General features: G+C 36.6%; 1 long non-coding RNA gene and 1 pseudogene across 1 annotated transcript; both read right to left on the bottom strand.

Moving 5' to 3' along the window:
- Nucleotides 1–15,909: 15,909 nt before the first annotated feature.
- On the bottom strand, nucleotides 15,910–39,772 carry LOC122071213. Its single transcript, XR_006138102.1, has 7 exons — nucleotides 38,897–39,772; nucleotides 23,669–23,717; nucleotides 23,389–23,573; nucleotides 23,212–23,304; nucleotides 21,614–22,241; nucleotides 21,458–21,515; nucleotides 15,910–16,311 (listed from the first exon to the last, which is right to left on the bottom strand). It is a non-coding gene; the product is annotated as an uncharacterized LOC122071213 (long non-coding RNA).
- A 2,408-nt stretch (nucleotides 39,773–42,180) lies between these two features.
- Nucleotides 42,181–56,909, bottom strand: LOC122071212 (annotated as a pseudogene).
- Between the last annotated feature and the right edge of the window lie 12,449 nt (nucleotides 56,910–69,358).

Genomic DNA, 69,358 nt, shown 5'->3' with positions numbered 1-69,358 from the left:
CCTTGATGTGGATATATGCTATGTTTACTTTTCAAATGCAAATTGAATGAGATGTTTATATGTTGAATGTGGACATCATGGTGCATAATGCATTGATAGACTAGATGCCGTAGTCGGCTTGGAAACGAATGCATTGGTGGCCCGTGGTATGGGACACGGAGGCACTATGCAGTCGTACTATTGTCATATAGGAGCATGCGGTATTAGGATTCTCACCATCCCGTGCTACGACCCTTCCCAACAGGGGTTAAGGTGTTGGGTTGCCATTTGGGGGGAAGCAGGGGTCGCGGTTGTCGGACACTGTGGCGGTTAGGCATTACGACCGGTGAGTCATGTAGGACAGTCGGCAACCCCGGTGGTATATTCAAGAGGGCCAATCGTACTGCTTTTAAATTGCTGGAGTCAGCACCTTTATTTTCAGTCATTTACATTTCTGTTGAGAGCCGGTGGATGGCATTGTCTTTACTTTTTCGACTACTCACGGTGGGCCTTCTCCGACAGCCCTATGGGCGTATCGTGGGAGGGAGTTCGCGGCTCGTACCCGAAGTATACGCGCACTGTGGTTGTAGTAGCACTAAAACCAAAGACTTAGTAATGTTGCTTAGGTGGATGTGATTTAAAATGTATAGCATGGCATGTAGTGCATATGATGTGTTGTGATGTGTGGACTGTTGTGTGTGGTCCACCTTTCTACTTACTGAGCTAGTGAGCTCATCCCACGTGTACACCCCTTTTTAGATGATTTTGCAGGTCATACATCTGAGGAGCATGGGGTGGGTCCCACAGTCGAGTTTCCTGAAGAGGACTGGTGGACCCCTGAGGAGTTAGAGCACGGCGCTGACTGCTTGTGCGAGAGCTGTGCTGCGGGACAGCAGTTCTAAGGCCGAGCTGAGCTCCACCTTGGAGGCCGAGCTGAGCTCCACTTCCGAGGCCGAGCTGAGCTCTTCTATATGATGCCGAGCTGGGCACAACCCCTGATGCCGAGCTGAGCTCCAGCCTTGAAACCGAGCCGAGCTGTGTACTCTAATGGTTTTTGATGATTTCCTATATATACTTGGTATTTGAATCATATTCTTTTTGTGTATATATCATGCCTTCGGGCCCAAATGTATATAATTATTGTATCACAATTCGGGCATCAAGTATACGGGATTTATTCACAGGTAAAACTTAGTCTTCTGCTGATCTGATGAACTTATGTTAGTGTGTGTATGCTGTGGTGGAATACAGTATCTGATGATCCTGGCAGGTTTGGGTTAACCGGTGTTAACTCGGTCACCACTCCGGTTCAGTGTGAACGGGGTGTGACAATGGATTTGATCTACTAATTAAAATGCATCCATATCACACATGCTTTTAGCATTGAGGGTAATATTATAGTACATATATTAACATCTCATGCATAAACATACATCATATATATAAAAGATGACAACAATATAAGAAAATTAAATGTGGTTATGAGATGGCAAAAACAGTGAGAGTAACAAGCCTCAATTACTCCCACTTAATTAATTATTTAATTAATGTGTAATAAGATAAAATGCATCTTATGTATCAAGTGATGCAATCAACATGTAATCTCTATCTTCATCATCTTCATGTGTACCCATCTATTTATTCATCATCGTCGTATGAGGATCTTCACCATTTTCTTTCCTTTTACAACAAATTGAAAAATAACCTAAATCTATACATTCCTTTGTTTAAAAAAACCCCCTTGAAGAAACAAACCCACCATTTGGGCTGCTCAAGGGTTGGAATACATAGATTAATAAAAAAGAATTGGGGGGAGAGAGAAAAAAAGATAGAGAAAGAGTATATAACACATCACATCCATTACATCTCATGTAATAATAAATAATTTTACCATCCACATGATTTAAATTCCAATCCCATAACCACAATACATATAATAATATGATTCTTCAATATGTAATATGGAATTAAAAATTAATTGACCATATGATTTTCACATCTCATGTGAATGTTTCATTTAAATCAATGATTTCAAAAATCATTAATTTAATAAGGTTTTAGCTAAAAAAAATTAATATTAATTATGAGGAGTCTACATTGATCCAACCATTGGACCAAATAGGTCACGCTTAATATCAATTATTAATATTGATTTATAAGGGGTTAATTGCATGGTCCAACAACTTGGTCCATACTGAATTGGGATAGCTTCCCGAATGGGTCAGGTTATGTTAAGAAAAAAAAACACAATAAGTCTATTTAAAAAAAAAAAAACAAGTGGGTTAATAGATTCTTTTAATCACCCAACTTTTTCGTCATCTTTAATGAAATTCAATTCTATTACATAAGGTATGGCACCGCCACAGGTAGCCATGGCCATAGCCAAAAGCCGATCCGCACGGCCTTGAACGCAACGAAGCCAACACCGAACCTTTTTCTCATGGAACTGCTAAGTGGTGTACAAAATAGGTATTTATATCTTGTTGTAATGATTGCATTCACATATGCTTTTCTTTTATTTAATTTAATTAAAATCCATAACCATTCACTGCAATCATATTACAAGTGAATACCATTGCTATTGAAAATAAATAACAATTCTACCAAAAAATAAATAAATAAATAACAATAATCATGGTATTGGTCACAACAATAGCATGAATTCGGTTATATATATATATATATATGATATTATTAAATTATCAAAACAATTTCAACTTTGGTTACTGTTCAGCGATCATCTATTGTACAATATTTCTTTGATCCGATAAAACATTAAAACCTTATTCTACCATTAACTAATAATGGTCAATAATATTGAAGAACCTTATGATTATATGTAAAATAATGATTTTGAATGAAAGAGCAAAGCTCTAATGCCAACTATTGGTAGAAACCCAATCGCATAGCGGAAGAGGTCGGATTGGGATTTCTTGTATTTGAAATCACTGTACAAAAATTAATCATATGGGAATGAAATGATTTACTTTAGAACTACAATTGAAGTTCCTCCTCCAGATAATAGTTCTTTCACACTTGAGCAACCGTATGGATCGATCTCAACACTTTGAAACTATGATCCACGTTCAATTGGAGAAGAACAATCCACCATTAAAGTTTTCACCTTCATACACACTCACTCACAATGGAGAGAAGGAAGAGAGAGAAAAATATGGGAGAGATGAGAGTAAGTTCTAAAAAACTAAATCTCTTTCTCCCTTGTCCCTTATATAATAAAACATTTTTTAGGGTTTTCTCTTTTGATCAAATCTTTGTTTCTTAAACAAAGAAAGCCAAATTTTGGTGATAGAGAACAGTTTCCAAATTAAACAGCTACTTTGCTTCTAAAGTGGGAAGAGGTAGAATCTAAAAGGGATTGTTATATTTCTTATTATGGGTGACAAATATAATCAAATTATATTTTATCCACTACCAAAAATAAAAAGATAATTAACCATTTAATATTCCCAAATCTTGTCATGCAATATTAACTCTTTAATTTGTAGATAAGACCTTCTACTTTTTCAATATCCCATAATGAGCTATAAGGCATGTGATTTAATATTGCCTATTCCCAACTCATTGTACATATCTGTTTCAGAGATTCTGTGAACTTAATCTGAAGCCAAAAAAATATTTCAAATAAAATTTAATAAATAAAATATTATTAATATTTTTTTATATTAAAAATAATTTTGTAAACAACTTACAAAAATGACACTGGTACCAGATTTCTATCCAATCAAGTACAGACATTCTTTATCCTCGATATTCCCCAATTAAAGGTAGTGGATCCCATGTTGATGTTCTCTTTCATTAACAATGTGGGACCACGTGTCCAGCATACCGATATATAGTCCGTTGGACGTCAATCATTGGTTTACCAAAACACGTGATACAACACTGCAACAAATAGGATCTCTCAGGTCAAAGTCAAGTGACGGATACGAATCTCGTCCTCACATAATTGACAATAATACATGCGAGATTCTTATCAGATTCTTTTATATACACACAATATGTGTACTTACATTTATGTACCAGAATCACACCCCTGGTGACATACAATGTAACGACCATGTGAGCAAGATGTCCAGTCCTATCCCTAGCCGAGAACAATTTTTTATGAAAACCCATAGAACAATTTACAAACTCAGTAAATAAATGACATGCATAAATGAAATTAAACAATCCTATTAATAAACCGGGTTTGATGAACATACATATCCAACAGGAGGAGAGATGGTAGAAGTCGGCATTGGACTCAGAAACAATGAACAAAACTGAATCTCCTTCAGTGTAACAGATCATGGGTTGATTGGGTTCATGAGACCATGAGAGATTTCCTGATAAAGGGTAGAAGTGGACTAGGGTGCAAGAGAGTGAATGTTTAAGGTGGGGAAGAAGAGAGTGAGTGAATTAAGATATTGGATGATGGAAGTCATAGAAGAACGGTAGTTCCACGAGTGGTAGTGGCAACCAATGTATGTCGAAGAAGGTGAGAGGGTGAGCGGTGCAAGTCGAGGAAATGGAGCCAGGCGGTGGGGCAACTCTACAACAGTCGATAACCTGGACCAATTTGAATGGAGCCATGAAGGTGATCGTCTAGGGGAATGGTTCCGCTGGGAAAAATTAGGGCAGCAATATGCAGAGCATTAAGGATACTGTTACCGCCCAATACTCAAACTGTAACCTACCATTCAAAATGTTTTGCAAAAAATAATAAAAAAGAAAACCTAATTAAATTCAAACGTTGACGTATTTTTCGTCCGCAATTCAATACAGTCCAATCCATATGGGACCATCTTTGGCATGATTAGCAGAAGGGGCTGACCATTAAGAAAATACAAACTTTCCTATTGGGTACCTCCTCACGTGGAGTGGGACTCACATGTCTCCTAACTTGGGCTATAAAGAGAGTGTCTCTTTAGGGATCTTTATTTCTATCATTGAATTTGGAGGGTGGAATTTTGCATAGTGAGATCGTCACAATCCTTTATTCGTCGCTATTCATATAGATAGACACATAGTGCAACCCAATCTATTCCACTGAGTAGAATGCTACATTGAGGTAACTCTAGATACCCGTTTATTTTCCATTTTATATTTGCATCAGAGCCTGCATTCTTAATTGCATTTCCGCACTTTGTTATGGTTGAACAGGCATCGCCTTGTTTGGTCACAGTCATACCACACCTTGAAACTCTAGATATCACGGCATGCATTTTGTGTGCACCATTACTTCCGCTAATCCTCATTAATTTCCCTTGCATAATTGTTGATGCTTCTAGCCGTTTGAAATCCCCTATGCGTGCATGTTGCGAGATTCGATCCCCACCACCCTCGCCATCATTGTTGCCATTGTGTAAATCAAGAGTCCACAATCATTGATAAGCCTAAGTATGTACCCGGCTAGGGAGCACTATCTGGAATGCACACTTCATCACCCCAGGAACCAAGCTTCGTGCGGTCGAGCCTCCTCGGCCATCTTGAGGACACGTCTTGTGGGTGTGCCCCGTATTTGTGGGATAGACGCGGATATCTCACACCGACAACTCAAAGTGTTGTTAGATATTGGGGCCTCCATTGACCTTAATAAGGGTGTTAATCGATTCGGTTTCAGTTAAAATGGTACGAATTGATTCGGTTCATATTTATTTGACTAAAATCATAACCGTATCATTTACTAAATGGTTCTACTTTCTGAAACCATGACCGTTTAGTAAACGGTTTCGATTTTCACGGTTTTTAAACGGTGTCGATTTCACGGTTTTAAACGGTTTCGATTTTGGTTTATTTCATACAGTTTGTAAAACAGTTCACAAACGGTTTGTTCTAACTTACAACCATCTCTAAACTGAAGATCATAAACTTATCAAAAAATAATTGGTAACCACAAATAAGATATTCTATATTAACGATGATATGTCTTAATTTGATAATCTAGTGTTATTTCTTTGCATGGTCATTCTCAAACATTTAGAACTAATATCATACAACATCCAAATACAGCCTTCTACAGCAGAAAATATTAAAATGACAAGTGGTTCAGTCAAAACACCACATCTATGATAACATGATAACATAATAATATAGTAACATATATGGATTACAAGTTCATGATCTAAAACCTAAACTTGAACTGAATTGCAATAAATCATACCAAAGCAGGATGGGCACTTAATTTAATTGTTAATTGTTATACGGATTACTGTCCCTTCTTTATTTAATTGTTATACAGATTAATCGAATCGGTATAAACGGTTTTAAATGGTTCGATTTAAACGGTTTCAATTCGATTTGAAACCAACGGGTTCCGCAGTTAAAATCGACCCGACCTGTTTAGCTAATCGGCCTGAAACTTGAAACCATAACAGCACTATTTACTAAATGATTTTATGATTTCGATATAAACAAATTGGTTCGATTTTGATAAACGGTTTCAATTATAAATTCACATCCTTACATCATACGAAGCATACCAAAAGCTTGGATTTGGTGTAGATAGGCACCCCATTGGCAATAGTAGTGTTCTGAGTCACACTCTCTTGCTTCCCTCTCTTGTTTTTTTCTTTCCCTTTATTTTCTCCTTTGCTTTCAATGGAACATCAGCATGACACAATTACTACATTGAGAATGCTTTAGTGGAGCACATAAAGCTTATTCTTTGTCTTCTTCCACTCCAATGCACAAAACATAAATCTTCAACCTCTCTTTTCTCTCCTTTCCTCTTCCCTTGTCAACTTTCTCTTCAAAGCATCAAGCAACCTTCACTTGATCTCTTCAATTTCCCTTTCTTCGTCTCTTGGTTTAAAATCAATACACCATCAATGGAGCTCAATTACCCCACAAACCAGCCTTTGATGGAGTAGAAAATACTCACTTGAAGCATTAAAGTTTAAGCATTGGCTAACAATGGAGAAAGGAACTTCACTCACAAAATCCGCAGCCTTCCTCAACCCAAAACTCTGATTTTTTTTGCCCCCAATGGTTAGAGGGTGAAACTTGTGAAAAATAGTAACAAGTTGTAGCAATAAGATGCTTAAAAAGGAATCTATGTACGGTTGCATGGCGAACGTTGGTGGCGTAGATAAGGTAGCGCTCATCTTGACAGTAAATTTTGTATCCATCTGGCGCAATTAATCCTAGCCTTAGGATCATAACAACGGGCATTTAATCTGGCCCATTTAAATGAAATAAGTTGATGTGAGCATGATGTCATGCATGACGCATGCAGACGTCATGGCCTGACGACGCGGACGTGGTGTAGAGCACTGATAGGCTGATGGAGCTCAAATTCCGAAAATTTGTCTCTAGATTTTAATAAATCTGACTTTATTTCAGTCGTTGGATCGGTCTCTCTCTTTTAGACTATCAATAAGGCATATTAAGAGCTAGTGTACTCCTACGCGCCACATACCAAATGACCAACACTTCTTTAAACCACTCATAAGCCCCTGCCTTTATAATGTTTGCACATAGCCCCTCCAACTTTAATTTTAAATTTTCAAACCACCTTCCATCACCGAGAGGTATTGGGCATTTTTTGTCGTAATTTTTTGGACCGATTTCACGAAAACGCATATAAATTTTTCATACGATTTTCGATCGAGACGAAACGAAATGTGTTAGAACCACAACTTGACATCCTACAATTTTCGGATGCCGTAACTTTCTCATATGGAAATGAAATGCAACGAAACCAAGTGCATTGGAAATATTGGATTTTCTCACAAGGTTAAATGGAGAACATTTCTTCCGAAAAAATCATCTTCAATGTTGAAACTACCACCGACTGCCACATAACCTAGTTTTTTACTGTGGATGTTGTAACTTTTTCATACGTTATCGAAACTAGATGAAATCAGGTGCATTGGAAAGGATACATTACACTCTAAATTTTTCATGAAGAATCATTTTCACTGTAAAAAATTCTCCTGAGCATAAATAGGAAAAATTTGTCAATTTTGACGTGAAATCCCGCACCACCTCTCATTGATGAATTAATCAACTCCATACACATTATGTAGCACTATTATCTTATGGGAGACACTATATGCTGCCATGTCACCATTTTTGGCCCGTTATTCAAACTGGTTATGTCATCACTACCATATGGCCAAGATTGCCAACAAAAACAATCAAAAAACAAAACTAAAGAGATTTACATGGAATGAGATTGATAACTATTTTGCTATAGGAAAAAGGGAGAAGGGAGAGAGATTATGGAGATTGGGTTTATAGCCCTGATTGATGACTACTTACATGTCTCAGGACGAAGTAAAAAGGGTAAAAGGGGTAGTTAGGTAAATTTAGTTTCTTGTCTTGGGGACTAAGTTGAGTGTTATTTTGTTTTTTTGGTTACTTGGCTTGACCCTTAGTTTAGGGACAAAGAAAGGAGTGATGTGTCATGGGGCAAGGGGTGATGTGGCAGGGGGTTGATGAATGCAGGACATACATATCGGGCAGCAAGCTATTGGGTTTGCTGGCTTGACAAAGTTAGGCCTGGTTGAGTTGGGGCATGGGTTGGGTAGTGGTTTAGGTGTTGGGCGGGGTATAGGCATGGGTTGGTTTGGGTTATGGATTGGGGTAGTTTTGGTCTGACCTGAGTTGATTTGGGTCAGACCGTATTACTATATATTTATTTATGTATTTATTTTTAATTCTTTTCCTCTCTTTCCTTTTAATCATTTTTTACCCCCAAGTTAAAAAAATTCAAATCTTCTCAACTGTAGGTCTGATTTTTGCTAACCAAGTATTATTGGAAAGATAAGATAAAAGAAAAAAGGTATCGTTGGAAGGATCGAGCTCCTCTGCTGTGTCTTTTTCTGGCAAAGCCTAGTGGAGGCTGCCTACGATTCCGACATGTGGCCAACACCACGTGTATGATGGATAATAAAAGATCAGAAGAAACGGTCTAAGTTTTGGTTTTGAAAACTCGACCGGGTCGGTGGACCAAAACAGTAGAAAAAACCAAAACTCTTCACCTCTTCTTCTTCTCCCTCTTTACCTCCTCTGGTCGTACTAAAGCAACCCCTCTCCCTCTGTGTCCTCTCTTCTGCTCGGAGGAAGCAAGAAGAGAATCTCATGATCGGTCTTCACAAGGTTCTAGGCAACAAGTACTGATAACAACTCCAATTCAAGGATTGAAGAATGTGAATCAGAATTTTATGAACTCAGTGATGAGAATCTTTCGTTCTCTTTTGGAATTGCAGGTGGGCTCAGATTGCAATATAATTACCCAGGAGAATAAATAATGAGATTAAGAACCTTTGGAATTCGTATATGAAGAAACTCACTAATTGAAAATACAATAGAAGATTAACAATCTAAAACCCTAACAACCCAATTGCTTCAAATCCAAAACATTAACGATTTACAAAGACAATTCATGAACAAATCCAATGCAAAACACAAAAAAATTACATTCCCTATTTACTTGCCGAGTCGTCTCTTACCTTTTGCTGGTTTGCTTTACGACCAGAGGAGGGAAAGAGGGAGAAGAAGAAGAAGGGGTGAGGAGTTTTGGTAACTGACCCGGTCAAATTTTCGAAACCAAAACTTATGACAGTTTCTTCTGATCTTTTATTATTTACCCTACACTTTATTATTTACCCTACACGTGGCTTCGGCTACATGTCGGAATCTAGGTAGCCTCCGCCAGACTACGCCAAGGAAGGACGCAGTAGAGGAGCTCGATCCTGGTTGGAAAGGATTTGAGCGTCGTGCCTTCTATTTATAGAAAATATTCAAGAGAATGCATCACAGCCCATGATTCCGAACCCAACCCCACAACCCACACCATAATTCTAGATTTCAAAATTCAAGATCCAACGTATTATCATCTGCCATTTAAAATAAAAAAATAAAATATTCTCCGTGTCTATTATTAATTTTTTTTTAAATGATGTTTTGGATATTTTACCCACATACCTTACGAGTAGATTGGTAAACCAATCCAATCCAGTGATCCTGATCATCCCAATTCGGTTTTCAAAACTATGCTGCGAACATAATGCGAATCACCTAATTTAGGTGATCCGATAGCAATTCCTTGAAGCTTGATGACGAGACAGCATTAGGCACCTAACAACTATACACACTCGTACATGTATTGTAGATCACTTTTGAAATAAAAAAGAGAAAAAAAAAACCCCGCCAGACTGTTGTGTACTTTAATGCCTCCCTATGGCTATCTCCTTCTTCCTCCTATTTAATGATAGGGAAAAAGAAAACTATCCACTTCCATATGTCTAAGCCTACATTGGCGGGTGTAAAAAGACTATGCTACCCTCATCCCCATGCGTTGAAGATGACTCTAGGTGGGCTCCCATTGGTCTGTGCAGTTCCACAGTGGCTACAGGGGGGATAACGTTCTCTGAATATATAAAGTTGAACATAGTAAAATAAGAAAGTGAAGATTAAATTAGCGAAAGTAATGTCTCCTTACATAATGTAGATTCCTAAACTTTAACAGCAGCATGTATTGTACTTGAATTTGACCTCCTGCGAATTAAAGAAAGGAAGATGTCAATCAAAAAAAGAGATGCTAATTAATCAAAGGTCCGACTCATCACCGCGTCTATATTGTAAACATGCAATGACAATGTTCCAATTGGAAAGATCCATCGACCTAAGATGAAAAGAAATGTCTATCTATTTTATTTAGTTATTCAATTAAACCAATGATTTGTTATTGGAACATACAGCAATATTGAGATAGTCCCACATAAGACGTGGGTGACTCGATGATCTTGTATAAGAGCCACAAGAGGCCACTACACTTCAAGCCAATTAATTTTAAGATGGAAGTTTTAACATGGTATCAAAGCAGGTACGTTGGGCCTCCGTCAATGATGGGCTCCTTACTCGACCCACGAAGACAAAGCCATAAGAGGCCTGCACGTAAGGGGGAGTACTGAGATAGTCCCACATCGAACGTGGGTGACTCTAACAACCATTTCATCATCAAACAAGCATGAAACGTATGCTTGCATATTCGTCCATAGGTCAAATCCAATATGTAATTATTGGAATAGTTATTGGACATCTCTATCGGAGGGCCATTATTTGATCCAATTAAAAATAATTTAAATATTAATCCATCTGTAATTCAATATAGATAGATGTATACTATATAGCACCCATTCCCTTCTTCGCCCAGTTTTTCCGTGCAGTTTGAAATTAAACTGTCGATGAATGCATTATATGGCATTTACAATCTGACGATAGTGACATAGCCTTTAATTTTTAAGATATTTGATGGGTAAGATAAGGGTTTGGATGACACTTATATCATCCCATAATTCCTCCTCTCCCTCTATTGAAATTATATGTTCTTGTAGGAATTTTACCACCTTGCATGTTATTAGTATGGCATATGACTGGGCTTCCACCCACTTTGTGAAATAATCAATTTCTACCAGTATAAACTCATGTCAATTTGACACCTTATGGTGAATTATTCTGATAACATCGATGCCCCAAGTAGAAAATGGTCATGGAGAACTTAATGTATTCAGGTCTGTAGATGGAATATGTATGAGATATGCGAAGATTTGGCATTTATGGCTCTTCTTCACATATTCGTAATTCGCTTCTAAAGTGTCCCAAAATTAATCCAAACGGAGGATTTTCTTTGCCAACATGCGGGCATTCATATTAGGACCACTGATCCTTTGGTGTACTAGGTCCAGGATTGTCTAGGCTTGTTCCTCATCTATGCAAACCAATAGTTTGTCATCAAATGAGCATCTATATAAGATGTCTTTATAGATTATAAACTGGGTGGCATATCTCCTCAAAAATTTTTCTCTCCTCGGGTTGCTCCTTTAGGATACTTACATTCTTTAATGAAATCCACTATGGGGGCAAACCAAGGCCAACCATCTACTCAGAGCATTGATTTAATCCAAATGTGAGGGTTGCTCTCTTTGTTCGATTATAAATGGTTGTGGGACTCTGCACATTTTAATTCATGATTTGACTTCATTCTAGCCTAAGCGCCCCAACTCTGTCTCCATTTTGTGTGTGAGCTTTCTGGTTGCAAGCTTACAACAACTACAATCATCCCACGACGCAGGTCAGATGTTGATACGGCTAGGCCAATGTATGCCAACAATATGTTAGTAGTTCTCCTTGGTTGTGGGTGTGAGGAATCAGGCCGCTATCTATGGGAAACCATCGGTCTCTCTATTGAATAGGAGTCATCACTTAGATTAAGGTCGGTCCATTAGTAATTAAAATTAAAAAAAGAATTAACTCTTTCTGAACTGTCTAACAATGGGTTATGGTTCATCTTAGGTTGTGGTTCGAGGAAGGGGTGAGTTGTACGTGCCACTTTATGTTTAGCTGGTGAATACTTTGGACCTGCCACTCGGTTAAGGAACTAATGTAGTTGGGCTTTAGTGGTTTAGATAGCCAAGCGATAGAACATTCGTGTATTGCCTTCCCGATGCTAGTGCTCACTTAACCATTCGGCTATTAGTAAAGTAGGACGGCCAGTCCGCTTCTGTTCCTGGCATTTACTTTAAACTGAATGGATGGCCCTATAGGACCCAGGTTGTTCGTCTAGTCCCATATGTTTCAAGCCTGCTGCCCGTTAGGTTCATTCAGCATGTCCTTGATGATTGCGTATTTTTTGCCATAACAAGAACAATATAAAGACACCTCATCTAAGTTAGGAGAAACCTCCCAGCCGTTGGATGCCTCATTGGGCAGCCAGTGATTGGAAAGGATCTGAAAGCATATTCTCCAGTGCCATGTTCAAATTCTACCTATTTAAACCCAATTAAAATATAGTGATCGAAATCCAATGAGAACAATATCCAATCCGATTAGAGTATATATGTGATTAACAATTGGGTTGGATATAATAAATAGCATATTCAACCCACTTATTATCCAGTGAGATAATCTTTCAAGGTTAATATAAATATAGGTAAATGTAAATTATTTATATCACAATCTTCCAATAAGTTTATAAGATTCATTTTTTAAAAAGATAAGTAAAGGTATTTCCTGTTATATAATGATTTATAGGGAAAAGGTTGGGTATGCCGCCGATATCGAGTATGCTAGCACCCATTGTGTCTATCTCTCTCTTCCCTTTTTCTGAAATGACCCTCATATCCTTCCTGAATGATACTCCATCTTGTGTTCCTATTTGTGCTATCCGCTAGCATACTTAATATCGGCGGCATACCTATCCCTCTCCCTAATTTATATTTTGTGTTATATAATAACTTACACCACAGAAAAAACGTCTTTAGCGATGGCTTCTTCCCACCCCTATATATTTGTTTTTGCCCTAAAGTCAATAGGGCGGTATGTATCAAACAGGCTACCCACCACTAAATGTGGTGCCACTAAAGCTTTGAGGCGATTTTTTACCTCCGCAAGTAAAAGTCATTTTTAGTGGTGCTTATATTATCCACCATTAGGGGTGTCAATTGGTTGGTTTGATTCGGTTTTGGTCGGGTTGAATTGGTTTCGGTCTAGGAATGATGGAGATCAAAACCAATCTGTTAAGGTATTTCGGTTTTCGATTTTGGTCCGGTTTGGTTTCAGTTTATTTCAATTTTTTAATATCGAGTTGATACCGGTTTAGATCGGTTTATTGGGCTTGAACCATAATGAAATCTTAGTTTATTGGGCTTGAACCATAATGAAATCTTACATCCACAACTTATTTTGACAAGATTTGACGAAAAAAATACTTTAAATAGTTAAAGGCCAGTTATTTACCCTTACTAATATATAATAACTGTATTTATAACTGTATAAAATATTGTCTTATGGGGCAGAATTGTTCCACCACTAATGAAGTATGCTTTAGGGGGCAGATGTTTACCGCCACTAATACATAATAACCGTACTTTAAACCGTATAAAATTATGTCTTATGAATCCACATACCTTGGCACCAATTTATTCCCTTCTACAGCCAGGGGTACAAGGTTTAACCACATTGTTCAAAGAGTTAATAAAAAATTGGCTATGTAGAAATCTAACCTTCTTTCTTTTGCAAGAATGATGGTCCTCATCCAATCTGTTTTTTCATCCACACCGTCTTACCCCATGTCTTGTTTTGCATTTCCCAAGGTCACTTGCAAAAAATTGGATTTCATTTATCTCCATTTTTGGAATGGAGACATAACTCAGACAAAAAAATCACACCTAATTGGATGGAATAGAATTTGTTCTCCTAAACATGAAGGTGGTCTCGGACTAAGGACCTCTGAAACTCAAAACAAATCTCTTTTGTTGAAGCTTGGATGGCGCCTTATTTATGAGGATAACACACTTTGGGCACAGATTTTAATGCACAAATACTTTTCTAACAGGTATGTTTTTTATCCCATCACTTTGAAGAAAAGAGGTACTTCTACTCGGAACAGTATTGTAAGTATCCTTCTTATCCTTAGGAAAATGGTATATGTGAAAATCGGGAATGGAAACAAAACTAGGTTCTGGATGGACCCATGGATCCCTTCCATTCCCAACTTTAGCCTTCCTAATTTCGATATTGCTAACCATTTTAACTCATCCTCCATGTGGGTTAATGATGTCGTTTTAGATAATGAATGGAACGCTAGTTTGCTTTCATCCATGATGTCTATACCCCTCACCATTAAAATTTTGCGAATTCCCATTTCCTCTGACAATAATAGATAGTGGTATCATCTCTCAAAAAAATGAATCTTAATCACCAAAATGGCATCCAAATTTTTAACATATGGCAGTTATACTAATTCAGTTGGGCCATCTAACAGGTGTACATGCTTGTCTCTTTGCTCACACTAGTGGCGCTTCTTCTAGAAATTCAATGTCCACTCAAAATTTAAGATTTTTTTCTACAGAGTTGCTCTGGTGAAATGGGCCAAAGACGTCCTGGGAAAATGGATAGATGTTGATCCAACTTGTGGACTTTACAAAACTCATCATGAATCTCTTTAGCACACCTTCCTTTCATGTGAATTTTCCAAGAGAATATGGGTGGCTGGCCCATTGGGTTTGAGTACAGAAAACTTTGTGCTTTATCTTTCAAGTCTCTTATACGGTCTCTTTTTAATTCTCTTATTATACCTACAGATAATCTAAATAACTTTTTTACTATTTTTATTATAACCTCTTATTTCCTATGGACACATGGAAATAAAGTCATTTTTGCTCATGAAAAACCTAACCCCTTTTCTGTCCTCAACCCCATCAAGCAATGGACTGACAATTACTGTCAAACTACTAGGAACCAGGTGATTTCTCCCCAACCAACAATTCCTGATATAATATATTTTCCTACCCTACCCACACCCGTACTTGTATGTTCAGCTACCACTAATACTAATAAAACCATCTCTTCCTGGGCTACTTGCATTATTAACAATGGAAGATGTCTCATTATATGTTGATTACATGATGACAGGTGAAACTTTTGAAGCCAGTGCTAGAGGATTTCTATATGAGCTGAAATGAGCAGGCAATGATAGGTGTAATATAGGGGAGGTATGGAGAGATTCGGAGGAATTGAGTCGCACTTCTTGAAAGTACTACGACAACATAGCCTTTGAGCACAGTCCCTCTTTTTCTCGATGTTCATAATTTTGTATCTATACCAGCCTACATGCTCAAGCCTACAAACGAAGTAGTTATACTCATGCGACTTGTTGCTACTAATATCATTACCAAACTCTCACACATGGACATCACTAATCTGAACATTAATGTACTTAGCCATATATAGTTATTGAATTTAAACGATATCGTTGGGGGCAGAATATGTATCGCCACTAAAATCGTCAGTTGAAGCAAATTGTTTATCACCACTGAAGATACAATAAAATTATGTCTTATGGGGCCAATTTATTACCACCCCTATAGGGTTTTTTCTTTTTTTAAAGCAATTCAGATTTAGACAATCAATGCACCAATCTTGGCCACCTTAAGATTCTTCCAGCCTGCTGTCTCTTTGCATAGATTTAGACAATTATAATTCTCCCACACTCACCCAACAAAAAATAAATAAAAAAACAAAAGGAAAAAGATTAAACAAGAAGTCTTGACAAAAGAGGAAATGATTGTGAATCATTTCAAAATATTGCTCAACAAACTCAGCTCTCTAAAGCTTAAGCCAAAAGAAAAAAAAAAAACAATACAAAAATAGTGAAACCTTTGTACTCAAAGCAGTAAGATACATTGTTCTCATCATGTGAAATGTGAACCACATTTGATTTGTAAATGCCTTAGATCTCTCTCTTCTCCTGCTTGCATGGTGCCCACATTTTCTACGTCATAAATCCTTAGAAGAATAGCAGTTCACCTCAATCATGTCAACCTGAACAATGTAGCAATTTTTTAGTCAACAAACACATGATTTGTAAGGGTCTAAATGCTTGATATAATAATATCATCTACTGAATTTTAGATCACTAATCAAGAAAAAAAAATTAGCTTTCCTTCCAACAATGTGAGCTTCAAAGTGGATGCCTCTCACTTTGAAGAAAAAAAAATTTAGCTTTATTCCGGCCCTTCTAATTTATTGGTTTTGTAGACCAATTCTCCAATTGCAGACCTGAAGTGAGTTGTTCCATTTCTTTGGCTACTAACCCAATTGGTAGGGAAAGTCCTGCAACCCGGATAGCAGCAAAAAATTAAATTTCCCGTGCGACCATCATAGATGACAGCATCCAACCCAAGTCCCTCCATGCATGCTGAGAAACCAGTCTGAACTCTCTTTTAAGTTCTGAATTTAAACACATGCATGTACTCTTAAGATGGTTCTGTTCGTTTTTTCTGGCTGAGTCCCATTTATTTGTTTGTGAGACCTATAGACACTACTCTCTCTCGAGGTCTGGTTTGTTAACTGGAAAAATAACTCTAGTGTGGGGATAGGTGAGCAATAAAGGACTGGCCAAACAAATATTGGTTGATATATATGGAGAACAAGAGAAGAACTGATCACTATAAATTTTTCATCTTATATACAAGTACATAACTATACCTAATTACCAGTACTACTACTGTCCCCATGAGTTCTGCCATGTAAAAATTAACCTCTCCCCTCCTCTCACCCACAACCCCATGAAACTACCTCTTATCAAGTCTTCATGGTAATGCATCTAATGATCTAAATCATTTTAAGAAATAATTATTTCCAGTTGAGGCAATGGGGATTAAGGAGCTGTTGCCGGCATATTTGGACCCATAACTCACCCACCTCCATCTCTTTGACAACAATTTCACTGGCTCAATTCCTGCCGCTTTAGGTGGTCTGAACCACCTGATGTTCGTAAATTTGGGTAAAAATCAGCTTTCTGGTCCCATTTCCATGGAAATTGGTAAAACCTTAGGCTCCGTTTGGTTGCAATGGGAATTTAAAGGGAAGGGAAGGGAAATTTTCATTCTTTAAAAAAAAATGTCTATAGTCATTACCCCACATGATTGTATAAACTACTTAAATTTTTTTACCATATTTAGTAATAATGCATTTTACATGTAATTTTTATTTTAAATATTATAGCAAAGGGTTTTTGATGCAAAGTAAAGTGAAATTTTATAACCAAATATGGAATGATTTGAAGTTAATGTTAAAGTCACATCGGTAATGATTACATATATTTCTTTTCTAAGTATACAAATTTCACTTCCCTTCCCTTTTATTCTCCTTACAACCAAACATAGCCTTAGTACCCTCACTATGCTGGACTTGTCATATAACTTCCTAAATTCTTCCATCCCTTCCACCATTGGAGGCTTGAAGAATCTTGGTGAGTTGTATATGGGATTCAACCAATTAATTGGATCAATTCCCATGGAAATTGGGAACTTGATGAACCTTTCCCACTTAGAGATGGATAGGTAGGGAGGGAAGTAGGTAACAGCTAGGAGGCTCGAACTAATAGGTCCCCTCCCGGCCAGCATTGCGAACCTTTCTCAAGTGTTCCACCTCAAGCTCTTGAAGAATTTCACCTACTCAATTCCTGCTGCTTTAGGTGCTCTAAACCACCTGACATTCGTAAGTGTCGGTCAAAATCAACTTTCTGGGTCCCATTTTCCTGGAAAATGGTAACCTTAGCAGCCTCACTAGGCTAGACTTGTCATATAAGTTCCTAAATGGTTCCATTCCTTCCATCATTGGAGGCCTGAAGACTCTTGGTGAGTAGTGTATGGGATATAACCAATTAGCTGGATCAATTCCTATGGAGATTGGAAACTTGATTAACCTTTCCCAGTTAGAGATAGAAAATATTCTAACACATTCCCTCACTTCCACTCTGGGCAACTTGAACAGTATCTCTTATTCGGGGTTGTACCAGAATCAGATATATGGATCCCATCCCACCTGAATTCAGGAGGTTGGATTCTTTCTCAGCTTGATTTGTATAAAAACAAATTGACAGGTTCAATACCTGCTTCTTTTGGAATTAAGCAACCTAAACTTCTTGCACCTCTTTTCAAATTCACTCACTGGTTCCATTCCTCAAGAAATTGGAAACCTGACCAATCTATATTTCCTAAGACTACCAAATAACCTGAGCAATTGGAGACTTGAAATCCCTCCCTCTACTTGACTTGGAAAATAATAGCCTCACTGGTTCACTTCCTGCTTCTCTTGGAAAATTGACCAATCTAGTCAATATCTACCTTTATACCATCCAATTATCCGGTCAAGTACCTCAAGAAATCAGCAATCTTACAAAATCTCTATGTCAATATCTACAACCCTGCGATTGATCTCATCCAAAATCCTTACACATACGGTAGTCACCACTAACCTTGCAGACCTAACCATAGATGCCCACAGGGTATCAGCTGATAATTAGAGTGTTTTCCCAGGATTTGAAGAGGCAACTAAAGGATGCCGTGGCACTGGAAAAATAGTAGCAGTAATAGTACTGTGCAACGGAAACCCATTTACATGTACAAACACCTCCAAGTACATATTCTAGGACAGCTACCATCCCACAGACAGCCTACAAGGTCATCCTCGCTCCAATCCTCAACTACCTCAACAGCCTTTTCTGAAGCACATCCCCGACCTCTTACCCGCTACAGTACTGATTCATACATAATCTCTCTACTTCATCAAGTATATCAGTACCCAATGGTCATCCACCCATTTACTCAAAGATGTCCAAGCCCCAATTTTCTATCCCCTGTTTTGGGTTTTCACATTATTTTATTGACATTTTTAATATAATCAGGATGAATTTGATGAACACAATAATGTGTGAAATCTTAGGGATATAAGTGTACATTTTGCCCCACTTTGGATAGCAGTACTTCTGTTTTTCTTTTTTCTTTTTTTTTTTTTTTTAGTTTCCAAATCTACAAGAGAAAGTGCTTATAGTGAATCAAGAACCGGTCCAAGCTTGAACTAACTTGTCCAAAGGTGGGACCCACTCATTGGTACCACATCCTCTCCTACAAAATCCTGAAGATTATTCTCTCTCCTTGCCACCTCACAAGCACTTGAAGATGCTATGCAGAGATTCCTTTCTGATTTAATCAAGATTGCAAGATATTGGTTAATATTGCAGAGAAGGCATATAATTTGTTAATTTTGGAAACAGGTTTACTCTTTCCTCACACAATATCTCAGAGAATGAGGATTTTTACCAAGATTTTATTTTATTTTATTTTCTTTCTTTTCTTAAAGAAGACTTGTAGAAGAAAGGAGGCAAGACCAAAGCCCTATAAAAGCCCCTTCCTCCCCCCTCCTAGAAGGATTATTCCCCTAAGTTTATTTTCTAGTTTATGCTTAGTTCTCTTCTCTCTCTCCCTCTCTCACTCTCTTTAGTTTTAATTCTTCTTTATTTTTGTTTTAATCACCTTTGTAATAGCTTTTTATTTCAATTAATGCAAGCACTCTTTTATTTTTATTCAACCTTTTATGTGTATGATTTATGCAACTGAGTTGTAATTTTTAAAATTATAGTTTTAGGCTTAGATCTAGGTGACAAGATCACGAGCTGTGGAGCATTTTTTTTCAAGTTCAGTTTTTTTTCAAGATCTGTTTTCTCCAGGTCTAAAAATTTCAGATTTTGTTCATTCCAGATCTGGTTTTTAGGGTTAGCAGTATCTCAAGTCATCCAAGCTTTCAAGTTCAAGCATTTGATTTAGGTAGGTGGGCTTCTTCAATAGTCTTCTCTCCCCCCTCTCATTCCCTCTTCTGACTACCCTTTCTTTCTTAATTTAGGATTTCAATTTCAGTCATTACATTATTGCTTTCCCGTTTCCCTACGGTTCATGGCTAGTGTATGTGTTGGTTTTGCCCCTCCTAGCCATAGAATCATCATTTTGTTGTTTTTATTTTAATTGTCTCCTTTTCCCTAAAGCCAAGTAGAGTAACCCTTGTAAAAGTGACTCTCTGGTCAAGTAGGGAAACTCATATTATGATGCATCCCTCGGATTAAGTAGAGAAACCTACTTGTGAGCCTCTCTCTAGCTTTATCCCCTTTCTTTTTCTTTAGTTTTATTTCAGCATTTTTTTTCCTTTATTGCTTTTTAATTGCGTGGGTTGTTTATTTTCAGTTTTTTTTTACTTTTAATTGCGTGGCTTGTGTATTTAAATTCTTAGATGACGAATGGTTAAGACATTGTTTTAGATATATATGTTTAGGACGGTAGTTAGAATTAGATCACAATCATTAATCGGTTCACTTTCGCATTATTAAAAGAAGCCAAAAACAAAGTGGTTGTTCTCCCTGTGTTCGACTCGTAGCTACACTGATCCGTACGTTTGCGGTTACATTTTAAATCCTAACAAGGACGTGAGGTGGTCCAATAAACACCAATCAATCAACCATAAATAGTGTATCCAGTGGGTTAATAACACCCTACAGGCACAATTTCATCAATAAGACAGTGACAATCTTCTACGCAACAGTATACAAGTTCTTTCTTTTAACATTATACAGTCAGTATTAGTTGTTTCAAAGAATGTCATTGGATTGCAAGGTTGTATGTAAGAGTACGTGCGGTTGTACGTAAGAGTAACTTGACTATAAATATTATACTCTAGTTTAATGACAGCATGTATAGTCAAATCATTGGTAGTCATGCAAGTTTTAGGGGCGGAGGGGGGGGTTTCTGGTCTAGCCAATTAGATTGTATCTCTGATCCGTGAGCTCACTAAGGCGCACAAGAAGGTCCCCCTCAAAAGAGCTAATTTTCTAATTTCATAGCAAAAGAAAAGAGCTAATACCCATGAAGAAACAGACTAACCAACAAGGAAAATGCAAGTGGAAGAGAAACACAAACATTCAATCCATCAAAAATATTACATTTAATGAAATATGATGTTGGAACCCAACTCTGTTTTGGTTACAAAGTTTGGGAAGAAAAAGATGAACCCAAAACAAGCATACTTTCATTGACAAGAGGAAATGATAGTAACCCAGAATGGAAGAAAGAATTTAAACAATTACTTGACATCCAATAATAGAGGAAAAAATTGGGCTGAGTGGGAAGAGGCTTACCCAACAGTAGGAAATGTATACAATTCATAAAAAAGCTGAATTCTCCATTAGTTACTTCCTAGTTTTTCAAAACAAAAGGTGATCACAACCTTTTAGATATCATTATCAATAAAACTATCGTCTCTAATATCAAAATTGAAAAGACATTATCTTTACCTAGATTCACTGAATCATGTGAGTTTCTAATCATGAAGAGTTGGGTAAGTTTTTCAATTTGTGATTGCATATTGCTAATCACATCTTCATACTTCTACTTTTCTTTTTCAAGCTTTCCATTTACTAATTCCATCTGTAAGTTTTTCAATTTGTGATTGCATATTGCTAATCACATCTTCATTCTTCTTCCTTTCTTCTTCAAGCTTTCCATTTACTAATTCCATCTTCTCCTCTTAACATCTCCGCTTTATTTTGCAACTCCTTGTTCTTCTAGATGAGTGCAGCATTACTTTTCGACAAATCAATGTCTTTTAGGCTTACCCCAACTCCAACAAGGCGCACTCGGCCATGGGATTCCTCACCAAATGATTCTGTCCAAATGGATTCATGAGTCGGTGTTTTTTTATAATTCTACTGGCATCGCTACTAACTTCTCTTCCATCTCTATCTACGAATCATTGCAAACCCAGCAAGTTACCAGCATTGATCAAGAAACAAGTAACTGAATAGAAAAACACAATATATCACTTTTTTTCCTGATTCATCATCAACCAGTTCCAAGTTCTTTTTCGCATGTGTTAACTTGAAAAAATGAACCTATAAATGATTCCTCACCAGTCTCCTAAAGCTGATATAATAAAACAAAGAAGAAAAAGTTAGAATAGCCATCATTGGTTTTTAACATAGTTGTCACGGCACCAAGGCAAACCAAGGCGGTGGAGGGTTGTCTAAGCGCTTAGGCGAGAAGGCGACCGCCTTAAGGCGAACTAGGAGAACAAGTGTTATTTTCTATTTTTCCTATTTTCTAACATTATTTAGTAAGTTATATATACCTTGTATCATAAAAAATCAAGATTAAGCCACATCAAGTCATTAAAAATCAACATTTAGCCACATCAAATCATAAAAAATTAACATTAAGTCATATTAAGTTATAAAAAAATCAACATTTAGAAAAATGCTCTAATTCTATAATAAGTTTGACTGGTCAAATGATTTTATTTTTACATGAGACTTTTTGTATTAGTTATAATATAAAACCAGCTTTCTAACAAGTCTAAGATTACTTAAATCTGAGTTGCAATGACAAAGTTATGCTTCAGTCAAACTTATTTTTAAGTGCGCGAATACTGTTAAAATCGCCTGAATGAAAATAATTTTATGAATATCAAAACAAAATATTTTTTTACCGGACTTTTGGTTTTTAGCAATGTTTTAACATGATAGAATTTATAAAATTTTCATAATTGAGAAAAACCCTAGCATTTAAAAGTTGAAAATCGTCCCTATAATCAAAATCCAGTTTTTGTTCTTGGACTGGGGGGTTGACTTTTTATCCTTTTGGAATTTGATTTTTAAACTATTTTTATTGGATTCAAATAGGGGGTATTTGCTTATTTATGAATAATATCTTAAGTAAACATTTACTTGAATGATATTTGGCATAAATAAGTGCCAAAACACAAGGCAACATGCAGTGCAAAAAGGCGGCTGTCGCCTAGGCCCCAGGCAAACCGCCTAGACGCCTAGGCGACGCCTTGACAACTATGGTTTTTAAATAATCCAATGGAGTGTAGCTCACATGATAAGAAACTAACATTTTTATCATAAACTTGGGCAAAACTCTGTCGGCCCGCAGTGTGACTAATTTTCTGTTTCTTTCTATTTTCTTTATTCCGTGAAAAAATTTCCTATCATAATGAAAATACAAATCATATAATATTCAATAAACCAATATAAAAAAGCACATGACAGTTTTGCATAAGCATCATTACCTTACACTTGACATCACTCCACATAGCTATAAAGTCTTTCCATTGATTCAATGGAATACGGAAATCACGTTTTGCAAAGCACTCATCAATCGTGGTTGATTTATCATATCTTTCTTTTAATTCAAGCCTGAAGTCCATCCATTGGATACCCATTTTTTTTAATCAATTTCAATTTCATAACAGTCCTACAAAACAATATATTAGATTAATTAAAGTCCATCTAATAAATACACTTAAAAAAATTCCTACATTGAAAATGCCAATGTTGGTGTCACCATACCGTATAGCCAATAATCCCCTTGACCGACCACGTTTTTTGCGACGGTTGTCTACATGTAAAATGGCAATAATTTAGTGATAAAAAAAATTATAAAGAATACAATATCATTATATGATAATAAAATATCTATTAGCCATACCGGATGGAACCACACACGTAGAAGCAACATCTACATAATTGTTATCCATTTTCTACAACTGAAATGAAACACCTTCTCTTTAATTGTAAGTACTATTGTCTTATCACTATTACCTACCAATTTAATTGATTTTTGTACTTAGAATAAAATACTAACCCTAAACAGAAAATGTACAAAAACTTGTAGTCAATGACTAAAATTTATGTGTTACTTTGCAAAACATTGATTAGTTCTAATGGCGCATCCACTATTGTTCCTCCATGTTTGATCTCATCAAACTAAGATCGGTATCACCTTCACCAACTTGTCCTCCCCTATTGTCAATGTTTAAAGGTGAAATCTGTTTCCAAGTTTGAACATGTCTTCAGGCACTACTCCTTTCATATTACAATTATCACGTATCAATGTTTTTATAGCAATTTGCCATTTTGGTTGTGGGGTCTTGCACATAATACACATTATTTTCTTGTGTAGCGAAGACAAATGGTTCATCAATTTCATTTACCCCAGTATGCTTCAAATGATTGAAGTTTACGAGTGTAAACCAAAAGTCATCTTTGACCACCCCCTTGTCAGTATTAGCCCAATCACATCGAAATAACAATATTCTAAGATTCAGAGAATATTTTAACTCAATGATTTTCTTCAAAATGCCATAATAAGCTACATTTCCTTCAACGGGCCTAGGATCTCTACGATCGTTAACGCTTGTTGTTATTGCCGTCACTAAGACTCCACTGTTCTGAATTTGCAAATCAGCTTCACATTCTTAGTGTTAAACCGGGTGTCATTGATAATATATCCCTTGTATCTTTTTGCCTCCCAGTTAGGATCTTTCGATAACCATTTAATGTTGTCAGGCACCTCGACCCCGCTTTGTCATAGATTGTCACCTATTCAATGCAAATATACATGTTATTATGGTAGGAGTGTTAAACTCATTTTGTAAACCAATTTTAGACTTACATGACATGCAAACCAAGTTGGGAATAATTGTGCATGCGCCTTTAGTCTACTCTGTTCTCTGCCTTATATGACCTTGTTCCTTTTTAATTTCTTCAAGATGATGTCCAAAAAATGAGAAAGAAAACTTTAGGTTATCAATATGTGTCGAATCATATAAAAATGTCACACTTGCTTCCGATATCCCTCAAGGGAATCGTAATTGAAAAGTACATATCAATGGGCTTGATTTCTATATTTCATCTCAAGCTTATTAGCTCAGCCTTTCCTATAGGCTTACTCGTCTCTCCAAACCCATTATTCCTATTCACAGTTTACTTGTGTTTCCACACCTTTGAAATACCTTGAACAGAATATTAGGCACTCGTCTGTAATATACCCTTCTGCAATTGAGCCTTCTAGGCGACTTGGATTACCCTTATAATCCTTCAATGTCTTCATAAACCTAATTGGGATCAACAAAGATTTCTAAATTTTTAAGACTTTTTCTATTACCCAATGAAGGATATTTAATTGAATTGACAATAAACATTAACATTTCGAAAGGATACATCCACTTGTAATGTATTGGTCCACCTAGCCTTACCACATGTGGTAAATGAATTAGTTCTTTGGTAGAATACAACGTAGTGCAAAAGGAAGTAATTGTTGCATTAAAATATGGCAATCATGACTCTTAAATCCCGAAATATTCCTCTTTGACTTCACACATCGTGAGATATTTCCAACATAACCATCAAGGACCTTCACTGCCTTTAAAGCTCTGCAAAACACTTCTTCTTCTTCCTTACACAATGTGTAGCATGCAGAAGGAATAATTGTTTTCTTCTTCCCCTCAATCATCTATGGATGCAGAGATAGCCATAAGTTCATTTCTTTCAAATTTAAACGTGCATTGATGGTATCCTTTGTTTTATCTTTTAAATCCAACAATGTTCCAATGATGCTATCGCACACATTCTTCTTTATATGCATTACGTCTAGATTGTGAAGGATTAGATTGTCTTTCCAATATGACAAATTGAAGAAAATACTTTTTTTTCTTCCAATTGTATGGTAGTTCATGTGGCTCACCAACTCTTTTCCTTTTCTTAGCATGTCAGTGCCTGGAAGTGGCTTCAGTGGTTCCCTACACTCTTCATGACCATTAAAGGATCTCTTATTCCTCCGAAATTTATGATTCATGTCGAGAAACCGACGACTACCTAGATAGCAATGCTTATCACCACATTTCAACCAAGTTGACAATGTATTTTTGTTACAAGGAAAAGCAAATGCACCTTTGGTGCTCCAACCTGATAGGTTAGCATAGGCAAGAAAATCATTCACGATCCATAAAAGACATGCACGTAATTGGAAAGACTCTTTCTTATAAGCATCATAGGTGTCACCACCAATATCCCACAGTTCCTCCAACTCATTTATCAATGGCTATAAAAACACATCTATATCATTGCCCAACTATTTGGGACCTGGAATTAACAATGTCAACAAAAACGATGGTTGTTTCATACACATCCATGGAGGCATGTTATATGGTACCACAACCGCAGGCTATGTGTTATGCGTACTGCTCTTTTAACCAAAAGAACTAAAGCCATCAGTTGCTAGCCCAAGTCTAACATTTCGAGCATCTGTATTGAATGTTGGATGTCGTTTATTGAATTCTTTCCAGGCTTCTGAGTCTGCAGGATGACGTAACTTCCCATCATCCGTACGATGTTCTTTATGCTATTTCATTTCAAATGATGTTGATGACATATAATCTTTGTAGCCTAGGTATCAAAGGGAAATGACGCAATGTTTTTGTTGGACGTTTGCACCATGTTGCTTCATATACTTCATACCTTGAAGTACCACATCTGCAACAAAACTTAGAATTCGATGTCTTATTCCAGTACAACATGCAATCATTAGGACATGCATCAATTTTTTTATAGGTTAGCCCCAACCTTTAATTATTTTTTGTACTTCATATAAAGATTTCAGTATAGTATTCTTTGGGGGAAATGCCTCCTTCAATAATTCCAGCATCATGGAGAATGACTTGTTACTCCATTTGCAAAGACACTTTGAATGGTATAATTGAATAAGGAATGACAATTTGGTGAAATCCTTACATCCTAGATACAATTCCTTCTCTGTATCTTGTACCAATCTATAAAATCTATCCGCCTCTTTGTACTTACTTGTGGCACTAACCCAGCTGCTTCACGGCACATTCATGCCAAAGGCATCATTTAATGGCATGCATGTTAATTGTATCAATATCATGTTCATCACCTAACACATTATTGTCTTCTTCATCTTCTAAATAACCTTCAGTTATAGGCATATCTGAACGTGCAACTTCACCACGAAAACTCCAAAATATATAGTTTCTTATAATTCCATTATATATTAAGTCAAGAAACACTTCCTCTCGTGTTTTCAGATATTGATTATGCACTGTAGACATGGACATAAGATCTTCTCACTATTGGGTGAGTTGGCAAAAGAAAAATCTAAATAATGATTTACCCCCATCTATGTATTGCCTATGCGGAACCCAAGGTCCTTTGACTTTCCAACCCAACTCCTATCCATTCAATTAAAATACAAATATTCACCCTTCGTTATTTTCGTCAACCACAACACCTAAATCTCCAATCTGATGGCTGTAAGGAAACAACATATCATAAACTGAAATATTGACAATTAATTACAAAACATAACATATAGATAAATGAAGTTTTAGAGCAATCTAAGGATATAGTCCTTGAATGAAGTATGATACTTGTAGCCAAAACACCCAAAACAAGGGTACCTCCAACCACTATACACAACCAAATTTGAGTTTTAAAAAACTCCAGACTACATTAACACAATCAGATATATGTTCAGCACATATGTTTGATTGAATCTCAAAAAAAAATCAAAGAAGTAAAGAACAATGACTATACTAACCTGGTGTCACTAAACACCCTCCGCTAGGTACTCACTTAAGGTCTTAAACCAAAATATGAAATCAATATTAAAGCAACTAACAAAATTTCGAAACAATACTTAAACCACTAGCAACTCTTTACAATGATAACCATATCACTGCCTAATTATGCACAGCAGTAGCAGCCCAAACAGCCAATCAGCTATGGCCAGATCAGTTTGAAACTGAGAAAATGTAGGTTAACATGGGAGGATCTAAAATCCAAGATAACAGCCTGAGTTAATGGTTGGATTAGAAGGTAGGAGAACATATAGACCCAATGCAACCCAAACAAGTTGTGTAATGCAATATCCATTCACCGCGGCAGGTTCAGATGTTCAGATGCACAGGGGGTATGGAGAGAGTGTTCTGGGGTACATACTAAAACCCTATAGGATTTCTGAATCCTGGGATGGACTGATGAACATTCCATCTTGGTGGAGGAAATCTTTATCCTATTTTTTTTATCATAGGTGAAGAGATTCACTGATGGTGATTTGACGCTGCGATTAGACTTTGATGGAGTGATGAACATTCCATCTGCAGTGCCAATACCTTTCACTTGTTCCCAAGAACATTATCTTCAGAAACAAAGTAATTCTCAAAAACAAGCTCATATCTTCACCATTATTTAGTAGAGCATCAAACTATGCCAATGTAGGAGACACAATCTAAACAAAATATAATAGAAAAACACAATTTTTCTATTTAATGGGAAGTACTGAAACTGTAATAAGTAGAGCAAGAAAACAAAACAGCAGAACCTTCACTGGATTGCCTTCCTTCTATATGCTCATAAATATGCTTAAAATTTTCCTTTTGTCAATGTTTTCCATTACCCTTATGCTATGCATGCAAGCAGAACAATTTCCCTTTTTCATGTACCACACCTCAAGAAACTAGGCTCCAAAAACAAGTTTTGAAAATTTAAAAATTTCTGAAACGAAGCAGAAAAACAGTAAGGTCAGTAAAATGAAGACAACTGATATCCATAGCAGCCCTTCTCATTGTCTTGGATCAGTGATTAACAAAGAGAGAGAGGTAGAAAAGGAGTTCAACCACAGAACTAGAGCTAAGTGGATGGAGTTCGAAGATGCTTATTTAGTTCTTCAGTGTGTGATCAATGTATTACAAAGAAACTAAATTTTGGATATCATAGACAATAATGATGCCTTATAGAATTGAATGTATACTAATAGAAAGAACATCATGTACATAAAATGACTACCAAAGATGAGGATGTTGAGATGGATGACTGGTAAGACAAGGACGTATATAATAAGAAATGCACATATCCAATAAAGACGATTTTTCCACGTGGCAACAAGCTCCAACAAATGCACCATTGAGAAAGTGATATCGTCCTAATTTGACAGATTAAAAAGGCAAGAGGGAAGGGGAAAATGACTTGGGCTGCGTTTGGTAACGTTTTGTGTCAAAAACGAAAATTTCCATTTGTCAAAATGCCATTTTTAAACCAAAAAATGGTGTTTGGTGAATCTGTTTCTGGAACGGTTTCAGAACAGAAAAACAGTGGTTGTGGCGTTTGGTAAAACACGTTTCAGAAACGTTTTTTTGGACAAAAATCAATAATTACAGAAATAACACAATTAAAATACTTGAATGTATTGATAATCTTTTGGGACAATATTAAAGTGTGGATACCAAATACAAAAAAGTTGTTTCAAAATATAAAAAGTACAAAAATAACTATGCCTTGTTCAAGTTAATCATTCTTTTTACTGTTTATTCAAGTCCAAACACTTGAATGCATTGAGGACGTCTTTCAACTTATATGTTTGGTCCTCTAACCCTTTAATTGTCCCTTCCAAATATTCTTTGTCCCTTCCAAATATTCTTTCGGATACCCTTTAATCGTACCTAATATCTGTTGTATGGTAGAGATAAGTGTTTCATCTCTCAACCATACAAACATACCATATCCATGGTTATCAACCTATAGTGACAAATAAATATGATTAAAGTAACTGAAATTTAATATCAAAGTAAAAAAATCTAAAATTTACTATAAGTACAGGTCAATCGTTGAATTAACATTACCCAGTTGAGTTTAGGCAACGTAAAAAATGTTGTCTTTATTTTGACCTTTCGTCGTAACTCATACTTTGCATTGACCTTTACCACATCTACATAGATGCAGTTGGTCCACCCATATGAAAAAGTTACAAGAATCTTGACACTTGAAAAATTATCTTCTAATATTTTTCTCAGACTTGGTTGTATATTTAGTACAACTCTTTCCGCATATTTCACAGTTTGCTATTAAGGGTGAAGGCATAGAAGAAGCCATCTATATATATTATTTAAATATCAAATAAGTTATACCTTATCCCAGAGATAATCTTAATAAATACACGACATTCATAGTATAATATAAAATGTACCACATACATGAAACAGTAACCTTAAATGTACCACATAAGAAAAAAAATAATATAAAAAGCACCACTTAAGAAATGTAAATTACACTTGACCAACTTAATAACAACTTTGTCCAAACAATTATCCATTTCAATTCTCAACTAGTTCAGGCATCTCTTGCTGTCTAACCATTACAATTGCAATTCTTATCCTAGTGGCATTCATCTCTTTTGTCCTATTTCTTTAACTTGTTTGTGTTGTGGAAAGATCATAATTTTGATGTGGGGGATTCAATTCATCTGTTGGAACTTCATCTTCACAATGTTTCAAGAATGACTTATTAGCAATATGTTCGTCTCTAATAAAGTTGTGAAGCCACAACATGCAATTAATATTGATACCTGATCTTTCACTGGGAACGAATGCATTTGCTTTACTGTTCTTCAAAACCCCAAATGTACGCTCAATGACATTCTGAAGTGATGAATGTATGTAACTGAACAATTTTTTGTTGTTCTTGAGGCTCTTCTGGGCTCTTTGTAGTCTGGTAGATGGTATCTCTCACCCCAAATAGTGTCAAATACCCAGTTTGGCTAGAACACCCAGAGTCGACAACATAATACTTTCCTACAAGTGAGAAATTATATATATTATTAAATATAAATTATAATTATCTAATATACTATGTCACATTAAACAAAATAATGTTAATACCTGGAGGTGAATGTGGAAAACTCAAACCAGGATCACTCCTTGCCTGCTCAAGAATTCGACAATCATTCGCATTACCTTCCCATCCTGCATATACATATATGAATCGCATGTCAAATAAACATATACACATCACATTCTGAGTTGTGATCCCCTTCCGATTCCTATATCGGGTTTGATCCTCTCTCAGAACTATCGCATGGATGTGAGTACCATCTACGGCGCCAATACAATTCTATGACATATATTGATAATTAAATAGTCACTACAAATAAATAGATTACAATTCATATATTTAACTAGAAGCATATAACAGATTTCAAAATTTACTTTAAAGTAAGGGTAATATTTGGGTTTCATCACAATCTCCTCCGATATCCTATTGACATCTAGTGGTCTAATTTTCTCCTTTGCCAACGTCGCATTGTAGTCAAAATAAACTTGAATGTTCGGCTAATTGTTTCTCCTGAGTGGTCAAACTCATTTTGAATATCCCTATTACTTGCACCCTTTGCAGCAATATATAGGAACATTCCAACCTGTTTATCCACTCGGATGTTAGTCGTGTCTTTCAACCAGCCCTTGTGTCTAACATAATCACATAGATTTAGGAAGACATAACGCTCCATACTAAATTGTTCATAACATCTGTTGGCATCATAGTTTTTAAGGCGCTGCTAAGGCGTCGCCTTACCAGCGCCTTGGCGCTGATGCGGTCTAGAGATGGTAAGGCAGTGCTCCGCCTTACGTGAAGTGGCTCCTTAAGGGTTTTTTTTTTTTTTTTTTTTTGTTTTTTTTTTTTTTGTTTTTTTGTTTTTTTTTTTTTTAACACATTTTTAAAATTACTTGATGGAGATTCCAAATATAGATTTTTTACTGGTAGGTGTATGGTTTTGTTAACACTTGAGATGTATGGGATCAGCTTTACTCCATAAAAAATAACCAAAACAAACAAAACAAAAACACGATTCACAAATAAGGTTTGGATTTTGTCAAGGGTTTTAAGAAAGGGCTTTGAGAAGGAATCAAAGAACAAGGAAGAACCATTGATCCAGGCAACCATTTTGCTCCGGCAGCGGTGAACTTCATTCTTCTTTGACAGGAGTAAAAAAATAGTGGATGACCTTAAGGCTTAGGCACTCATTTTGGCATCGTAGAGATAAGTATAATAAATACTTGTATTTTTATGTCTTCTTTTCTTTATATTTATAATTTGGTTTTATAATTATGTATTTATATTATATGTTAATATGTTATGATGATTGATGATTGATGAACTTAGTTTATTCACTTTATTGATTTTTTTCTTGATGAATATCTTACATTGGTATGAATATGAACTTTTAATATTTATTTAACATATGAGTAATAGGATTCAACTAGGATTTGAGCCAAATAGATTGATTTTATAAAAAAAAATTACACAGGAACGCTTTAGTCAATAAGGCGACGCTTTATGTCCGCCTTATCGCTAAGGCGCTCCGAAGGACCCTCAAACGCCTCCGTCGCCTTACCGCCTTAAAAACTATGGTTGGCATGTCCATTCAAGATCTCATGCATCATGACAATCCCCTGAAATATACTATCCCTACATGGTTCCCTAATATATATGGACTCTTTCATCAATTCCAATCCATTGTAAATGATCAAATCTTCTTCATCACTTGAAGTGTCACCTAATTCATATGTAGACATAACTACAACAAATTGACAACTACTTATCAAAATCAAACAAATTATTGTATAACATAACAATCTGACAACAAATTTTAACCAAAATCCATATTCAACAATGCACACATCAATCTAAAAAAAAAAAACATAACCATCATAAGTAGTCTGAGTAGCATCAAACAAAATCATCATCCCCTCAAATTAATCCAATGCATCTAAAATTCGAATCCTTCGAACAGGGTCTACTAAGACAAAAAACTCTCTCCAACTTGAATCAGCACAAATACGACTGGCAATCTTCAAGTATGTCTCCTTTGACAAATTTGGTATAGAGGATAATATAGCCTCACATGCACTCATACTGAAATCTCGAGGACAAGATGCACCTTCTCCACCACGAACAAGAAATGTAACAGAAGTACTGAATGTTTTCTCAATTTTGATAGATAAATACTTCACATACAAGTCCTGGATGTGGGAGTGGTTCTTAGTGGGGCTCCTTTTTATTCGTGCCATGGATGTCTTATCAAGATTTCGCTTTGTGGTGGTCAAGTTAGGGTATCCTACTCGAAAAGGTCGTCCATACCTAAATGCATCGGGGTAGTAGAGGTTTCATTAACATGCTCAATATCAACAGCATTATCAGATTGAGTTTTATCCAAATCTTCAGTGTCATCAACCCCTAAGTTTCCTCTTGCATAGGCATCCCCAAATATCATGCTCAAATCTGGCCAGTAGTATAGTCCATGCTTCTTGTATTTCGACATAATGGGTTTGCCTGCGTAAGTAGTCATCACATATGTCAAATGTACTGCTTATACACTATAATTTTGAAATAATTCTAGTTTCTTAATTTTATTAGTACCTGTATTGCCCTATCCCATACGAACTCATCATCAACTGTGACTGATTTTGTCACTGAGTTCCACCTAAATCCAATTGTGTCAAGGAGTTTCTTGGATTGTTGGTTCACAACCTTTAACTTGTTCATCTTGTTGTGTAATTGTTCTCTTCCAACTTGACGTTTAATAGCATTTTCAAATTGGGATTTATATCCGCCCATCCCATTTTATTAAACGAATTTCCAGATTTGTGACCATTTTTTATGGCTTCTTTCATTGCATTTTAATGAAAACATTAGTCTCAAGAGAATTATGCATTTTGGAATTCCAGAGCAGCAACATGAATTTGATTTTATGATGAAGCCAAAGAAAACAGAAATTTTTAACTTGACCTCTACCATAACTTGCATCACTAATTTAAAAGCATCCACAATAAGTTGTTCCTATTTTGGGACCTGCAATGCAAAAAAGATTATGCTCTACAACAATAACATGTTAAACAGTTTTCAGCTCTACAACAATAACATGTTAAACATTGCATAGGCCAAAGAGGGAAGATTTCACAATTAAATGGGTCTTTGAAGGTGAGACATTTGAATGGACACTATATCAGAAGCATTCATCATGGACTGGTTCAGCTTGAGGTCAGTTAAAGCTGCAAAACTACTCAAAGACTTGCTCTTTATATGGCCAAAAGAGTCATACCTTCTGGTAAAGCCAGTAATGGGGCTATACAAACCTGGAAGGCAACCAGCCAAGTTAATGATCTTAGCGACTGAATGGGTGGTTGTCCTGAATTAAATATCACTCATTGTGGATGAGAGAATTCAGGTCCAAAAATATTATCATCTATTAAAACAAGATTTACTGTGAAAAATTCTTATCGATTTTCTTCTTCCCATGAATGAGAAACTAAATTTTACAACATAAGCATTACAGAGGTTTGGCAACTAAATTTTACCAGCATTAAAAAATAAAATTGGTTTTCCCCAGGTTTGATGGTAAATTTTAAAATTTTCATTTGCAAGTTTCAACTTACTTCGAAGCAAGATCATTATTCAACAAAAAAACTACTTCAATTATAATGATTGAATTACATTATTGAGTAAAAGAAATATCATGTATGAAGCAAACCCATCCATCATTCTTCAACAAATGACAAAATTTAATGGGAAGTATAATTTAAAACTCAACATTTTTCTCATCACATTGGATCAAATGCAGGATGAGAACCCTATCTCAATGGAAGCCACCTACCAAAATGACTAAAGAGTAAAAGAAAAATAAGACCAAAATATTAAAAAGATTAATAAATAAGAAATATCAGAACAGCATCCGCTGAAATCGAATAAAACAAACCAAAAAAAAAATTAAATGAAATAAGAACTTGAATAAACATGTGAGGTGAAAGGAAATCATGAATTCCATATACCCATAAATCATAAAGTAGCAAACAAAATAACTACTACTAAAAGAAATTACTTCTAACATATTTCTTAAAAATGAGAAAACCCCAAAAAAAAGGAAAGATTTGAAAGGATATAAAAAATAAGTTAATAAAAGGATTAAGAAAACCAAGGAAGTGAAATCGTCAGCTGGATAAACAAAACCCATAAATTAATTAGATGGATGCTTGCAACTTCATCAACAAATTGGAGAAAGTAAATAGTAAAAGCAGGGAACCCAAATGCACTCATTGAACAAAATCAAAGATAGAAAATTCTCCACTAAAAGGAATAAAAAGGTAACAAGGCCCAGCTGATAAACCCATCAAACAGAAGACCTAGAAGTTCAAGAGAAACACACATATATGAAAGCAGGGGGAAGGGGGAAAGTGTTGTAAGGATCTACCTGGGCAGGTGGAGGACTGTGAGAAGGATCAGCCAAATGGGTAAGAAACTCAAGTCCCTTAGAGAAGGGCTTTGCAGCGGCCTTGTGGACAGTTGCAGACCCTAACGACGGCAGATGGAGAGAGAGCTTGTAAGGAAGAAGGCTTTGCAGCGGCGTGAACGAGAGAGAGAGAGAGCTTGCAACGGCGATGGTGGAACGACAGAGAGATGAGCGCAGATGGTCGTTTGGCAAAAATGGGGGAGACAATGCGAGGGCCAATTGGCATCCAGAAAGCTTCAAAATGGGGGAGGAAGTGCAGCGAACGTTAGGGCTCTTGTGAAAGACATATAGGGTATGTCGGAAATTGTCGGGAACGATTTTATTAAAATGCCCCATATTGTTCCCTTTTTTTTTTTTTTGGAAAGAAATTGGAAGCGAAACAGGATTTTCTTCGTCTTCTTTCTACGTTTTTTTTTTTTTTTTTTTTTTTGGTTCCAAAAAAACCGTTTCTCACCACAAACGCACCAAACACTTTATTCCCTTTTTTCATTCCAGTAGAATGAAAAAACTCTAGAAACGTTCTTTTGGAACGTCACCAAACGCAGCCTTGGATTAACAGGGTGAGAAAAGAAATGGCTGCTTTTGAGTTAAAACAGCAGATGAGCCTAAACAGAGTAGAATGAACCAAGAAAGAAAGAAAAAAAGAAGGGTCTATGTATCCAATCCCTAGTGGTTGAAATGGGGCTTAGTTGAGATGACTAGATTTTGTCTCTTTGAACATTGAATTTAGCTTCATGAAAGGCAGTGATCAACTGACCCTAAATAGATGAGATAAGGGTTTATGATCGATCAATCGACTTCTGCCCCTTGCTTTACTTCGAAATCTTCTGTATGCTCTATGATATAGTGTTTGAAGTTTTAATTTAGCCCTTAGAAAATGTCTCTCTTGCAGAACTAGAAAATAAAAGCACAGGCAACAGAAATTAGATGGTAGTAAGAATATAAACTAGTGAAAAATCATTAAGCTTACTTCTTTTGGCCCAGATAACAAGTAAATAATACCTAGTTCTTAGTTCTCGAATTCTTATCATGCACTAATATGCCAAGAGTAGATACCCTGGCATTCCCTTCTCAATAATGAAGGTTGTGGTTCTCTTAGAACCTGTAGTAATGTCTGTTTTTGCATAAACAACATAGCCCAATTAACAGTATCAGAGACAAAAAGAGGGGAAATCTGAGAATTATTTGAAAAGTAAAAAGTAAATTGGACAAGCTTCCATTATGGCTGACAATGGCAGAAATGAAATAATATGATCCATTACATGAGCATAGAAGGTGGTCAGACCAAGAACACCCCCCCATTTGTACCTTCAACAACTGAAAATAATTAAAAAGTAGAAACTCATATACATATTATTGAGCAAGAAAATAGGGTCTACCTTAGAAAGAGGAGAAAAGCAAAAGCATGTAGCTCTATTGTGAAGATCAAAAGCTGAAGGGATTTGAGCCTGAGGATATGAATTATAAACCTTAAAATTGGATTGGAATTGCAGAAGCTTCAAGTTATCGGAAAAACTTTGCGTTCAAATATTTTAGGCATTGATTATTTGGAAGATCTGTAGAAAAATTAAAGGAAGCTTAAGTTGGCATTGGAATAATAAAGTTAGTGAAAATAAACAAAAGTGAATATCTATAAATTTAAACCTTGGGAGCATTACTGCTCCAAAACACCCACCCCCACCTCCTCAATCCACCCATAATCCTATCATAATCTGAAACCATAGGAAGCGAAACCCTGAGACTCATAAATGAAACAGAACCACCATATAGGAGCATATGACTATATGGAGACCATAACAACAACATATCATCAACAAGCTTCGACCATGTGTTGGGAATATGCCCAAACTCCTATAAATGTTTTGGTAATAACAAACAAACCATAACCTTAACTATGTGTGCTAAGTGGGGGTTAGTACAAGAGGACAGCTCAAGATATACATATTTGAAGTATCAAGTCAAGACACGAAGATCAAGAGTGAAAGGTTCAAGAATCAAGGGAAGATGAAGACTACAAGAATCAAGTGATGATGAAGATTCAAGTCCAGATGAAGACCCTAGGATAGTCTAGTATATTNTGGGTGAGTCTTATCAAGATTTCGCTTTGTGGTGGTCAAGTTAGGGTATCCTACTCGAAAACATCAACAGCATTATCAGAGTTTCATCCAAATCTTCAGTGTCGTCAACCCCTATTGCATAGGCATCCCCAAATATCATGCTCAAATCTGGCCAGTAGTATAGTCCATGCTTCTTGTATTTCGACATAATGGGTTTGCCTACATAATGGATTGTTGGTTCACAACCTTTAACTTGTTCATCTTGTTGTGTAATTGTTCTCTTCCAACTTGACATTTAATAGCATTCTCAAATTGGGATTTAATATCCGCCCATCCCATTTTATTATACAAATTTCCAGATTTGCTGCCTAAAATGTTTGGCTCTTGCCGGTTGATTGGCTACCGATGGTGGTCGATCGCTTAGAGCCTGATTTGCTGCCTAAAATGTTTTCTTAATCTCACCTATAACCTAAGATGTTCTTAATTAATTAATAATTAAGTCTGAGCATTAAGAGCATTATTGTGAGCATTCAAAGTCAAAAGCATTCTATTTACTTGAGCAATTTTGGTCATCACCATTTTCAAAAAGAAAAGCTCAAGTCTCCATCAAAGTCTTCCATAATCTCACTGTGCAAGTCAAAGCTACATAGAAGACTTATAACGTGCATCATTTCATTTCATATTCATCATTGCACCACACCAGAGGTAACCCTCTTATTCCACTATTTGCTTATTGTTTTACATTAATTCTTATACTGTACTTAGGATTTTTGTACGGATCCTCTTATCCTTAAAAGAGTAAGGTGTCTCTCCACCTTGAAGGAGATTGTAATAGGTGCCTCTCTACCTGTAAAAGGGATTTCTAAGGATTCCCTTATCTATAAAAAGAGTGTAAAGGTTTCTTCCCTACCTACTGTATTGAAAGAAAAATCTAGTGGAATATCTTACAAAAGGATCTTGCAGGGAGTGGACTAGACTCAGGTTGAGTCAAACCACAATAAATCTTGGTCTTGTGTGGTTGTGAACTTTATTTTATTCCGCATATTTTATTCACAATCGCAATTTGGATATTATTTCGAAAAGATTTAAATTTCCATTAGGATAACCTATTCACCCCCCTCTTAGGTTATTTCACCATGTTGCAAACAAAGCAAAATTCAACCCCCGAAACATAATCAAATCTCATAAATCTCAATAGAAGTGCTAAAGAAAACACAATTTTAAGTTAATTCTATAAAAGAAAAACAAGTTTGGACTCAAAGAAAGATTGAAATCCTCACCTCCGTTAGGTTCTCTCTCGACTTGTTTCTCGTCCAAATGCTTCTTCATTTGTCCGAGTTGTTTCTTTGTTTCAACTCAAATCGAAGTAGAGATTAGTAGATAATGGAGAAAAGGGTTTCCAAAAAAAATAAAGCCAACCCATCTAACATTATCTGAAACAACAATGGTCTCATTTGCTCCTATCCGGTTCATTTTTAATGCTAATAATGAGAAATGTAACAAGACTAGCATGGACAACAATAACAACAGCTTAACTTAACTACACAATCAAGGAGTTAATTGCAAGAAATAGAAAAAGAATACTGGCAAGGGCAAGGACTGAACTCTGATCCTAACCGAGCCAGGCCTCTCGAGTGATTGGGCTGGAGATTTGGTGGTAACAGTGGCATGGCACTCCAACCTGGCTTACTCCATGATAAGAAAAGAAAGGCATAAATGAAGGGATACAGCAACATAACTGTGATGCTAGATGGAAAGAAAAAAAAAAAGAAACTAAAGATAACAATCCATCCATCCATACATCATCAGGTCAAGCCATGGCTTTAGAAGAGAAAGAAAAGGAAGAAATACTAAATTTTTTGGAAGGCGAAAAGAGTGATCATGAATGAGTATATAATAAATATATACCTTCATTTTGGATCCAATCATCAAATGCATTATAAGATAAGTTGAGGTGATGAAGTCCTTTTAAGGCAGAAAATAAGGTGATTTAAATAGCAACCACTGTTCCCTAGATTTATACCACCAGAAGATAAATTATCACCAAAGTCCGTATAAACAATTTTTTCAAGTGTTCCACCTCAAGCCTTCGACTAGCAGATTAATAGAGCAAATCAAGGCATATCTGAAAATCAGGACCGGAGGATCAGACGGCATGGACTATGCTCATAGACATAGAATGTGAAATAGATCACCATAGAATGTTAAAAGACTCACGATCAAGGTTATAAAACTTGGGATCAATCGATACCAATCCAGATTCGATAAGTATCAATTGGGACTGGATTCAACTATGGGTGTAGTAATTTCTCATATACTATCAATCAATAGAATGTAACTCGGTTTGAAGGTGTATGTAAAAGGTGAAGACGTGTCCCTGATTTCAAAACCCTCCTTTCTCCTACACTCCTAAACTCTCCATTTCCCTCAGCATTATTGTCCGTCAGTTGGCCTGAGCTCCATTAAATTATTTTTTTGCTAACTTGGGCAGCTGCACAAAGGGGGTGAAGATTCTGGGGGAAAGAGAGTTGGGAAGAATGGCTTGGATGGGGTTGCTGTGTCGGTGTTGGAGGGGGGAGAGGAGACAAAGTTGAGGAGGAAAGGGGTAGGTTCTGTAATGAGGTAGAGAATTCTGTGCAAGAGGAAGGAAAGGGCGGTTTTTTTTTTGCCCGTATTAGTGGCCTTTCTGTTTTTTATATGAGTATTGTTGGTACTTAGTTGCTTGATCTTAATAAATTAAAAAGTCAAAAACCAATGTTTTCATATATCTTCATCTTCAACATAACTCAATGATTTTTTCCAAACCACCACTGGGTTTTGATGAAAGAAGTGCTTTAGGGGGTGTTTGGTTCGGTAAATATGGATGTCAATCTTTTGATCAACATTCTTTTGAATCGTGTTTCTTGTTGAAAAATCGTTTGGTTGCCCTGAGTCTGGTACATGTTTCTTGCCTGTAAAACTGTTTGGTTACTCTAAATCTGTATAGTGATTCTTACTGTAAAACTGTTTGGTTACCCTAATCATGTGTAGTGATTCTTCCTATTAAATTGTTTAGTTAAACATAAGAGTGGCGAAGTGAAAAACTATAACCTTTTTTATTATTTTTTATTTATTTCTAAAATTTATATTTTTAAATAATTTAAAAGTGATTTATCTTAAAAAAATATATGGTTTTTCCATAAAAAAAAAAAGATCACCCCACAATTTTGCATTGAAGCATAATTTGTAGTATAGCACAAATTATGTATTCAGGAGGAAAAAAGTTTTCTTCTTAAGTTTGAAAATTTGACTTTCCTTCCCTTTAAATTTCTCTTGCAACCAAACATAGCCTTAGTATTCAATTAAACACCATATACGTCAAAATTTATATGCAAATTTTATCATTCTAAAGAAGGTCATCCCAAAGATTTACCGAACCAAACACCCCCCTTAGGAAATGACATGAATTCACCATATGTCAAAATTTATATGCAAATTTAATCATTTACCCTCCCTTGTGTTGACTAACATTTCCATGTACGTCATGAATCTCTTCATCAATCACACTATTGATAATCATCAATTTTTAAATGCTTCATTATACCATGTGGCAAACTTTTAGGTTAAAACTTAACATGCCAATAGGTGATTGTAGGGTCACGTGTCCACCAAATTTCAGCACTATACAACTTACCACCTGACCTATCAACCAGAGATTCCTCCTTGATTGGGCCCACCATAAATTTTGGGTTTGGGGCCTTTGGGTTAGTGGAGGGTTGTTTGGACATTCGAACCATTGGACAAACAAAGCATAGACCCATGGTGTTTGGGTTTTGTCTTGTATTCTACAGCTCGCAAACACTTTATTGAACTTATATATGTTTTACATCGGTTCTGAATCCATTACATGTATAGGGATAAAATTGTAATTATGTGTGAACCAGAGTTTTTTGTGTGCATATCTCCTGGAGTAGTATTTTTCTAGTTAATAAAAAATTAGAGAAATGAACCCCCTTATCTCACGGCTGTGATCCAAGACACAAAGGGTGGAAAAATGAAACCCCCACCCATATGAAACCCAAAAACCCATCCCAATAGACACCTAATGCATGGCCCCTTATTGGCTCCCACGCTGGCATAGGGGCTGCATGACAAGTGAGGGCTCTTTTCCCCCAAAAAAATTACTCAAAACTCCTTTTTGCCACTTGTTGAACCCTAAAAAGGCATACCTGTACACAATCGCCATATGGCACAAAATAGACCCACTACCAAGCATGGCTGCATGGGCCAGCATTAAGCTGGGGTATCTCATTTCTACCCCATCCACCAATCTGGCAGATCGTTCAACCTTATCATTAGAGACATACTATAATAAAGTTCTGAATGAGACAATTTCTCAGTACTAGTGTAGTATAAGCTGCATCAAATCACTTGGCTGGTTAAGACAGGCATGACCATCTTAAGAGAGAATCTTTAATAAAAGCAGAGCCATGACCTCTTTTAAGTCTTACTCTGGTTGTAAGCCTCTATTGCTTCACTGCAAATGCCACCCTACATTATGGCATCAAGTACTCAATTCCTTACCATAAATGTGAGTTACAAACTAGACAAGAACAGAACTAGAAGTCCAACATAATCAAAATTCCCACTTTAAGAATTCAATGATACTCAGCCTGAAACATCAGAGAGCAAACCAGTGTCATGGACTAGTGAATTAGATGGTCAAACCATAATAGGCCTGTTCAGAGGCAAGCACAGTCCATGATGGCCTTGATTGCACCAGAATCCATGCCTAGACAGGCACGTTCAAACGGTAAAACAGAGGAGGTATCCCCTCGTTTCAGGTTAGCTCGGGGATTCGATCTGCATAAAACCAGATTGAATAGGTGGAAGCAGCCAATCCAGTGAAATAAGGCAAATTTCAGTTTGATGAAATTGATTAGCAAAACAATCAGTGTTTGAACAGAAGTGACTACAAAGTAGTAACTAAAATGAAGGCTTGAGGCAAATTATTTTTTTTATCTCCCATCTATAGGCACTGGGAAACTTTTGTAACACCTCTTTAGTTGGCCTCATATTTTGGGTGGGAATTGGTTCAGCTCTCAAATGTCCACTTCTTTGGCCTCGTTAATAACTAGGAAGAATAATCTCTCCGCTGATCTCAAAGTTTCTCCATGTAACCGTAAAGAAGGATGCTGTACACCAACCATTCTACATTTCAAACAGATTCAAGGGTATCAAATCGCATATATGCGTAAATAATGCAGAAAATAAGGGAGTATGAGCCTGGAAAAGGGACTATTGAGTTTCACCTTTCATTTTTGGTGCTATTTGCAACAATTTTGTCAAGTGTGTTATCCTTGTAATGGCTCCATATCTGAAAACAAAGGACATAATAGAGAGAATTTAAGCGCAAAACATATGCAAGCTTGGGTTCAGTAACTGGTGAGGAGGGGCTTTTTCATAGGATTGCATAGTTTAATATGAACCGGATTTTATGAGTACTCCATTGCATATTTGATTTCTAAAATTCATTCACATTGCTGTTGGTCATACTCGATGGTGAATTTCCTTGAAGAAAAATTCAAAAAGGAAAAGGGAAAACATAACAGTCATATGAGTAAGCCATTAAATCTGTATAGTGTATAACTCTAGTATGACATATATAGGCATCATTTTAATTAAAAAAATAAAGGGACAAGCAACACACAATTTTCATTTAATATTCATGTCCAAAATTCCAATTTTCAAAGAAGCATCTAATATGTCTTGTACCGATCATATTATCTTCCCCCCTACCCCCAAAAACAAAGTAGATTAATGATGCTTTCTGGCCTGGCCAGGCTCCATATGAAGATGCAGCCTAGGACCTGAAAACTTGGGTGATCCTTTTACCATAAAGAGAATTAGCTTAGGTTATGCAACTTCCAAAATTACCCACAAAAAGAAAAATCCCATAATGAAGTTAAGTAATATAGCAATGAAATAATTACATACCCTTGCTAAGAATGATTTCCCTGCCTGTGATCCCACCCCACTGCTGCACCTTTGTCCAGTCACTATTTCAAGAATCAAAACTCCAAAGCTGTATACGTCGGCCTTCCTTCTCAGTCAGGTGGCCATGTACAACATATTCAGGAGCCATATATCCCCTGCAATCACTTTCTTCTTTCAATTTAAAATGACCACAAAAGTAAACTGAAGAATTGAACACTATACACCAAATTAGATTAGGATTTTGTTTGTGAAAATTGAAATCTGAAGACGATTTGATTCAAGTTCAGGAGCACACATGTACGTTTTCGAAAAACAGCGCATTCAAACTCAAAGTAAAGAAGACTGATTGACCAAGATGTTGATATCTTACAGAGTTCCTGCTACTCCGGTGCTAAGATGGGTTTGATCCTCTGCAAAAGATCTCGCAATGCCAAAATCTGTTATCTTGGCCTTCAATTTATCATCAAGGAGAATATTACTTGCTTTGATATCTCTATGGATGATTCGGATTTCAGACTCCTCATGGAGATAACAGAGGCCTTCTGCCACTCCTTGAATGATATCCAATCTCTTCTCCCAGTCCAAAACTTTTGCTCGATTAGGGTCTGTGCCATTGGAACCAGATTAAGAAAGAACCAGTGTAGATAAAATCTAAATCATAAAAAATCAACAGTAACTGATCTCTTATTTATATATATGAACATGCTTATGTTCCACGGGTTTCACTTATCCACATGCTTTGAATTCTTTAATTCTTTGTGAAAGCTTTCTTTCATTCACTTTGTGAACACATCAGGGGTATGATGAAATACCTCCATGAATGCAAGTAACATCCAGAAAATTATCCAAAGGACAAGAAAAGATTGGTTCGCTAAACATACCAAATATAAACTGATCCAGGCTCTTGTTGAAGTAGTACTCATAAACGAGCAGGCTTTCGGGGACATCCGCACTGCAACCGAGCAATTTCACTAGATTTTTGTGGCGGAGGCAGTTGATCAGATCCACTTCATTTAAAAACTGATCAACCCAGTGTCTTGTATTTAGAAACAACCTCTTTACAGCAACTTCTCTTCCATCAGGAAGAACACCCTACAACATATTAAAACTCAGGAAAAGAAGGGATTTATAAAACCTGAAGACAGATTAAATTTTTTCATAGTCTGTTCTACCTTGTAAACAGTTCCATAGCTCCCCTGCCCAAGCTTGTTGGAAGGGTCAAAACTCTTTGTAGCCTTTCTCAATTCTTGGTATCTGAAATTCAGCTTGGACTGAGAAATGGCAGCAGAGAGTCCTGATCCATAAACATCTGCAAAGAATTCAATAGATCAAAATTCCTTCCATGTAAAAAGATTGGTTCCTTAGTTCTGATCAATCTATTTCTGCGCTGCTTACCTCTAAGAGACTTGGAACCTGACTTGCGCAAGTATGTCTTGGCTTTCCAAATCCCAATCCCACTTAAGAGTAGCAAACATCCACTAGTGGAACCAATGATAATCAATAAGGTCCTATGATTCCCTGGAAACAAGCTTCATTAAACTTAGAACAAACAAAACTATAGTTTGAGCAAAACATAGATTTTTTTTTCCCCCTTTAGAAGAGCTAAATATAGATGTAAGCGAAAAAAAGGAGAAATGGGACACAACTCCTTTTTAGATTTATGTGATTCTAATCTACTTCTAGATAATGTAATTCATTTTCACCAACAATCGGACTAATAAGAATCACATCCTTGAAGAAAAATGTTTCAGTTTTGACAGAAAATAACCCCTTTAGCATCATATTCTTGTGTTGCTTCTTCAGTATTTTGTATCTCTCTTCTATTTCTGAATAAAGCTGGAATTGTTCGAAAGTTCAGTGTATGTAAAAGATGCAGATAGATTACAATTGGCCGTTCTTTCCTCCAACAGTCATCCCTTATTTTATCTTTCAATTGTCATTTGGAACCAAATAGAAACAATTCAAACCAATTCCAGTAAGGTAACATAGATTATAAATAACAGATTTGATACAACAAAAACGAAGATCATGATCTCGTCTTTTATGGATATATCTAACTTATGTAGATTAAGCTTTCAGAAAGTCAAGGCTCCAAGTATACCTGATGAATCTGAAGTGGTCGAAATTGGGTTCCAAAACATCTGAGTTGAATACCTCAGATAACAACCAGCATTAAGAGACCGGCCTTCAACAGCTGGAGAACAGGAAATGACAGAAGAAGCAGCAACTTGGAGGCAAGTCTTACATTTCTGGCTATCCAAGTTCTCCCAACATTGGGCAAGAGCATATACTGATAAATTAGAGTTTGAAACCGATTCAACCGCAAATCTCTGACTCTTAATAGCTTCAGTGCTCACATTCCCCACAACCTCTATGACAATTTGTCTAAATGAATCAGGCAGGGAACTGTTCTTACTGTAAGCACATACTTTTGAGTCCTCCAAATCTACGGCTTCATTGAAGAATGAAGAATTCTCATAACGACCAAAACACCCATCCAGAAAAATCCTTCTTCCTGTCTTAGGGTAACATTTAGGGAGAATGGATCGAATTTCTGAGAAGCAAAGTCTGCAATCAATTGAACTTAGATCTTCATAGCACTGGGCAAGTGCAAAAATGGTATTTGGCAGTTTTGAGTAACATAAATGGTAGTCTCCATAAATGGTAGTCCCAAACCCATTTTGAGTAACAAGTGAACTTAGATTATAATGTTAGTGTTAGATAAATATGAAAAAAGAGAATATTAAACATAAAACTAAGAAACAGAAAGTACAATCTTCACTAAAAAAGCCATCCAAGCAAAAGAAAAGTTACCACAGCATATTAACATGGATTTATCAACAAGAGGAATATAGAAGGCAGGCAATCAAATCTAAACATAATAACCCAAACAGAATATGAATCATAGGCTTGGAAAAAAGGGCAGGAAAAATAATGAGATAATACAAGTGTATGTCTGCAGCGGCCATTTATCACAATTCACAGAGTCACATGCTCAACCAAAAGGCCCCTCCCCAATATTAAAGAGTACAAAATTTTCAAAATGAATCTGGATATTTTCAAAATAGAGAATGTTGGAGAATCAACAGATCAAGATGCAAAAATTCATCACAAAAATTGCTTTCCATTGGAGTCAGCTTCTTACGTGTTATGAAATTGCTTTCGATTAGGTTACATCAGATTCTAAAAAGGAGTTCTATATACAAGATTAGCATTTCCACTTCTTTACATCACAAAAATTCTCTTTCCATTGCATTTGTATCACATTTGGTATCCAGGAAATAGGAACTAACTTGAAAATAATGCAGGTCATGAAACCTCAGGAAAGATCCATTAGCAGGGGTCAATCACATTAAAGGAATATAACAAAAAAAGTATATATTACATAGTTAGTCACCTATTTCCCCACAGAAGTATAGAGCATGCAAGCACAGTTCCTACAAGTTTTGGGTGCAAATTCTCCCTTTATACAAATGACAAAAAGGTGAACACAAGAATAAGAAGAAGAAGAATAGATAATACAAGTGAAACGCCAAGAAGATGATGCAAGTGCAAATAAAACAAAAACAAGAAGGAAGAGAAGGCATGCATATTGCTGACCTCTAAAAACCAGCCAAGTACCATTACTTGAAACATGAACTGCACATCAATGATAGATATACAACTGAGCAAACAGCCCTCCATAAAGTTCAACTGATATAAGACCCATCGATTGGCTGAGCATATCAAGAACTGGATCTGTTACAGGGTTGCCAAGAAAATATCCCTGGAAAAAGTTTCATTTAATGGCCCTAATCCATAGATATTAATTAACCATATCCACCATAAAAAAAAATGCTTGATCTGAATCTAACAGTTAAGAAAGGAATTCTGCCATATCCACCATAAAAAAGAAAGAGGCCAATGGAATTCAAAGCATTATGTGCCATATCCACATAACCTAAAGTAATGCCCCATCTGTGAACCATTTAATTATTAACACCCTGAAAGTTTATCCTACCAAAGATTTCCTTTCAAGAAGCCAATGGAATTCAAAGCATTATGTGCCAAGTCTAAGAAAGAAATACTCAGCATAAGACCAACAACAAAACCCCGCATACAAAAATTGTTAGTATGCCCCTAAATTTACTGTTGCAGCTTTGCTCTTCAAAATTAGATGACCCATGAAGGATCACACACCAAGGCAAAAACTAATTTACCATATATTTCCATATTCTAGATAAACAGACATCCAACTATGTTACTTTCCAATAAAACTCATAATACCTTCTTACAGAAGCTTACCAATCACCAGCTGACCAGTTTAAATGAGAGAGTTCAAAAATCGAGTCAATATTACATCACCAAAATAAGCATTTCAAATGTTGGTCATAAATTGTCTAGTTAATATCTACTCATGTTTTGAAACAACACACTAATCATAAATAAATAAAGCGACACCTCCTCAATCTTGACCACCATCTTCGATATTCTTCATGTAGTGTTCAAACACCTTAGGCTTATCTGCCTCATTGGCATTCAAGAAGATGGGAGCCAATTCCTTATGTTGCATGAAGAATTGTTTAGCACGCAATTTTTTATCAAACTCAACTCCTGGAAGTGCATCAATCTCAATACATAAGTTTTTTGCAAATTCCTTCCGAGGGTCTTGCTTGGACATCTCCACAATTGCATTGGCTATCACCTTCAAAGGACTACTAACCATCTCTGCACCTCCTTTCTTCTTCTTCTCTTTACTTGTTACCCCTGAACTAGGCCTACCACGGGAATGACTGCTACTTGCATTGGGAGTATAATGGGCACTTTCACCAACATTATCATCAATAGCATCATAATTGTCCAAGCTAATTTCTTCATCAATTGGCACTGGATTGTAAGGCTGGTCCTCATTGACTGCATCGGATGGGTGTGAAGATCCAGCCCCGGTGGCAATTTCATTACGCAACCATTCAACAAGTTGTAGGTGAATAGGAAGCACTCTATGCTCTTTCCAAAATCTTTGCTCTTTTTTCTATAAAAAAAAATATATAATTAACTCTTGGATTGTCAGAATAGTAAACTATTAACGTTACCCTTAGTATACCTTTCTAACAATCTAGAAATAATGCATCAAACATTTAATTAACCTTGAATTCATTCCACATGTGTTGTGGTGCATCAAACCACTTCTCATGGTCATTCCAACCCATTCCACTATTTTTTTGCAAGTCAACAAGCGACTTCAACCTTGCTTTCCATATCCTGTAGTGATTGCGGCACTGTCCCCAGTCATATGTCATATGAAATCTATCATATAATTCAGTTGAGACTACTTGAAATTGTTCTTTTTTCAACCCGTTATCTCCATTCTTTCCCCTTTGTTGTTGGTGTAGAAGACGCTCCAAAAAGTAGTGAGATATCTCAAAAGGGCATGTAGCAATTTTTGAGTTAGTACCCTCAACTGCGGCCATCTTTGCTACAATGAATCCTAATATCAAATATTCAGCCCAAAAAAAAAAGCACGGAAATAACTGTAACCATCCAAAAAAAGCATAATATTCCAAAGAACGCATATTAATAGTCAAACCACGAACTGAAAAAAGTTATTACAAGCCAAGACACACAAACCATGTTCATGTAGTTCAAATTACAAAATCTTAAAACGAAACCAAGTCTAGTTTAAGTAGTTAGTACAAAAGATAAATGGATTCAGTTTGTATCTTCTTGTGATTCATATGAAGAATCATGCATTTCTTCATCTGAATCATCTCCTGCCATCCAATCATTCCACATATAATCAGCCATCTCCTCTCGGAATTGATCTTGATCAAAGTTATCATCTTCATCATCAACGTCAGAATCCTCATCACTATTTTCATCATTGTCTTCTGCTTCTTCATTAGTATTCTCACCTATAACTGCATTCTCCTGTTCAAGCCATTCCTCTTCTTCTTGAACACTATTTTGGATAAGGATATGATTGTGTATCATAACACAAGCTTGTACAATCCTAGCTTGAGTCATGAAAGGATACTCTGGTTGGCTTTTCAAAATCTTGAATCTTGACTTCAACAGTCCGAAAGCTCGTTCAATTATGTTACGTAATCTTGAATGATGCAAGTTGAACAATTCTTTCTTGTCGGCAGGTGAAACATTCGAATTTCTCCACTCTTTCAAATGATATCGAACGTTACGGTAGGGTCTTAAGAACCCCTTCTGGTTTGCAAACCCTGCATCTACAAGATAGAATTTACCTCTAGGAACTGGTAGTTTTGCCTCACCTTCTCTGTGAATGGCATCATCTAATATTCGTGAATCAGATGCTGATCCTTCCCAACCAGAAAGTATATATGTGAACTTCATATCAAAATCACAAACTGCTAGGATATTTTGCGATATATTTCCCTTCCTATCACGAAATGTTCGATGTTTAGCAATTGGTACCCATTGCAGGGATATGTGATCCATCTATGGCTCCAATGCAATCCTTGAAGTAAGGGTAAAAGCTCCTATGGTTACCACCTGCTATTCGCTCATGTGTTATGATACTTGGAGGCTTCAACAATACCGGGTACAGTTTGAGAACTGCTCCCAAAACAAGATTAAAATATTGGCTGATAGTTTAACCTGAATGCCCAAACAAATGTAAGAGGACGCGGTTCTTAACATTGTGACCGATTGCATATAAAAAAATAACCACTTGTTCCTCTACTTGAACGTTATTTGTATCATACAAAAGACCCTTGGCACGCATCACCTGACATAGGTTAAAGAACGCCTTTCGACTCATTCTTATCATGTTTCGACATGTCTTGTCAGTATGTCCAATGATTCGTTGTGTCTCAACGGAGCCACATCGAGTCTCATTACAATAAGGTTGTTTACATAGAAACAGTTTCTTATACTGTTCCACTGCTATAACAACTGCAGTAGCCGCAAATATTATTACTTTCTTGCGCGTTGCGCCTCTGATAATACTCATCATATTCATCATCACTATCCATTTTTTACGTAAATCTACAATTTAGAATTAAACAAGTACTTCAGAAAACCAGTAATGCATTTATATGTATTCAAAAAGGAGAAATCAAAACTATTAAAAGAAAGAAAGAACGAATTAAAAATTTTAGGCTTTCAAACAAAAGAATTCAAATGAAATGCTTCTGAATATAATAGATGATGTATCTTAGAAACTTAAGCATAATGAGAATCAACAATAATAAGGTCGTCAGGATCAAGAGAACTTTCCATTGGCAGGCAACAACTTGGTCTCACAAGGGGCTTTTCACAAGTAATCCATAGGTAATAGTAATCTCTTCCTCTTCATTTCTAGTAGAAAGTTTTAAACACAGAAACCCATTTTCCTTTGTCTTATACTCCTACAAGCATTCCCTCTAAGTCCATTACCACCAACAACTACAACTTCTATTACTTCACCTTAACAACCACTCAAGACAAAATTGATCAAGGAACCTAAAAAAAAAAAATCTCTGCAAAACCATTCTTTGAATCTACCAAATCAAAATGTAACCTAAAATTTTTATTCCATGATATACCCTAAACTAATTTCTATCCACAATAATGCTCTACCAATTACCATATCAAATACTGTTAGATGTATCTATTTATTATTTTATTGGGGTGCTACATATTGTAAGAAAGATGAGGCATTCAAATGCCACAAGTAATGTGTCAACAAATATCTCAAACTAAAAATAAGATAGATAATATGCACAAAATTTGTAGTAACTTGCAATTCACAAACTAATAGTGGACTTGATTAACCGATCCTCATGAAAACTAATAGCAGACCTGACTAACTGATCCTCATGAACGAAGTCCAAAATGCAAGACAAACATAGAGAGGGAGAGAGAGGAGAAGAATACCAAATCCAAATTTGTAGAGTTGCCGGCTGGCTGTAGCAAAACCTAACCTACAACTCCATGAATTCAAAATAAACTCCATGAAATCAAAATAGAGAGCTTCTGGTTTTAAAAACCTAACTCTACAACTCCATGAAAGAGCTTCTGGTTTTAAAACCTAGCCCTACAACTCCATGAAATCGAAATAGAGAGGTTTGATTTTAAAAACCTAAACCTACAACTCCATGAAATAGAGAGAGAGAGAGAGAGAGATCGATGGAGGGCTTACCAGTAGCCAACGGCGGACTCTCGGTGAGATTCCTCGCAAGTCGCAGGTCGCAGGTCGCAGGTCGCAGGTCGTAAGTCGGGACTTGGAGAGATCGCGGGGTGAGTGTCGCCGTTTGAGGGGTCACGGGTTGAGACGTTCGGATCTCTCCCATTTTTCCTTTTATACTAGGTCGAAAAATTGTTGATCAAATCTGAGTTTGGGTGTTTAGGTGAACTCAGATTTGAAGCACATCTTGTGTAAAATGGTCATTCATGGGAAGTAGGGTGCTCGAATATGAGGGTCATCCTTATGGAACCAAACAGCTCCTAAAATTAAGATTTATCATTCTAAAGAATGTCATCTCAAAGATTTACCGAACCAAACACCCCCTTAGGGCTCCGGCGAAGGTTCATCTCTCGCCCTCCGGCGAAGTTCCGTGTCCAGCCCTCCCCCCTGTGAAGGGTAAGAGCGGATTGAAGAAATCGTAGTACCTCATACTATCCTATCCTAAATCCCCTTCTCCTCCATCTCCAACTCCCCCTCCTCTCATACTACCTGTCCGCTCCTTACCGACAAATTCGTGTTTGTTCACCGGCAGTAACAACACAGCCACTCCGGCAGATCAATGGCACCTCCCATTTTCAACCCCTTTCATCAATTTCTTCAAGACACTTGAACCCAATATCATCATTTTCTTGAAGGGGCGCTGCTGCTGCTTGATTTTAATTTTAGATGTCGGTTGGACGATTTTTCAAGAACGGGAGGACAATGAGAGAACCCACAAAACTTATATTTGAGATTCCAAAAACCAGTGGTCCAATTGCATTGGCAACTTCTCAATTTCTCGTTTACTTTGGCAAAAGAGGCTACTACTTAGTCTGCACAATGGCAAACATAAGTTTAAAATGTGAGAATTGAGAACCTTCATTCGCAGAAACTTGATCGCTAACTCGGGAAGAGTGGAATAGAGCATGAAAAAAGAAATGGCAGTCGGTGGTCAAAAATGATAATTTGGGTTTCCTTTCTCTTCGATTCTTCTTCAATAGAGATAGAAATAAATCATCCAAGTATAGATAAAACTGTTTTAGCGCATCTCCGACTCCATCGTCCTCCCAGGTTCAGTCGCTGCAACAATAGGGGAATAAAGCCCCTCCTATGGCTTTGGTGCAGCAAGGTAACATCAGGATTCTTAGTTCTTTTGGCCCAGATAATAAGTAAATAATACCTAGTTCTTAGTTCTCGAATTCATATCATGCACGAATATGCCAAGAGTAGATACCCTGGCATTCCCTTCTCAATAATGAAGGTTGTGGCTCTCTTAGAACCTCTAGTAATGTCTGTTTTCGCATAAACAACATAGCCCAATTAACGGTATCAGAGACAAACAGAGGGGATATCTGAGAATTATTTGAAAAGTAAAAAGTAAATTGGACAAGCTTCCATTATGGCTGACAATGGCAGAAATGAAATAATATGATCCATTACATGAGCACAGAAGGTGGTCAGACCAAGAACACCCCCCCATTTGTACCTTCAACAACTGAAAATAATTAAAAAGTAGAAATTCATATACATATTATTGAGCAAGAAAATAGGGTCTAGCTTAGAAAGAGGAGAAAAGCAAAAGCATGTAGCTCTATTGTGCAGATCAAAAGCTGAAGGGATTTGAGCCTGAGGATATGAATTATAAACCTTAAAATTGGATTGGAATTGCAGAAGCTTCAAGTTATCGGAAAAACTTTGCGTTCAAATATTTTAGGCACTGATTATTTGGAAGATCTTTAGAAAAATTGAAGGAAGCTTAAGTTGGCATTGGAATAATAAAGTTAGTGAAAATAAATAAAAGTGAATATCTATAAATTTAAACCTTGGGAGCATTACTGCTCCAAAACACCCACCCCCACCTCCTCACTCTACCCATAATCCTATCGTAATCTGAAACAATAGGAAGCGAAACCCTGAGACTCAGAAATGGAACAGAACCACCATATAGGAGCATATGACTATATGGAGACCATAACAACAACATATCATCAACAAGCTTCTACCATGTGTTGGGAATATGCCCAAACTCCTATAAATGTTTTGGTAATAACAAACAAACCATAGCTTTAACTATGTGTGCTAAGTGGGGGTTAGTACAAGAGGACAGCTCAAGATATACATATTTGAAGTATCAAGTCAAGACACGAAGATCAAGAGTGAAAGGTTCAAGAATCAAGGGATGATGAAGACTACAAGAATCAAGTGATGAAGACTCAAGTCCAGATGAAGACCCTAGGATAGTCTAGTATATTCTTTGTAAAATGCACAAACTACATGTATATGTGCACGCACGCCATGCATTGCATATCATCATACTAGAATGACCTTAGGACATATCTTGGCCAAGCATGGAAGTCCATAGGTGGTGTAGAACATATTTAGAAATATATGTTCTAAGTGATATTCTGTGAAAAACACAATGACCAGACTCAAGGGCATTTTGGGCAACCTTAGATCAGGAGATGGACTCTCATGGAAGTTGTAGGAAATTAAGTCATGATTCCAATGCGACTTGAATCGGGTCAATCCGATGTAAAAACAAAAAGTTATGGCCAAAATACTAGCGACTGGTAAATATGACAGTTGTCTATCAAAATTCAGACAGGACTATAGGCGGTCGACCGGCTGGAAGCCCCGATCGACCAAAACTGTCTGAGGCCAAAGGCAGTCGACCAGCACTTGACTGGAACACCTCCAACAGCTAGTTTTTTAAGTCCAACGGCTCTTTCCGGTTGACTGGCTACCAATGGCGGTTGATCGCTGGACCCAGAATATGACCGTTAGAGCCTGATTTGCTGCCTAAAATGTTTTCTTAATCTCACCTATAAATACCTAAGATGCTCTTAATTAATTAATAATTAAGTCTGAGCATTAAGAGCATTATTGTGAGCATTCAAAGTCAAAAGCATTCTATTTACTTGAGCAATTTTGGTCATCACCATTTTCAAAAAGAAAAGCTCAAGTCTCCATCAAAGTCTTCCATAATCTCACTGTGCAAGTCAAAGCTACAGAGAAGACTTATAACGTGCATCATTTCATTTCATATTCATCATTGCACCACACCAGAGGTAACCCTCTTATTCCACTATCTGCTTATTGTTTTACATTAATTCTTATACTGTACTTAGGATTTGTGTACGGATCCTCTTATCCTTAAAAGAGTAAGGTGTCTCTCCACCTTGAAGGAGATTGTAATAGGTGCCTCTCTACCTGTAAAAGGGATTTCTAAGGATTCTCTTATCCATAAAAAGAGTGTAAAGGTTTCTTCCCTACTTACTGTATTGAAAGAAAAATCTAGTGGAATATCTTACAAAAGGATCTTGTAGGGAGTGGACTAGACTCAGGTTGAGTCAAACCACAATAAATCTTGGTCTTGTGTGGTTGTGAACTTTATTTTATTCCGCATATTTTATTCACAATCGCAATTTGGATATTATTTCGAAAAGATTTAAATTTCCATTAGGATAACCTATTCACCCCCCTCTTAGGTTATTTCACCATGTTGCAAACAAAGCAAAATTCAACCCCCGAAACATAATCAAATCTCAGAAATCTCAATAGAAGTGCTAAAGAAAACACAGTTTTAAGTTAATTCTACTAAAAGAAAAACAAGTTTGGACTCAAAGAAAGATTGAAATCCTCACCTCCGTTAGGTTCTCTCTCGACTTGTTTCTCGTCCAAATGCTTCTTCATTTGTCCGAGTTGTTTCTCTGTTTCAACTCAAATCGAAGCAGAGATTAGTAGATAATGAAGAAAAGGGTTTCCAAAAAAAATAAAGCCAACCCATCTAACATTATCTGAAACAACAATGGTCTCATTTGCTGCCTATCCGGTTCATTTTATGTTCACCTTTTAGCAATTGAACAATGAAGAATCACCCAAAACATGAGACCACATGCACAAATCATTCCTATTTTCAACAGAATATCTAAAAATTTAAAACTTGGTGTACAGCCCAAGACATATTGATACATCATATACAAGTGAGATTAACAGCATCAACAGAAATATGAATCCAAGCCTTTTATTCCTAATGCTAATAATGAGAAATGTAACAAGACTAGCATGGACAACAATAACAACAGCTTAACTTAACTACACAATCAAGGAGTTAATTGCAAGAAATAGAAAAAGAATACTGGCAAGGGCAAGGACTGAACTCTGATCCTAACCGAGCCAGGCCTCTCGAGTGATTGGGCTGGAGATTTGGTGGTAACAGTGGCATGGCACTCCAACCTGGCTTACTCCATGATAAGAAAAGAAAGGCATAAATGAAGGGATACAGCAACATAACTGTGATGCTAGATGGAAAGAAAAAAAAAAAAAACAAGCCATGGCTTAGAAGAGAAAGAAAAGGAAGAAATACTAAATTTTTTGGAAGGGAAAAGGTGATCATGAATGAGTATATAATAAATATATACCTTCATTTGGATCCAACCATAAATGCATTATAAGATAAGTTGAGGTGATGAAGTTCTTTTAAGGCAGAAAATAAGGTGATTTAAATGCAACCTACAATGCATTTGGACTTGTGAAACTATGCCCGACCTGTCCGGATCTCCCTTCATTGATATACAGTATGATAACAACAATTCTAAAAGTAAAAAAATCATAACCATCACAGCTACATGGTGCCATCATTGAGAAATTAAGGAATCGAAGGTAACGGCTGAAGATGTTTTAAAAGGTTTTTCCAAACAATTTCGATCTAATCTATGAAAAAAATTACCCAACCCAAACCATAGTAGAATAGCTGATAATCGGAGTTGGGATGCAATTCAAAGATACCTACAAATATGTTTACAAATATAAAACAACTAGATGCAGAGATTATCTGAAAGGTTTATTTGATTTGTATGGCCTTACCAAATTGCCGAGTCCACCCATTCCAAGGAAATTGAATAAATTAACCCAGACAACCTTGATTCTTTCCCCAACATGTATCATCAAAAGATGTAAACATTCGGATTGCAAACCCTAAAAAGGTAAGGGATTTGGGTGGTGGAGTTAGATCGAGGTGAGTGTGAGTATACTACTTGTGGAATCCTAAAACGGAAAATGGAGAGGGGGAAGGGAAGGGATTAGGTAAGGAGAGAAAGGAACTATGATCAGTGAGAGAGCAGTGAGGGGAAGAGAAATCGGATGGGGGTAGAGTGTATTCTAGTAACAAAAATGAAAAATGATAGGGAGAGGGTGAGAAGAATTCCTGGCCTCCTTTCTTTTCTCCTCCTGATAAATACCTCTTTTCTTTCTTTCTTTCTTTCTTTCTTTCTTTCTTTCTTTCTTTCTTTCTTTCTTTCTTTCTTGCCTCCCTCACTTGTCTAAAGAGGAAGATAGTATGAGAGAATCAATTGGTGTAGGAGAAAAAATGAAATGGGAGAGGGAAAGAGGGTGGTGTGCTCGGATGGTGCTGTAAGGATGGGTGAGTGATGCGGGGAGAAAATGTGTGGAGTGTGTTCTTCGTTATAGTTAGGGTGTGAAGGTGAGGAAAGGGGTAGGTTCTGTAATGAGGTAGAGAATTCTCTTGTGCAAGAGGAAGGAAAGGGCGGTTTTTTTTTTAATAAGAAGAAGGGTAAGTTGGACTTAGTTTAACAAACCAGACCACACAGCCCGTATTAAATACCCCAGTTAAAGCGACTTTACTAATCTAGCCTTAACATCTTCTACTTCATCTTCAACATAACTCAATGATTTTTCCAAACCACTACTGGGTTTTGATGAAAGAAGAGCTTTAGGGCTCCGGCGAAGGTTCATCTCTCGCCCTCCGGCGAAGTTTGTGTCCAGCCCTCCCCCCTGTGAAGGGTAAGAGCGGATTGAAGAAATCGTAGTACCTCATACTATCCTATCCTAAATCCCCTTCTTCTCCATCTCCAACTCCCCCTCCTCTCATACTACCTGTCCGCTCCTTACCGACAAATTCGTGTTTGTTCACCAGCAGTAACAACACAGCCACTCCGGCAGATCAATGGCACCTCCCATTTTCAACCCTTTTCATCAATTTCTTCAATACCCTTGAACCCAATATCATCATTTTCTTGAAGGGGCGCTGCTGCTGCTTGATTTTAATTTTAGATGTCGGTTGGACGATTTTTCAAGAACGGGAGGACAATGAGAGAACCCACAAAACTTAGATTTGAGATTCCAAAAACCAGTGGTCCAATTGCATTGGCAACTTCTCAAAAAGAGGCTACTACTTAGTCTGCACAATGGCAAACATAAGTTTAAAATGTGAGATTTAAGAACCTTCATTCGCAGAAACTTGATCGCTAACTCGGGAAGAGTGGAATAGAGCATGAAAAAAGCAATGGCAGTCGGTGGTCAAAAATGATAATTTGGGTTCCCTTTCTTTTCTATTCTTCTTCAATAGAGATAGAAATAAATCATCCAAGTATAGATAAAACTGTTTTAGCGCATCTCCGACCCCATCGTCCTCCCAGGTTCAGTTGCTGCAACAATAGGGCAATAAAGACCCTCCTATGGCTTTGGTGCAGCAAGGTAACATCAGGATTTATTGGGAAAAAACACTGCATCCTCCCAATCTTCCTCTAGTTTAGATCTTAAAACCTAGCCGTGGTGCGGGTCTTGGGTTTTCTTTTTCTTCTTCGCATTGGTTTTTTTTTTTTTGGGATGGAGCGTTAATTAATGGGGGTATTTTAGGCATTTAATAAAATAGCTAAGAGCCACATCATCACTTAACGGGTTAGACCTCTGTTAGTTAAAACGGAAACGGCAAAAATACGGGCATGTTTTAAACAGATCAAAACGTTAACAGGATGGTCAAATACGAAAAAAAGGGGAAAAATAAAAAACGGACGGTACGTTATGATTTTTAGACGGAGTTATAATAATATATAAAGAAAAAGCTTTTAAATTCAGTTGGCTAAATAGAACAAGGAAAAACTGGGAGTTTCTCTATTCATGACTTGGTACCCAGGACCAAGAGGCCTGCCAATAGTCGGCAATCTCCCTTTCATTGGTACCCAGCTCCACCGGAGTTTCGCCAAATTGGCTGAGACCTATGGTCCCATCATGAAACTCCGATTAGGAACCAAGGTATGCATCATGGTGACTTCACCATCTCTGGCAAAGGAGGTCTTTAAAGATCACGATTCACGACACCATATTCGCCAACCACGACGTGTTAGCGGTAGGGGTTATTGCTAGTTACGGAGGCGTTGACATAGTCTTTTCACCATACAGTGACCATTGGCAGATGCCCCGAAAGGTTTCCGTCTCGGAGATGCTAAATCACAAGAGGCTGGAAGCTATGTATGGTCTCCGACGGAATTATTCCTTGCATCGTATAACAACTCATTTAACCAGATCAAAAAATAAAGAAATCAAAAAGGGAAAAAATCAAAAACCTCTTCTGCAACAATAGAAACAGGGGTGAAGTCGAATCCGGTGTTTGCACTCGTCGTCTATCGTCCATCGTCCATCGTCCGTCGTCCGCCTTAGTGAGGTGAAGTCGAGCTTGAGTCCAGTACTCTAGTCGTCCAGTCGTCCGTCGTCGTCATCGTCCAGTCGTCCAGTACTCACAGGTGTTTCCACTGGCCTTCGTCGTCGTGGATCGTAGAGACGTAGACAACTCCGGACTCTATTGCTAAGCAAGAAAAGGGAACACGTGCACCATGTTCATGAGAAACCGATAACAAAGCTCCGATGTTCCAGTCGTTAGTCATCAATCGTCCGTCGTTGGGAGAGAAGAAGAGAGGAAGTGAGAGAATGGTTTGGCAAGTTACGGTTTGAAGTTTGAAATGAAAGATTGGGATTTGGGAATTGGCCGAAATCGAATGGAAAAAAACGGTTCGATGTTTAAAACGCGTTTAAAACACGAATAAACTAACAAAGGGTTAGACTAAAGGTGTGGGCATATTTGACAGACATTTTTCAAACCTATAGGAGGTGTTCATGTCATTCTTGAAAACACAGAGGAGGGCGTTGGTTTATGGCCAAAGTTCAGGGGGTGACAGTGTAATTTTCTCTAATTATTAACATATTCATGTTATTATATACTTAATATAAAGGGTAGGGTAGGGTAGGGTAAGGTAGGGTAGGGTAGGCCCTGCCTCGGGCTTGAAATTCTTAATCTTCTCGACCCGACCCAACCCAACCCAACCCAAACCTACCCTACCCTGCCTCGGGCTTGAAATTCTTAATCTTAATCCCCACCTTACGGGCTGAAATTTTAGTTTAGGTCATGTTCGAGCTCAGGACAGACTTGTAAGTTGATCGAGCATTTTTTACAGCCCTAAGAAGAAGGGAGAAGGGAAGGGTATTATGGGCATTCAATTTATGACTTTGATGATTACATAATTGTAAAGGTGTTAAATGATTTGACTTAGTATAAATTTTTTTTGGCAAAATCAAAATCGAACTGTTTAAGAAATGGTTTCAATGGTTCGATTTTAAAAATTTTTATTAGGTTTTTTATTTTTATTCAAATGGTTTCTCTCTTTTAATTTTTATTAAAATTGATGTAAATTTAACATTGACTTAAATTTTTTATTATTTTAAAGGTGCTACAAATAATGCCAAGTACTTTACTTGCAGTTGGGGTAGAAATCGTCTGAAATTCTCATCTTATACAATTCCATACAATTCCACCCTAAACGGCTGACACGATTGCATTATGGTTGATTAACATTGTATAATGGTTGATTAATCTGAACCGTATATATGGAATATTTACACGTGTCAGCCGTTTATGGTGGAATTGTATAGAATTGTATGAGATGGGAATTTCAGACGATTTCTACCCTTGCAGTTGACATGCTTTCTCTCTCCCTCCTACTTTTTTTAATCATACATCTGACGTTTTGGGTGGACGGAACCGATCTTTATTGATTCATTTTAAACAAAAACTCAACATTGAGATGTGGTTTTATTTAAGAGCCCTCCTAAACATAAAATACTCATTATACCCTTAATGAAATAAACCATACCATAATTATCATTCTCTATCAATCAAACCCACTCCCTTCCCCTTCCCCTTTCTCTCTGAACAGAATGGAGAAGAAGCTCAAAACCTACAATTTCTCCCATCATCTTCTTCATTTAAGCGCTGGAGGTCGTGATTGGAGCCCTAGATTAGGTTCTCGTTTCTCATTTTTTTAGTTCTCTACGATTTGGAGCCCTAGATTCCAAATGTTGAAGTGAAGGTTGCAGTTACTCTCTACCCTTCCCTTCTTCCTTCCATTTATTTCAGTAATTGAAACTCACACACTACAATTGGAACTCACTCTCTGCCTTGGCTTTCTTCCTTCTCATTCGGATAAACCGAAATTCAGACAAACTAAACACTTGTACCAAATGTTCAAATCTCTCCAAGTCTTCTCTAGCTCTGACTTGGCCCCTAGCCGGTCCCATCCCATCATTCTTCTCTCTCTCTCTCTCTCTCTCTCTCTCTCTCTCTCTCTCTTGCAAGACTTCGTTTGGTCAACCGTACAATGATTATTCTTTTCGAGCCAAAAAAAGAATAATGGATCAGAATTGAACCGAGATGCAGAGCCAGCCCTAAGGTTTATGGCACTCAACTAATGTGGATATACTAAGTTGTCTTAGTTAAGAATCAATAATAAAAAAAATTAATTAATCCAATTAAAGTTGCAAAGCAATCCTACAATATTGCTTTTTTATTCAAATTCTACTCAATAAATTCCTCATACCCTAGTTGTGAATCTCGTTGTGCGGACCTATTGTCTTTTATTTTTGTATTTTCTTGGTGTTTGATCTAACACTCTCTCTCCTCTCTCTCTCTCTCTCTCTCTCTCTTTCAGGTCTTGTTTATAGTTATTTGGGCGAGCGACACATAGTCAGGTGATGATCCAAAGATTCTTGAAGCCTCGTTCTCCGAGCCTTTTCAGATTTGCATCATCGTCTCACCATGTGTCACTTGCACAAGTAGCTATGAGCGACCTAAGCAATGGGCACTAAGGAGAGGAGCCAGTTCCATGTTTAGTTACCTAGATTTCAAAGTTAGTCTTTGCTACCCTTTATGTGATCATCGATAACTTACGTACAGAGAAAAGTGGACAAGACTAACAAACTAGAAAGAAGAACAGTCGAGGAGTTCTTTGACAAGCGACATGGATCTAGGTATGGTTCCAATTGATTCTCTTATATTTATTATTATCTATATTCTTTGATCCATCATATTAATACTTTAAATTATTTATATCACTTATAAGATTATTTCACATTATGAAAAATCAAATTTTCATCTTTGTTTTTTAATTGTCATTAGATCAACATTCAACATTACATACAAACGGGTCATTATCAGGTGTATAAAGACACATAGAGTATCCAATCTTTAACAACACGGAACAGTGATCCAACACAATCAGTTTGGCAATTGCACATGGGACTTGTTGAAATCTTTATTCGAGGAAGAAGCTGAAGAGTATGACCCATGGAGGTGAAATGTCTATATATGGTTCCATTTTAAAGCCGCCAAAGATGATGCCTGCCCCCAAAACCTTTTACCCTTTGAAAGGTATTGCTTTGTTCTTAGTATCTCCTCTCCCTTCACAATCTCAACAAACTCGGATTGAACCAAATTAATTCAGATCAAATCAAATCAAAGTCTTAATCGGGTCAACTTGGTTTTGGTTGTTAAAACTTTAAAATCAAACCCAACCTCAAAATCGAACAAACCCAAAACAATAACAAAATCGATTCAAAACCTAGATCAAAACTGATGAAACCCATTCAAACCAGACCAAAATAAAACCAAACCGATGGATTGGCACCCCTACTTTTTCACATATAGTGGCATTTCTGAAAAATAAATTGAAATCAAACGTGTGTGAAGAAACATGCACCAAACGAAGAGTTTAATTCTCTAAAATGCTGTAACAAGAAAGGACAACATCTATCCTTCATGAGAAAAAGACTAGATGAGAGACATTTCCTAGCTAGCTAGGATAGGATGGCTTACAGGAATAATAATGTCCATCTTGATCAGAACCCAATCAAAGATATTAATATGCTACTTCCTAAATCCAGCAACTTCACTTATGATGATGATCTAGATTGGCATGTAATTAAATTAATGTGTATCATCAAGTTCATTCCCTATTTTAAGTAGTACATGTTAGGTCCATAGATAATGACTTTAGTGCTTATTAAACAAAAAGATTAAAAGCTTTATATATGTCTTTGTCTAAAGTAGAAGCTTAATTTTTCTACTCAAGTGTCAAAACCAATCAATGATACCAATCAATGATACCGACGTCTAAGCAAAGTCGGCAGGAATAATATCCAAATCAAAGCTTTATCTATACAATTAGCTCTATAACATATTACGTTAGCTAAAATTAAAGAGCAATATATATATTAATTACCTATCCCAAAAAATATTAAATCTTATAAGTTTTTTGCATTATAGGTACCATGATTGCATATTTGCTTGATTTGCTTAACATAGCCCATTAATGGAATGATGGCATACAGATAAGTGGCATGAGAAAAAAATAAGACACCCCCCCTCAAATCAAATGATCTCAAATTTGCTTCTATCACATATTTCTGAACTGTTAGTGAAAATATTTATTATTTTTTAATAATATAGATTTTTTTTTTTATTAACCAAGGTGTCCGGGTCAGCTTACCGACACCTCGACTACCATCTGGCAACCCATGGATGGTAACATGTAGGAATTGAATATGTTTGATAGTATCCAACAGTAACATTAGCCTTTACCAAAAAAAATATTAATATTTACCTGAGAAATCTTTTTCAGTGGGGCCCATTGATGGCTATATATATGTAGGTAAGGAAGATGTTTAGATACATTCCTTGTCGTCTTAGTAGCAAGGCTGATAGTATAGCTTCTACAGTTATTTTGATTTTTCTGCACTTGTTTGGTGACTCACGTCTGCACCTTATATTTTATTTGATGTATCTTTTGCTCCTCACTCATGGTTATAAAAATTCTTATTGTATTTATTAAACAAACAACAATTACACTATTAAGATCATTTATTTGGACAACCAATTATAAAATCAAGGGAAAAGAGAAATAAGAGTATCCCACTTAAAGCTATTCAAGATATCTCAAGTGTTTCTCTCCAACTCTCCTCTATAAGAGAAGTGATCAAGAGTTTTTTAGAGGTGCATTATTCATATCATATTGTACTCACTCTAGGTGTTAGGTAACATTTCCCAACTCCTTTATTTTTTTGGAAATTTTTAACTTTGATCGAAGTAGAGATTATAATTACATTAGTCTAACCCCGTACTTAAGCTATAGCAAAGGACCTTCTCATTTCTAAGAGAGATTCTCTCGTCTTTGGAAAAAAAATTGTAAAGGTGAATATTTCCACCTATTATTAAAAGAGAAATACTAATGGAATTCTCAAAATGATCTTGAGTGGAATGGATTACACTTAAGTCGAACCACTATAATAGACTATTCACCCCCCTCTACCCTTCTAGGTTATCCATCACTTCCTTGGTTTGGCAAATTTGAGAGACCTGGAATCAGACTATTTTAGACAATCTTTGTCTTGTCTGTTCAGAACCATTATTGCCTATGAAGATCGGTTGTTGATGGTTGTTTAGGTGTTGGAAGTTACTTAGGCTCTAGCCGACTTCCACCATCTATTGACTTACGCTCAGAAGTTTCTTTTCCATATGATTTCATTTTTTGTGGAGCTTGGGAATCGGTCACTGGTTATGGAAGAAGGGGAATGATTTTTTTTCTAGCATGTTGGGGTTTTCTTTGCTGCCCATGACTTGCATTGTTCAACCTTCTCAGCTTCTGCCATAAAGGTTGAGGTGATTTGGATGGAGTCCGTTTGACTCTTGGGCTTTGGGTCTCTTGCCTAACCATATGCTTGGATTGTAAGGCAATCATTTTGACTTCTCTGGTTTTCGATTAAGTGCCTTGATTGGGCAGCTCAGACTATTGTAGATAATGTTCTTTCTTTTATTTCTAGCTTTGAGTGTATCAAATTTTTGTATGTGAAGAAAAATGGAAAGAAAGAGATCTAGGGTTTAGTCCTTTGGTCTGTTTTGCAGCAATGGAAAAGCCTCCATGATTACTTTCAACAAATCGAATGGAGAATAACTCATTGTTATCGCGAAGCTAATCCCATTTCTGACTTTTTTGCAAAGTTGATCGCGAAATCAGAAGCAATATTCGACCCTATCTCTTGGAAAAACGGGATGCAAGAAGATCTTCAAGTAGACACTCAGGGTAGAGAAAGATTTCGATTTGTTTAGTTCTGCTGGCTTTATGTTATTATGTTTTCAGTGTTCTTTGGTCTCTCTCTTACTGATGACAGTGCCAAGGCGGGGGCTAGGGTAGTGAGACAGATGTTTTATGTATGATTTGTTTCATACTCTTCTTGTATTCTATTTTTTTCTCTTTTTAATACAAATGAATTTTTGGCGAAAAGAAAAATGACAAAGATCTAGGGTTATCTTAATGACACTTCACTCACTGGGGAATGGATCTGATTGTCGTACACGTCATCCCTGCATGAACCGTGATGAACGAAGGTTTGCAACAATCTCATTAAGCAAAGTTCTACCCTCTAAATCTAAGGATAAAATGGGGATCCTAGAGATAGACACCCTCAATTGGGATAGACCGAGGAGAGAGAGAGAGAGAGAGAGAGAGAGAGAGAGAGAGAGAGAGAGAGAGAGAGAGAGAGAGAGTGCCACTTAGCTTAAAAAGTTGTTTGTTCATCTTACTCGTTAAGTGTCAATGTGAGTTTAACTCATATTATTTGTTATCTCCAAGCATCAGGGTGAATCACCTGTGTGATTAGGTCGATTCAAGCCTAGCGACATATTTACAAAATAAAGTGTGTACACACGCAAATCAGCCCAATAGAAACAAATTTCTCATATGTAAATCAATAAGTGATAATAATAATGTCTAAATAAATGTCCAAACTTAAAATACAAATAATCCAAATCCTAGATTCTTCATGTGAATAAAGAAAATGTCCCAAGCAATGGGCTTGGTCAATGGATCAACCACCATGCTACTCATGGAGATATGCTTTAAGATGACTTTCCCTTGTGCAATCATATCTTAAATGTAGTGATATCTGATGTCTATGTGTTTGGCTTTCCTATCGAATTTGAGGACCTTAGCAAATGCCAAGGCTACCTTACTATCACACTGTACTAATTCTTCATCATTGCAACCTTTCAATCTCACATCGGAATCGCTATAGGTAAGGATGAAATCAGTGATCCCACTGAAGTATCGAAAAATTATTTTTACTGCTTGCCAATGACCTAGTCCTAGGTTATTCTAGTACTGACTAAGGCTCAGTTTGGTATCATTCTAAGAAAACATTTTTGGAGTTTTTTCGTTCTATTGGAACGAAAAAAAGGAATAAAGTGTTTGGTGCACTTATGGTTTGTTTCTGTTTTTTTTTTTTTTAGATTGGACGGAACTCCAAAATTGGAGTTCCGTCTTCCTAGTTTTGTTCCATTTTACAAAAAAAGGAACTATCGTTCCCGATAAAAATATGAAATTTTGAAACACCCTGTTTTCTTTTACAAATGGAATTTTGACATAGAAACGGAAATTTTTTTTTTTGACATGAAATGTTGTTTCTGGAATAGAAACGATACCAAGCAGAGCCCAATCATGCCAGCTGCAAAGCTTATGTCTGAATCGAAATATTGAGTGAACCAAATTATTCCAAATCAATTCAAGTCTTATTTGGACCAGCTTTGCTTTGCAATACTTAAAATTGAACCAAATCAAATGAAAATTGAACAATAACTAAATTAATTCAAAACTTTGACCAAAACTGAAGTCATCCCAATAAGAAACTGAAACCAACCTGAAACACACAAAAAAAAATCACCCATTAACAAACCAATGCAAGAAAACGAAAGCAAATCGAAACCATAACTTCTTTATTGGTTTGATTTCAATTTCTTCATTCCCATATATACCGAGATTAACCAGCTCAAACCGGATCAAAATAAAATCGAACCAACTGATTGAAACCCCTACTTTTTTCGTATAGTGGCATTTCTGGAAAATGATTTGAAATCAAACATATGTGTGAAAAAAACGTGCACCAAACAAAGAGTTCAATTATCTAAAATGCTATAACAAGAAAGGACAACATCAATGCTTCATGAGAAAAAGACTTATGAGAGACATTTTCTACCTAAGCTAGGATAGGATGGCCTACGGAAATAATATTGTCCAACTTACTCAGAACCCAATTAATTATATACCCAGCAACTTCACTTATGATGATTATCTAGATTGATATGTTTAATTAATGTGTATCATCAAGTTCATTCCCTATATCGTAGTACATGTTAGGTCCATCAGATTGTGACATTAGTTCTTATTAAACAAAAAGACTGAAAACTTTATATTTGTCTTTGTTAAAATTAGGCTTATTTTTCCTAATCATGTGTCAAAAACTAATCAATGATACCGACGTCTAATCAACGTCGGCGGAAGAGGAATAATATCCAATTCCAAGCTTTATCTATACAATCACCTACTAAACCTATTACTTTCGCTAAAATTAAAGATTAATACTAATGTCGATACATATATTCTTAAATATTACCTATCCAGAAAATATAATTAAATTATTAATAGTTTTTTTATGGTGTACGTACCATGACTGCAGATATGCTTGATTTGCTTAATTATCATCCATTAATAGAATGATGGCATTGAGATGAAGTGGCATGAGAAACAAAATACCCCCCACTCCCCACCACCCAAAAAAAAAAAAAAAAACATTAATATTATCATAGGGAATCTTTCTTAGTGGTCCCATCTGATGATTATGAATATGTCAAGGTAAGGAAGATGTTTAGATACATTTTTCGCCATCTCAGCAGCAAGACTGATAGTTTAGCTTCTACATCTGTTTCTAATTTTTTCGGCGCTTGTTTGGTGACCTGCCTCTCCACTTTTTATTTTGTTAATGTATTTTTCACTCATTAAAGGATTCTCCAATTGAGTTTTTATAATTTCTTACTAATAAAAAAAAAATATTTATCTTAAAAAATACTCTTACAAGATTTTCTCTAAAAAATAACTTTAAAGAGATACTGTCAGAGGCAGAGAGAGAGAGGCCCGTGAGGCCCCAATCCAAGTGTGGTGGTGCCAAGGAGTCCCATTTAACTCAAAAAAGCAATGATCTCCATGAATGAAATATAAGAAAGAGAAAACATAGTTTAGGTTTGTGGAAATTCGAAGGAAAGAAGAGAACCTAAAATGAAAATGAGTTCCTCAAACCGAGGGAAAGCGCATCTCTCTCTCTCTCTCTCTCTCTCTCTCTCTCTCTATATATATATATATATATATATAGATGAAAAAGGTATTTTATAAGTTAGGTCTTCATGCATAAAGTGACCAACAACGACAGATGTCACAAAAGCATTGGGGCAATCATTCAATACCCTCATCATCATCATCAGAATATAACTAAAGCTGATAGAAGCATGCATGCTCCTATGATTGATTGAAGAAAGTTTTGAGGCCATGTGAGAGAGAGAGAGAGAGAGAGAGAGAGAGAGATTCAGGTTAAAGAATTCAAGAGCCGGCCCTCCTAAGAGATCGAATATATCCCATGTTGCCTTAGATGGAACTTGGTTGGAGCTATTACCAACTAAAAAATTTTATTTTTCTTTTGCATTTATGCCACGAGTTGATTAACCCAATAAGATTTTTATTATCAGCTGTCCTCAGTCCCACTCTACATGGCACAACAATGGCACCGTCTCATTCAATTTGTTTGGTAAAGCCTCCCACATAATCTAATTTGGAGAAACAAGTATTCTATATGTATGGCATAATATCGCTATCTACTCGTATAGTCCTTCAACCAGACGCCGGGGGGGGGGGGGTAAAATGTCATTTCTACTCTTGTGAAATATAAAACGTACACCCCCTATTGAAACCCAGCCTGTCATCCCCTCATGCATTGGCTCTGAAATTGGGCATGACATTAACTTTCATGGAGCTAGGGGTTCAACCAATTGGATGGTCAGGATGCAACGGGCATGGGGTCATTTTCAAAGGGAAGAGAGAGAAAAAGATGAGGCTGGACATAGCAGCATGCCTAGCCTTTCCATATATATATATATATATATATAGGGGTGTCAATTCCAGGCCCGCACCGGTAGGCCCAATCGAGCCCTGCACGTTTATGGTCCGACCTAGGCCGACCCGATTAATAAATGTGTTGGGCTTGAGCCCGACACGTTTATATACAAGTAGTACACGGTGTAGTCACCTAGGCCGACGGACGCCTAATCGGCCCAACACATTTATAAGCCCGACTTGAACCGACTCCTTTAAGCCCGATCTAGCCCGACCCCTTTAATATTACTTGTATTTTTTTTTTTAGTATTACTTGTATTTAGTGCTAAGGCTATGTGATATGTACAATTGAGATGGTGGTGATTGTTATTTGAACATTCATCATTTTCAAGCATAGTTTAATTAATCAGAACTTGCTTAACTTGGTTTCTGTGGGCATAGTTTAATTGATTTTAGTTTCGAGGGTTAAAGACCGAGTACCTTAGTAACTTAGTTGCTTTGTCCGTCTTTAGCTTAATCCATTTTAACTATGGGATCCTTTTTTGCTATACTCATCTTTGCCTCATTTTATTGGTATTCCTCTTCAAGCATATTTAAGAGACCAATTTTAAAGAGGACCCTTTTACAGCCTGTTTAGAATTAAATAGGTCTACAGCCCAGTTAAGGCCTGACTAAGGTCCATTTATGGTAGCCCGATTAGAGCTAGAGACCGATCGGCCCAATTATTAACTGTACCATGCCTGTGCTAGCTAAGCTCGTTTAGCTAAACGGACGTTCACAGTGCATCCCTAGAAATTGGCCGAGCCCAACTAGGCCCGACTAAAATCGGCCCGGCCTAACCGCTATATATATAAGGCATCAACAAACATAGTGTTTTGT

Source organism: Macadamia integrifolia, unplaced genomic scaffold (assembly GCF_013358625.1).
Source record: "Macadamia integrifolia cultivar HAES 741 unplaced genomic scaffold, SCU_Mint_v3 scaffold_197A, whole genome shotgun sequence".
In the NCBI taxonomy this organism is placed as follows: Eukaryota; Viridiplantae; Streptophyta; class Magnoliopsida; order Proteales; family Proteaceae; genus Macadamia; species Macadamia integrifolia.
The sequence above is the reverse complement of the archived record's forward strand: the minus strand, read 5'-3'. Positions and strand labels throughout refer to the sequence as shown.